This window comes from Anomalospiza imberbis, chromosome 12, assembly GCF_031753505.1.
Source record: "Anomalospiza imberbis isolate Cuckoo-Finch-1a 21T00152 chromosome 12, ASM3175350v1, whole genome shotgun sequence".
Classification (NCBI taxonomy): domain Eukaryota; kingdom Metazoa; phylum Chordata; class Aves; order Passeriformes; family Viduidae; genus Anomalospiza; species Anomalospiza imberbis.
Window position 1 is genome coordinate 7,939,259 of NC_089692.1, and position 72,089 is coordinate 8,011,347.

Consider the following 72,089-nt stretch of genomic DNA (forward strand, 5'->3'; position numbering starts at 1 on the left):
TTTGTGGTATGGAATATATAGTAGACACATGAGAAAAGCATAACTAAAAGTATAATGACTGTTTCTTAAGGTAACTTTCAGGAGCAAACCTGCAGGAGCAAAGTAATACAATATTATGCTCCTAAATTCTATACACTATACACTATAGCTCCTAAATTCCTTATATATTTTCAGAAATTCTCTAGGATAAAGCACATATTGGCCTAGTACACAGAATAAAAAAGCTTAAATCACTGCATTACATACTGCTGTTTTGATTTCTCAAACTTAAAGAGTATAGGGTTGCAGAATATTTAGAACATCTTAGAGTTCTGAAAAAAAAAGGAAATACATCCTTAAAATTTTATGATGTAAAAATATTTGCCTAATAATGTGTAATTGAATAGTAAGTTTGCCATCACTGTCACATATATGGTTGCATTTAAAGGAGTGGAAAAGACCAAATGTAAGTGATGACTATGAAGTTCTGAAGGGCTCGTATAGATAGTGACAATTTTGACATGTGAGAAGGTATGCTTTGTTAAAATTTATTTGTACCTATTTTTGAGCAGCTCTTCTTTGCAACTCTTATTAATAACAAATCATTTAGCACACCATGGCCCTTTAGAGGACTACACTGCAAATTACATTTCTTTCCTGAGTTGGGCTGCTGTTACTGGGCTGAATATGCTGTGCATGCACAAGATCGAATGATTATTAATAGTTCTAGTCTTTCCTGGGTTGCTAACTGCACAATAATGAAAAAAAAGCATCATGGCCAAGATACAAATCAGATGGAAATATCACCTGTGAACTTCTCATTCTAAATTTGTACAAAGCAATTAAAAGCCCCTGTACTTACATATTTCTTTTAGACTGCTCTAATGGTTTGGAGGTAACAAGGTAGGATAGACATTCTGATTAGAAGAGACCAGCACTTCCCAGATCAATAAGAACAGAATGTCCTAATACCTCTGTACCTCTGGATGAGGGATTTTATTCCACTGACTTTCAGTTTAGAGGTACTCACAGAAATTTTTAACTGTAAAATAAGAGAGTTTTTTTCCCACAAATTCTCTCTTTTTGTATAGTCTATTTCTGCTTTTTTCTGATGATTTTTTAATTTTAATTTGCAAAGTCATTGACGCAGCATGTTTTTCTCAGCTGAAAGAAACAGTTTGAGGAGTTGAATTGCTGTTACAATTACAACAGCACAGGATTACAACAGCATGTTAGCTCTGTCTGTCTGTCTTGCTCCTTTAGGGGTACTGCTGGCTGCTTCTTCTGTGTAGGGTAGTGATTATTCACTGATTTACTTCACTTCATGTTTTCTGCCTCCAACCTTTCCAATCCCTATTATACAGGATGAAAAGAGAGATTTTAAAGTAGTAGTTGCCTAAGGAGAAGGAAGGGTTTTGATGCTATTCCTAAGACAAGTAATGAAGAGCTTGCATTATCTCAGGGCCAGTATCTCAGTATTAATTATTTGAGCACCTGTAAAATAAATTGAGAAGCTGATTTCCTCTATGGAGCCCTGTAGGAGGTAAGGGATGCTCATCCCTGTACATTTGAGCTTTTTCTATAAAGAATCTGCTGTGCTATTTCTGTAGCATTAGAGCCATGAAGCCCACCACAGAGACATGCCTTTAATGCCAAATCATTTTGGCCAGCTACATCTCCCATTCTTTCAAATGTGCTGCTCTTCAAACCAGTCCCTGCTTCCATGGTCCCACTATCTTTCATGCTGTTGGAGAATGTCTGTCAGCCTCTTTAGAGTCTTTCTATGATTTTTCAGGATCCTGGCATGCTTTTTGACCCAGCTGCCTCAACATGCTGCTGCTGCTCTCTTACCTCTCTTCTTTTCTCTAGTCCTGTACAGAAATTATAGTAGTTGTACAGCCTGTGCCTTGTGTTACATTTTAAATCTCTGATGATCTTTAACATAATTACCTCAATCACAGAAGTTTAAAATTACAAGAATGTAGGATTACTGCAATATTCCCTCGTGCCACCTTGCATGCCCCATAAGGGCTGCTCTTAGAGCAGGCACAAAGGCAGAGCAAACTCTGTACTGCCTCTCCCTGTGTCAGCTCTAGCATTAGGGCATGGATGAAACATTTCCAATTTCTCCTAAAGGGCTACACAGGAGGATACATTGCACCAGCAGTTTGCAGTATGTGTCAAAAGCTGCAGCATATGCTCTCTCCTCACTGCACTCACCTGCACAAATTTAACTCCAGCAACTTGAACAGACACTGAGCCTGAGATATTGGGACAATGTATTGATACTCAGGAGGGAATCACACTGGAGGCTTTCTTTCCTTCCTGCTTTGTTCATAAAACACTGGAAACAACACGAATCTTACTGTTCAGGTTACTGTAGTCGGTGAATGGAAAGCTATTTTCATGCCTGTAAGAAGCTATGAAAAGTGTAATTCTAAAAAAACAATCTACTGTAAAATTTAAAGCTGCTGATTTCCCTGTGGCCTCAAGTGGCATATTAACTTTTTAAAAACTATTCCTAATAAACAAAGATTCTTATCTGCGTTTACTTGCTTTGAATTTTATAGAAGTGGCAGTTTCTCACTACAATAAACCCAGATAAAAGAGTGTTTTCTTTTGAATTCAAATGAGCCAAATGGGCATCTCTATCTGAATCCATTCATCCAGCTGGTCTCTGGTCTTCAGCATAGTTGGGAGTTTCATGTGGTAAAAGGGGTGTAACTTTTTTACGTTAAATTATGTATTTATATACAATGTGTGCCAAACAGCCAGAGCCAGAAAAACATCCTCCAGTAAACTGTGGTTAATGAAAATTACTGTTCTTTCATGGAACTCCAGTTTGACAAGGATCTTTTAAAGATTTCTAGTCCCAATTACATTAGATTTTTTTTAACCTAACTTATTGTACTATCAGCCAATACTTCAGCCAATACTCTACTACTGTAAACATCCTTTCAGTGTGTTCCTTTTACAAAGAAGGACCACAAGATTATTTCAAAAGGATAATAATGATAACTATTTTGTATAACATATGAATAACGTAGGAATTGCATGCACTATTTAAGAATCCATTAATTTCTGTCCATTTGTTGAAATACTGAATTGAGAGTAGTTCTTAAGATTTCCCATAAAGATCACAATAGAAGATAAGCATAATTTTTTCTGTTGTAGTTACTATTTCCTACAAGCTCTTTTCCTATAATCTGAAAACATTTTCTATAATGAAAAAATTCCAAGAATGTGGTTTTTCTTCAAATTTGGCTGATGCTCAATTTTTAATTTTTTTTCCCATTCATATCAGATTCTTCTGGGAACCTATAGAGAGGGAATGCAGATCACCTAATGATAAATAAATTGATCATTAGACCAAGTTATTATTATTAAACAATGCAAATCTTCATCAAGTCCTATTGTGGAAAAAGATCCCGGGCCCATTAATCCCAGCTGCTGAGCAGCCATAGCTCCAAGTGAAGTCAGTAGGAGATAAAGGTGATCAGCCTCTCCAGAAGTAGAGAATACTGAATGAAAATAGATCTATCATAGTAAACTGAAATGTTACAATTACAGAAAGGGTTATTCAACATCTACTATAAAATATGAATCTACGGAGGCTGTTTTCACACAAGAATCTGAGTTGCAGTGTGAAAGATGATCCTTTCAGTACAAGCCCTATAAGGAACAGGGCAGATTCCCATTGCTCCTATATACTTTTTTGGTAGACATTTGCCCTCCTTCTACAAGTTGAAGGTGTAATTCCTGTGTTTTACCTTGATAGGTGATGCTTAAGTACATATTCTGCTTGCTCTCAATTGCTCCCTGGTGTGGAACATAATTACATCAAGTGTGCACTCACAGCTCAGCCTCACAACCACCCAGGCTTTGTAGCCCTGGATGGGTCTTTACAAATTGTGTTGGCAGACTAGACAGAGTAAGCTTAGGAGGCAAAGAAAGTATATGAACCTATGGGGCATAATATATCTCAATTTACTTACCATTACTTAAATATTATCATTATCATAATTTATGTTATTTAAAAGCTTCCTGGAAGCTGTTATCTAATAAATGTATTTTTTAATACTTAGAACAGTAAAACTAGCACATAAATTTATTAATCTTTGTTAATCCAGATTAAAAATGATGACCAAAACATTTTCATCCATTGATTATATAATTTGACAGTGTGTGTTAAACAGCTGACTTTTTCCAGCTTACACATTGTAAACATTGGCAATCTTGAAAGGTCTAGCTCTCTCAAAACAGGTTTTTTTGAAGAGGAAATATATTGTATGCAGGGAGAAACAATCTGAACTTGCTATGAAGCTGGTGACCCAGATAGCCACAGTTTGGCTTTCAGTTTACTTTGCTTGTGGGCAGTGAAATGACCTTGTTCTTTATTGGAGGTCTCTCCCATACCACAGTCGGGTATCTGGCAGTGCGCTTTCACGGGCTGCCCACCACATGCACAAGGCATCCTGCTTCTTCCTCAGGACTCTGTCACAGTATCATTTCCTTAGTAATCCATGTGGACTGTAATTTTTTGTCCATTCTGTGTGCCAAAAATTGGAAACAAATCCATTTTTTTCTGCCTCTCTACCTGTGGCAAAACCCATAGTTTTTCTGTCACTTGCTCAGGTTGTAAAATGCAGTTTTGTGGATTTATCTGTTAGTTTAAACTGCTCTGTACTCCTGTGGTGGTGCAGGGCAGATGTGTAACATCCTGTAATACCCATTCACTTAGCATATGTAAACTAACAAAGAAGTTTTGAAACAATGCATTTGCTTTTCAACACCATCAGTTTGGCCCAACTGTTAATGATTTGGGGTTGCGGGGAGTAACCGAGTAACATACGGCAAAGAATTGGTTTGTTTAAAACCAACATAGTGTTTAAAGTTCTGCTTAAGTCTGTCTTAGACCTGCATCTTAGTACTTTCAGGATCTCTGTTACTGAGAAGGATTTTTTGGAACTTATTTAAGTTGAGGTTTATTATATTTGTACTGTAAATGAACTGTACTGGGGGAAATCCTTGGAGAATCTCCACCAGAATAGGACACAACAAATACAGCAGCAGCTGCAGCATCAGCATGCTCCTCACACTTTCAGCTAGCAGCTCAATGAAGCATTTTGGCAAGGCAGAGGACCCAGTGAGTGCCAGATTGGCACTGGTACCAATTTGTGTTTTCTTTGCCTTATAGGATGTTTTAAAAAATTGTCCATCTATTTTTATGATACTGCAGCTTGAAATAAGGTGGAAAAGGGGAAAATAATTAATTCTTCCTTAGGGTCTCTTCTCTGTCATGGACTTTTGTCTTTATTCTTCTACTTAATCATGCTAATTAGGAAAAATATTCAATCACCTGATGTTGAGGATGGTTCCTGGAACAAGATGATACATTTAAGGGAGAGAATTTCCTTGACATTAACATCATAGCTTCTTACATCTGTTTTCAAACAGCCTCTGTTTTCAAACTTAAGTGTTTAAAGGTGTGCTGATCTCATGCAGTACAGCAGAGAACAGGGCTGCCTTATTTCCAGAACCATAAGCAAACAGCTGTGCCACTGTGGTGTAATGCTCAGGCTAAGTGGGGGACCTGCTGAGGACAGAGCCTATCAATTCAAGAAAATTGGCAACATAATTGGCATTGCATTACATTTAACATTGTATAATTACTAGAAAGGGGATGGAATGGAATTATCTTAGTGAACATTCTGTGCAGTGTCTTGGAGTTACTTCTAGATCTATATATATAGGCTTTCTTTGACAGTTTCAGCAGGAGATGTTCCACATTGAATGTAGTTAGCTCTAGTCTAGCAGCTAAATTTGTGATTAGAATTTGCCTCAGTACCTGTCTTCAGGGGGTGGAAAATATGGCTACCTAATGCAAAGTATGACTACCTGCTCTTTAAGTAGTGCCTCACACCAGCATCCTCTGTAGAGGCTCTGCAGTCACCACCAGTTCCCAATTAACTTGCAGGATAAGTTAAGCCTATTGGCTTTAACCTGTAAATCCCTAGATGCCTTGGGACTAGGCCAGCTGACACCGTTAGTGATATTCCTGAAGGTGTCATCAACAAATCATCATTGTGCCATTTTTTTGCACTAATGTGCCAATTTCCTCAGTCTGCACTGAGCAACAAGATGCTGAACTCCATGTCTTGTCTTTCACATGTGGTGCTTCTGTGGGTGTGTTAGATGAATGGTGGCATAAAGGAATATATCAGTGTGCAGATTATGCACAGTTAGAATTAATACATACCCACAATAAATGCAATTAATAAGAGCTCTGGAGAACCTCAGAATACAGAATTTTGTTCACACTTGACAGCTAGACTGAAAAATTTGCTTGTGACAAATGCAAAAAGATAGAAGTTGCCTCTGCAAAAGATATGAATGTGTTTAAAGTACCTAAACAGATGATTGTATTTCATGTTATGAACAGCTATACACAGAAGTATGTTTCTGGAGAAAAAGAAATGTTAGATGCCAGCATATTCCTGCCTGGATCAGAGCTCCAAAAGATTTGAGCAATAGCTTATTTTTGACAGTTAAGCTTGTGTTTCTTTAAGAAGATCAAACCAGGTTTTATATAGTACAGCTGTTTCAGAATTTTAAAAGTATTTTCTACAAGTAGAGTTTGACAATCTCATTTTGAAAAATGTATTTTTATAATTAATTCCTGTATTTTTCAAAAACAAAGACACTTGTTTGACTTCATGCATCTCACTGAAGTCAATGAATTAATGTATATAGAGTTAAACTGCTTACATCTTTATGCCACTGAAAACTTTGATGTTATTTATTGTTTAACAGTTCTGTGGTAAAATTGTCTTCTGAAAGCCAAGTGAATGAAATGCAGAAATATTTACAAAGGGGAGAGAAAAAAAATCCTAAATGAATGAGTGCTTATTGGCCACTGAGAATTTTTTAGCAAGATTTAAAACAAGACAGTGATGGTAATTATTGTTTGCTGCGCTTTATTTTCTGGATCATAAATTAATGTATAAGCTAAGTAGATCGTTGCCTCTGCTTTTGTATAATCATAGATAAACTATAAGGAAAAAATATCACTGATGGGAAAGTGTGCCTGTGCAATTATCTGCTCACTTGCTGTTTACCATGTCTGACTATAAATGTTTTATTTTGCCCTGACCATGTTAGCTTGAGTAGGGAGGTCAGAACCATTAGCAGATTGATCCTTCTCTCCTCCTTTTTATGGCCCATATCCATTGTTATCTTCACTCCAACGACTCTTCTATTTCTCTTTCAGTACAGCTAATTTAAATAAACAAAGTTTGGGGTTTTCAACTTTGATTTCCTTTTCTCTCTCTGTAGCTGTCTTTTCTCTGAGCTGTCTACTCTTCAGATGTTTGTTACCTCCTGTGAGCTCTTACTGATTTTCAATACTTATGTTAGTTTTTGTGACTTTTGCTATTGTCACAATATCTTAGATAATCTTAGATCATCTCTATTAATTTTGGAATGAGAATGTTTCCAAACTATTTATTCATTTTTCTCTCATGGCAAGCTATAAATTCTCTTAAGCATTTGAATTCAGCAAGGACAACCAGTTGTCATTCAACACTGTTATTAGCTGCTTTAGTTCTTGAGAATCTGCATTTATTTGCACATTTACATGCTTATGTTTTAGTCATTTGTCTTTTACTGTGGCTACAATAAGATAGGAGATACTTTAACACACAATTAATATTTATCCTGGCAAATGTGACTGAATTGCTCATCACTCTTATAACAGTGTTTGATCAAACTGCCAGTCATTCAGCTTGTTAGTGTCAGTGTATGTTACTGATTTTTATTGTTCTTCAAGCAGGCTCATTTTCAATTCACTTGCCAGTATCCTTTTGTTTCTGTATTGTAGAAACTTCATAACTCTTCAGCATCCAGGGTCTTTTTCTGGCCAGCATTTTCTTTCACCACAGGACCCCCTGAGTTCTCCACCACTTCCAAATGAAGTAGCAGACAGTGTAACTGCTCCTTTGTCCTATTTCAAGGGACATTGTTTCTCCACAAATGTTTGCAGTGTCCTCTCAGGAGATTGTAGCAAAGTGGATGTGCAAAGGTGAACATTTGTGCAGGAGCCCTTCCCAGGAGAATGATTACTTCTCTTCTTGAAAGTACCATGGGAGTGTTTACATTCCATGCACAAAGGAGCAAGCAGCTTGGAGAGAATTGTGTTTAACAGCACCTTTGAAGTAGAGTGCTTCTAATAGAGTCAGTATTAATGAAAGGCAAGAGGATGACAAAATAATGTGTTAGAGAAAAATCCAGATATGAATTTTTGGAAAGGATTTAATGTAGAAACTGCACGATTCTGGAGGAATACATAGAATCCAGTGAAATACAGTTTCCATCTTTATGGAGCCACAATGCAGGGACTGTAATACAGAAAGGAAAGGATACAAATGGGATGGAGTCAACTTCCCTATAGCAGCCCTCATAGTGCTGTACATATAGAAGAATAATACAATGCCATCATATGAATTTGTATTTTCAGTTCTGGTCACCTCATCTCACAAGGAGTATAAAGGGGAAGAAAAGTGGTTCACAGAAATTATAGTAGACATAACCAAATGATATTTTAGCATTATAAACCAGTCAGGCATAGGAAAAAAGCCCTTTGAATTTTGTATTTAGTGCAGAATCACAGAAGCATATTAGCCCAAGGCCCTGTTTGTGTGTCCGGTGCAAAAGAGCTTCATACACACTGGAAATATTAATAAATCAAATGAGAACAAATATGTGTGGTTGTAATTTTCTGCAAAATAACAGGTGTTGAGTGCATGTATTAAGGCACCTGTTTCATTTGGCTCTTATTTGTCCAGAGATGCTTATTCATGCTAAATTTAGCTAGGCTGTGGCAGAGCATGAGTTCACTTGGGAATGTGAATCTGTGAAATATGCTTTCACTGGAGCATGGTGAATAATTTAACTCACTAAATCTCTTTTTCAGCTTGCCATTTAACTGTGAATAGATTTCAATTTTGATTTATTTTGTTCTTCAAGTTATTCAACAAAAGGTTTATGCAAATACATTGCAGCCTAAGGACAGCTCATATATTACCCACAGTGATTACCCACTAGCTTCTGCTGCTGCTGATGGGACTGATTCAGTGCTCATTGAAGTCATTGTAAAGGCTTCTTTACACTTCAGTTACCAAATCCTGCAGATATTTTTTCCATTGACTTCAGTGATGATGGGATGAAGTTGTTCTCAGCTGTTTTACTCATGGTCTCTGTCTGGTCAGATAGCTCATGTAACGGGGTTTCTGCTGCTTAACAAAATGACTTGAAAATCCACAGAGAGTCCTTAAAGATTCTTATGAGACCATTCCCTCAAAAGCTGTGCATTTCTTCATGGTATTTCATCTTTCTGGAAAAAAAAAAAACATTTGGAAACTCATGCAGTACAACCATGTCTGCAAGAAGTGATTTAACACCTACATAATACATTTCTAAGTCATTACATATATGTTGTGTATTTACCAATTTACAATCAACTTAAACAATACCTACTGTGAATTTATGCTTTATATAAAAGGAACACTCTAAAATGCAAAGAATTTTTATTCATTGCAATATATAGCAATTATTAATTTTAAGCAGTTTTTGATAGCAGTGGTTCTAGTATTTTGGAAAAACCTGGTTTCTTTTCAGCAGTGCAGAGAGTATGGATTTAATTTCTTACACTCCAAAGTCTTATTGGGAAATGTATCTGAATAACAAATACAGGATAACAACTTTCCATTGTATGATTCATGCAGCTAATTTTACATAATTTCCTTTAATAGCTGATTTTTTTTTCAAGGAGATGAAAATGTAAAGATATATCTAAAATATGCAGAAATATCATTTGAGCTATCAATATCATTTTGGTTTACAAAGTCCATAATAGATTATCAACACTTTCTCCACCCATCATCTGGATACACAGTATTTATTCTGATGCTGAATCTTTAACCTCTCCTCATTTTCCTGAAGGAAATTCTTGACTGCATTTTTAGGAGTAGTTGTAGAAGAACATAGGTTTTTTTCAGTGATTACTTAAGAGATTCATGTGGTTAAACCTCATCTTGTTTATCTCAATCTTTTCTTTTAATATCACCAAAATTTCTTTCCATCCCACTCATTTTTCCGTTTATTTAATATATACCTTTTGCATGTTAGATATTTTGGTGGTGGTGTGAACCTATGGTGGTGTGAACCATCTTCCATCATATTTCTTTTAATGCCATATGCTTTCACTGCTGGATTTTGGATTTCCTTGGATATTTGTAGAAACAGTATACACAGATCTATTTTCTTTCTGATTTGTCTCATTGCTTGCACATTCCAGGCTTCTGTTTTCTTGTAACATTTAGCAGCCAACAGTTACTTCCCTCCTGGACTGTTCCAAGTACTCTGTGCCCATGTAGGTTCTTGAAAGTATAATTGCAAACATATTGAAAAAAAGAACCTTATTTCTTTTGTTTTGTGAATAAGCTTTTGAAATGTACCTGGCAAAGGAAAAACAGCAGGTGCCAAGTGATTTGAAGTGTCTGCACTACAATTTTCTATTAAACTAACTGGACAAAAAACTCATCCATGTACAATAACCAGCAGATGAGAGAAGATTTTCTTAGGTTGTATTTTTAGGACTGTAGTTAATTCAGTAGATGGCACTATTCCTCCTGAGTCACTGAGTTAATAACACAGATACAAGGTGGCTCTCTACTATGACAGTTACCTTTTTTTTTTTCCCTAGATGAGATGGAATAAAATTTTTGCATCCATTAAAAATTCCCATGAGATTATTTGCAAGAACATGGGAAGCTTTCTGCCAAGATTGCAGTTTGATTATTTGATTTGAATTAATTTATAGTTGTGTTCCTCTGTATCTGGGCACTGCCTGCACCCCTTTTGGGTTCAAATAATTAATGTGATAGCTCTACATAGGGTGATATGGTGTGGTAGCCTACAAATCATGTAGGCCTGCAGAAACTCTTGATATTGCTTCAAAAAATGCACTGATCACTCCCACCCACCTACTGCCTCTGATAGTTCATGGTGGCATGAACATGCCTGTGTGGATTGGGATTGGTCTGGATTGAAACCAAGGAAGGAATCCCCCTGCAAGTTATTTAGCCTGGGTACTTTTCTTAGTCTGGTTCATGTTAAAGTGACCAAGAAAGTGGTGTAAAGGAGTGGAATCAAAGTGGAAAGGATAAAAGAAGCTGACAAGATGAATTCTTTTAGTAACATGAGCAGTGTATATCAGCTTTAAGTGTTCACAGCTGCAAACACTAGTGCTGAATTCAAAATTTAAAACTTGGTATGGATACACTTCCAGTTCTGCAAATTCAGACCCTGGTTGAACATGGGCTCCTGCTGTGTAACCAAAAGGGCTGCAGCTACATCAGGCCCTGATCCAGCACAGCTCCCCCCTGTTAATTTGTTTGATCCCTGTAAAGCAGGCCTAAAACTCAATATGATGTGTGAGCAAGGTGACAGGGACACTGCCATGTCATCAGGCCCAAGCAGTTCCTGCACTGATCTGGTGGGAGAGACAACAGCACCGTGGCTTCTGGAAGTGTGGGAATGCCAGAGCTCAAAACTTGGTCAAAATAGCATTGATTAGGAGAATCAAATAATGAGAAGGAAAGTTGTATGTGCTCTGGGTATGCTTCTGTCTTCAGAAATAAGAAGCAGCATAGCCTCAGTACTTTCCTTTCTTCAAAAAAGAACTTACTTTTTATTGGATTGGATTTTTTCCTACTAAAATCTAGGCATTTTTGTCACACTTGTCTTGAAGATGACTATTTCTTTTTTTCTTTTAAAATTGTGATTTAAATTATTCTGTGATTCTACTTTGTTTAGTGGACATAAGAGTGGCAGACATGGTGACAGTCTCATTGCAGGCATTCAAAGCTGACACAATAAATCTTGAGTCTCTCTTGAAAAAATATTACAAAATGACAGATGAATAAAAGGAAAGGAAATAAAATAGTCCAAAAGACTATACCAATGATTTCCCAAATGTCTTCCATTTCACCAGGTGGAAAGTTGCTTTTTTATACGTATACAAGTCTTAAAGGATGAGGTTAAAAATTTGGTGCATTCTATATATTCGAGTTCAAGCATTGGAACTTCAAGCATTTTTTCCTTGGCCTAATAGTGGTGAGCTAAGAGTATCTATAACATATGTAGTCTCTGCAATGTAGTGCTGACTTTTTAAATCAAGTGGAAAACAAAGGTATTTTAGGAAAAATATAATATAGGCAATCAAAACCATTTTTCTTCCTTTCAGTTAGATATGATGTCTTCTAAAACAGTCCTCGGTCATAAATAGAAAATTATTAAAGATAGTGGGCAATTTGAAAGGTAAGGGTGGAATTTATTGCTGTGTCTCAAAATGGCCTAATCTAGAATTAATTTTCTTTAATCATAGTAATAACATTTCACTTGCTTGTTTTGGAAATGTGGTGGGAACACAGCTGCTTTCTCTGAGGAATGAGTTGTAGCAGCTTGTAGTTTCCCTCCTAATTTGCAGGTTTGGAACTAATAGGCAGGTAGATATTTAGTGCAGCAGAACACTGGAGTACTTCTTACTGAGTATAACTGAATACCAAGTGCTGATAGACAGCAGAGTAATTAGATGTACTTAGTGAAAAGTGGGTGGTGTATAAACACAAAGGTTTGTAGACATAGCCTTTGAATACTTATATATTTTTAGGTTTTATAATAATGACTTATGTCCTGAAATCACCTCCTTGAAACAGACATCAGCACTGATTAAAGGGAGAATGATCTGTGATTAAGACATAGTCAGGGGATTTGGGTAATCTGGGAACTATCCCCAGTTTGGTTTCTAATGTAAGGTAAATAATTTATGGAGGTTGTGCAACGTTTTGGAGCTGAATCATGGTGATATTCAGGGTTCCTGTGCCTCATGATAGCACCTCACAAAGTGAGTGTTTCTCTAGCCATGTTACTATCATGGTTTAACTCTATTCCTTTTACAAAATGGGAGAAATTCCATTTTACTTTGAAAGTTTCTTCAAAATCTTAAACTTCTCTAATGTGTCTAGCCATAATGATGTGAATAATCTGTACAGTTACAGTATTGACACATAATTTTTTAGAAATCAAAGTAGTGGTAGCTGATAGGAAATCTGTGATAAATAAGAAGATAATAGATTCCCTTTCTCCCCCCCCAATCAATAGATTTTAAATTTCATTTAAGATATGTAATTAAATGCAAGCTTTTTTTCTTGATTTTATTGGTAGCTTGGTCATATCCTCCCATTATTGTGCTGTCACCTAAAACAGCACTTAAGAAGCAGTACTGCAGTTTTGATGTGTAAATAACCTGAGTTTGGTTTGAAATAATGAACTTATTAAAAAACCCAAATCAGCAACTATAAAAAATTTCCTCTGGCTTTCTCACTGAGGTCTTGAGAGTTACATCACTCTTTAAAAAAATTCAAAATAAAATCAGAAAATTTCATGTAAAGATTTTATTTAAATAGGAAGGTCTTTTAAAATAACATGCCAATTGCCATGAAATACTAAGAAAGTGGGAAACTGATTTTGCCTTTACATGTATTTTTATATAGCTGTGTTTAATAGAATGTTTTACACACTGTGCCATGAGTAGCAGTGACACCTGTATTTCAAAACTGATGAAATAGGAACCAGGTAGTTACTATTGATTTGTGTTAATTGCTGAATGTCCAAGCAGTGATCCCCTATTGTTTTAGGTACTGTATATAGAGTATTAAAAGTCTTTGCCATCCTTGCTCTGACTCCAGAATTAAGATTACTTCTTGTAACAGGGCAATAAAATGTCAGCTTTGTATTTTCTTCACTTAAAAATACTGAATTACTAACATTGTGATGGTTTGCTCTCACTGGGTTAAAAAAAATGAAAAGAGTCTGGCAATAAATGCATTTATTTTCTGTACAGAGCAGTAATGATTCTCCTTGCATTCTTCCAAATTCTCCTGAATTCTGTCACTCAATAATATGTGGCTCTTGTCAGCCTAAAAGGGTCCCAGATGGACACAGCAAATCAGCTGCGGATTCATCCTTCCTTCATTTATATTGTTTAATAAGCTGATACTGTGTCTTCAGTCAGTACTTTCTGTCAGGTTCATGTGTGTTCTTTTTAAAGCAGTTCTAATTCCATAGATAAATCTCTGTTTGAGCTGTCAGAGTATTCATTGTGCAAGACCAAGTTTGCAACATTCCCAAGGCAAAGCAATTAAAACTCTGCATTTCCCTTAGCCCTTCTGGCTCCTAATGGCTGTTTATATTTTCTGTGAGGGTAATGGAAGAATGAAGAGATAGATTTGCTCAATACAGAGCAGTGGCATTAAATGATACTGACCTTCTTTAAAAATGTGTGTTTTGTTATGCCGAATGCTTTCTTATCCTTTCAAACCATGTTTGGCATGGCAGCTTGTTCTGTCCTTGCAGATAAAAAGTGGTTCTGTGCTAATAAAGAGTTAGCAGCTTTTTAAGATCTAGTGAGAGAGAGAAACTTTCATTTGCAGTTGTGCTGGCCATGGGAGTTTGTAATCGCTATGGCTTCTGGCAAATTTGTTTGCATCAGAATATATCCACATGGTGATTCAGAGTTAATTTTAGCTGTTGGTGAGGCCCTGAAAGCTTTACACATTTTTTCTCTTTAGCGATGTCCAAGGTTCTCTTGTTTTACAGTTCCAGTGCTTCCTCTGTGAAATTGAGGCATGTGCATGTGACAGTTGGTTTTCATGAAGACAGATCACTGTCTGTGCAAGGTTAAACCTCAAGTCCATGAGTTTTGGCAGCCACATCACTCAGAAATGGCAAAAGACCATCACCTCTCAGTCCCTTGGCTGTCTGTCTTGTCAAAAGCTTTTCTGGAGCATATTATTTCATTTAGAATGTCTTTATAATGAGTATGCAGAAGTAATTTGACCCATGTATAACTGCTACAGGGACCACAAAGAAGAGAAATTAGTTTGAAGTAACACTGTGGAAGAATGTGGATGAGAAAGGGATATGAAAAGCAGAATTCACAATTTTCCTACAAGGAATAACAGGAATATCTAGAAATGAGGATAGGCCTGTAATTCATACATGCTGAATATCCAGTGATCATATGTACCTGAACACAAACTGTAGAAGCTCAGAACTTGTGAAAAGTATCTGTTAAATAAAAATAAACCTTGAAGAGTCCAAAGCCTAATTTTTAAGCACTTGAAGCTGGAGACAGAATTTTAAAAGATCATAATTCCAACTGGGGCATGCATATCAGGACCAGATTTTCAAATACACTCTCCAGCATAGTTCCCATTGTGACACCTAAGACCCAAGTTTTAAAATACTGGCCCTCAGCATGCTTAGGTCTTTTTAAAATTTGTCTGCAACTGTGTAGATGTAATAGAACTTCTTTCTCTGAAGTATAAATATCTAAACCCAAGAATGGAGCGAAAGCTCATAGAGAACTTTCTTTAGATTTTTTTGAGTGGGTGAAATTCAGTCTCCCATTTTTTTGTTTTTCTCTTTCTGTACCTGAAGCTACAGAGAAACTCATGAGTACTGGGATAAATAAGATTCAAGGACATTATGTAAGAATAATTATGCATTCATCTATTTACATATAAAATAGGGAGACTCTAGACCTCCTTTTCTAGTTTCTGTTCAAGTTTCTGTATTGCTTTTATTCCTTCCAGATAATCTTCCTTTGTCATTAGTGAGACCTGGATACCAGCAGTAGAAGTTCTATTGGAAAAACATGGATTTATTCATGGTTAAATTAAAAATTTTATATTTCTGAAACGGCTAGTTAACAATGCAAATATTATTTATTACAAAGTTGTTTTTTAAAAAATAAGTTTTACTACAAACTATTAAAAGTTTTAAAATCTTATGGAAATTGCTGACTTATTGATAAGATCCCTCTTAAGAAGAAACTTTCCCTTGGAAAAACTTTATGTATTATTTTCAATTATAAAATGCATCTTAACTAGGAGAATGTGAAGTATCTAAAATGAGAGACAAGATGTTAAATTTTCATATTCAATGGCAGGCTAATTAAAAATAAGTACCTGGATTTAACATTAATCTTTTTTAAAAAATCAAAGACGATTTTTACATCACTTTATAGCATTTAACAGACAAAAGATGTATGAAGTTATACATTTATACATTTTTCTTGAGTGGAAATTTGAACTAGTATCAAAGAATGTCCTGAGTGTGTAAATATAATTGGTCTGGCTATTATGAATCAAATCCTTCATAATCCTCATACATACAAAGGCTGAAGGATGAGAGCTGTTTGCCTATGTAACTCCTGAAATAGAGTTGATTTGCAATGGCTACGCTAATTTAGCTTATCTATAAAATGAGCACATATTACAAGTGCTGTTTTATGCTTCTAATATGCTGTGATTAATTTTATAACTAATTTAAAGCCTTAGACACTAATTGGTTCTTGTGCATGCACACACAGTACCCTGGCAAAAAGCACACTGCCACAAAGCTTTGGGGCAAGAAAATACACCAGATAAGCTCTTACAATCTCTTATTTGATGATAATATGAGCAACATGCATTGTAAAGCTTTAGCAAAGAGTAAAACACATTTTAACATGTACTGTCCAAATAAGGCTTCTGCAGAGGCATTAGGACATAAACTTTAGTACAGCTCCACCTTTAAAAAACAAGGTTAAAGCCAAGACAGATCCTGAGATAGTTTTCTTCAACGGAGTGACTGTGTAAGGGATCTGTGGCTCCTCTCCCTTCTCCTACCCACCATGTATTACATTGTTACTGAGTTGAATTAATTCCATGCAGTAAACAACAGAATCCATGGAGATGAAAAGCCATGGAATTAACACTATAAGGCAAAAATGCTGGTTGAGCAGAAGCAAGGATTTTCTCATGTAAATATGCAGATATCTACCTATATACTGATATTGCAGTTTCAAGTGTGTTGACACCTATGGACTAGGGGAGATAACTTTTGTATGGTTGAATTCAGTCAACCGTATTGAATTGCAGCACAGCTTTGCAAAATGCCTCAGGAAGGTTCTATGTTTAACCACATTCTGAATGTATCTGAAATGCCTGCAATTTTCTTGAGGTAGTAAATGAAATAAAGCCTTTCAAAAAACTTAATCCAAAGTAGATGATATAAATTCGTTGTTTCGAAGATGAGTAGTATCAGTATTTTATTTGGCAGCATTATTTGTTGGGAAGTGCTATTTTCATTGCATATAAGTAATCGTCTGAACATTTGCATTTGTTTTTTACAGCCAATATAGGTTACTACTAAAATACAGTGTCTCTGACAGGTTTATAATTTTGCTGACACAGGTTGGCAGATAGATGAGCATCTCACATGGAATATAAACATAAATTTCAATGAATAAATAGAACAGGGTCTGTTAGCACAGTCATCAAAAGAGAAAAGCCTCATAAGAAAATAACAGAAGGCTTTTGACCCTTTAAATTATAGCTCACTAGCCCTCTGCTACAATGAACCAAGCTCCCAGGCACTGCTGGTACTCTGACTCCCCCCTGGCATCTCCTTGCATGATGTTCACATCAAAATCCCCATGGAAAGTCACATGCTCCCAAAATTAAGTAGCTAATAGACTACTCAAATAATCCAGGTTCTGGGTCAGAGAAAGTCTGTATGTTAGTCTGCAAGATTCAGGACTGAGCATCTTTAGAAAACTGTAGGAAAAATGAAGGCATATTTGAGTATTTCTGACTGTTTTCTGTTTAGCTGTTGCCTTTGTAAGGTAAAGCTCAAAGCAATTAGAGTAAGCAGTTCGAATGAAATAAAAGCAGGGAAGTGCCATAAATATTATTAATTAGCACTCATTTTCTTAGAAATATTTCCCAGGTATTGTCCCACTCTGCAAGGTGCATCCTAGGTACTGACTACCAGATGATCTGCTGGTGTGACTTTAATGAGTGAGAAATGCTGCCTCACTGCTTAACTTTTCACACATCTTTTTCAATACATCCAGGGATGGTGGGTCCCCACTTCCTGGGCCAGCCTGTTTCAATGCTTGACAACCTTTTTGGCGAAGAAATTGTTCCTGCTGTCTGGAGGTGTGTCTACAGCTGCTTGTAAATGCAAGTGTCTTAATTTCAGGTCTGAATTTGAAACCCTCACTTCTTTGGGGAGGTAATTACCCTAATATTGATTTTTTATTTGGATTTATTTAGATTGGGTTTTTTATTTGTCAGGAGCTGGTGCTTGATTCCTATCTAGATCTTGGCTGCCTTAAGGACTCTGAGGCTGTTACCACCCCATTATGACATTCCCTTATGACATTGGGATTGTTACACCAAAATTTACAGGCATCCTTTCAGACAGCTGGGATGTGTGGCTGTAAACACACCTGAGCTAATGTAAAGATGCCTCATTACAGCCCTACAATGAATGAACCCATCAAATGTGGAATTGGGTGTGCTCTGTTCCTGACTTTCAACGACTCTGCCTTCCTGCCTTAGAGCAGAGTCCCCAGCTGAGCTGTTGGAATTAGAAGTAGTTAAACCATGTTCACTAATATTACAGACATTACTCCTTTTACAACCTGTTTTTACTTTCCTGACTTGACTTTGACAGTCCCTTTACTGCTTGTACTGTTCCTCCTAATTGTCATTTTCATACCTGTTATTTATATTACTCCCTTTACTGTCTTTGAACCTTCAGTGAAAAACTCATGTCTGTTGTCAGAACAGCAAACCTGGGAACTATCATAACAAAAGACCTTTTGTGAATCAGCTAGTTTCAGTTATTTACAGTTAGAGATGCCTTGATGTAGAGGAAAGATGTGTGGAGTTTATTTAAACAGAAGTTAATTACAATTCTTAATGTTTGTAATTGTTTCAGAGACTATTGTTGGAATTTTCACAATGGATTCAATAATATATGTGGAAAAGCCTTGTTTTTCTTTTAAACAAATTCTACCTCTCAGAAGGAGATTTTTTACAGTGCTAGATACTTGATTTCTTTATGCAGGGTTGTGGGGTTGTTTTTTACACATTTTTCATCTGAGTTATTGTAATTTTGCCTCTGCCTGATATTTTTCATTGGTACTTTGGTTTTTCATTATTGACAGATATTTTTGAAAGATACTGCATATATATGTTATGTTTCTTAACAAAGGTATCTTTGGTAGATAAGGCAAAATAGTGGGAGTGTTCTTGAGGAAAATTGGGAGGAGCAGGGATTTTGATAATTAACCTAAAAGCTGAAAACATGTCTGCAAACAACTGAAAAAACCCCAACTGTTAGATAATATTATCTACCAGGGAGAATTGAATTTTTTTTTCCAATAACAGCCACTCTGTTCTGATATCTGAGCTTTCCCCCCCTAACTATATATCTTAGCACACAGACCTTTATTCTCATTTACATTCAGCATCTACACTGATGTACTCTTGTAAACTTTTACCGCTTCTTCCTATTCTTTAAATCTTATCCCAGTTAATAATTGCAAATTAACCCTAGGGAAAAAATACTCTGGAGGAGAGAAGAAAAAACTGTACTACACAATAAATTAATTAAAGTAAACTTTAAGTTATCTTGTAGGAGAGACCACTTCTTTAAGGGGAATAGGTCATGTTGAGCGTTGTGCTTGGCCTTTAGCAGAATTTGTAGTGATGTGTGTGAGCTTTCTAAGTGTGTGCTACTTGGAATAAGTACATTGTGACTCCTGCTGTCATTTCCTGGCATTTTGTGTGTGATGTTTGCAATTGCTCCATTATGATTTTTGTGTGTATTAAAACAGAACCTGATGTAGAGCTGATGTAAGTGTAGTTGCAGAGTTCTAGTCATTATTCTTTAGAATAAATTCAAATTCTCTTTGACTTTATGAAGAACACAACAAAATGTGTGCAGACTAAGAGCATATTGATAGGCTTCCCATTTAGAAAGGGGTTTGGTGGTGAATCCTGCAGTCTTCATTCAAACAAATCTTTTTGTTGAATTCAGTGTTAATGGCATTTGGGTGACATGTATGAGTGCTTTTAGTGTTTAAAATACCACCTGTTTTCTTTTGTTCCTTTCATAGCTCTTCAAAACAGACATATCACAGGTTTGTATTTAATGTGAGATGGTTTTATGGTCTTTTTGAAGAGTAAAATTTCTTTATTGTATAAACATCCTATTTCAAAATAGGTGCACTGTCAGAGGCCATATGAAGAGGCAATAGATATGCAACTTAAAATCAAATCCAGTTTATCCAGAGTTCAAAGGCAATAGCGAAGAGATCAGATAGAGGAGAAAGGGGATGAATCTGTTGTACTTCCTGACTGAAGTTCTTCATGAAGTGTGCAAATTCTAAGAGTTAAAACCGAAAAAAATCTTTGAAAGAAGACTCCACTAGCTTCCAAAATAGGCTAAATACTTCCAATCTCTGTAGTCTGCTGCCAGAATGCAGTATTTGAACTCTCTTGTTTCATTATTTTTGAGTTAACTTAATGTGACCTTTCCCTGTCTTTTTATTGAGCATCACTGCATTGTCTGCTTGAAAGATTTCAAACACTTCTCCCATTTTTCATTGGCCCTGTATAATTAGGGCACTCTGTTTTTCTGTTCAGAATTGTAATTACACATTTTGTGCTCCTGATGATGGGGTGTTGTGTAGGTAACTTCTGTTTCAAAGAAGGAAATTTTCCTGCCTTTACTGATTCTTAAGACTTTTTTTAAGTTCCTATGATAACGGACTCCAAAGTGTTGGTGTTTTCCATATATAAAAGAAAAATACATTGCTGTTCATAGCAACAACTTTCAGACCCAAAGTGGTCAATTAGCAATCTGAATGTAAACAGCCATGTTACATTTCAGTAATAGGACAATAATAGGACACTTGGAACATTTTATGGTTCTTACACCCACAGATCTGCAGTACGGTGAATAATGAGACATGAGATGAAAACCAAATTCTTCCAGCAGCTGTATAAAGGCAATTACTGCATAATAGTTTTTCACTCTGGCATGGTTCTACCCTGAATGAGATCAAATCTATGTTGTAACATACCATGATTTGTGAATAAATAAACCCAAATACACTGCTGTTCATGAGAGCTGTGACAATCTAGAAGCTCAAAACCTAAACATAGTAGAATTTTACTTATTCCTTGCAAAGTTACTGCTTCCCTTGAAAATTTTTTCCATTAAGATTGTTGGAAAGCCATCTCTTCACCGAGTGGAAACTAGAAATTGGACTTCAGTGTGTTCTGGCAGGACAGATCTCTCACCCTCCCTGACTTATGCAAAAACACACATTACTGCAGTACTCTCCCCTGAGCTACTGCAGTTTGTAAGGAGAATAATTAGAGATTCACTGGGGAAAGGAACAAAGTGTTGCATATTTATTAGGACACTACCTAGCTCAAAAGTCACAGTTGCCTTAAACTCAAGGTTTTAGACTCCAGCCTACCAGAAATAATGAAAACTATATCACTAAGTTGACTTTTTCATTCAGATTTCACTACACAATAAATGGGCAATTCCTGCCAAATCTACACACTTATTTCAGTGAGACAGAATCCCTTTCAGATTTTAAAAGAAGAATGTTATTTCCCAAAATTCTGATATATATTAAGAATACAATTTCGTTTTGCATTTGTGATTTTATTGAGATAGAGAACAAGAGACTTATTTGGCTTTGGGGTAGGAATCTGCTCACCTGAGAGCAAAAACCCAAACACAAACACATGAAAATTATGCTATTCTCATCTGCATGGTTCTGTTGAATTTGAAATGCTTCATAAAACCCAGGGTTTTTTTGTTCCAGAATTTAATTTAAAATAAATAACAAGTCTTTGAAATTGTTGACATGGGACTTTACAGTTTCCTTCAAAATTTGCTTTTAATTTCTTTTAATGGGTTTTCATTATAATAGAATTAAAAACTTTTTTGTTTGCTTTGGTTTTGTTTTTTTTTTCATGATTATATGTCGGGGTGGGGAGCTCAGTAAATTTCAGTCTTAATTCTGATTTCATGAAGCAAAATTTTAATCCTGTCATGCTTTTAACATTCAGTGAATGAGCACTGGAACTGCCTCAGCCCTTTGTCAAACAAAAGTTTGGTACGCTGCTGTTCTACTAGGCCATCTTGAAATGCTGCATTTTTCAACTCTTTCATTATTCCATGCACTGACAACAAGTTTTTCTAAAAGTCTTGAAATAATTAGCATAAATACTGATTTGTGAAGTCTCCTGAGAAGTATTATCAAAATGATGAAGTGAGACACAGTCAAAGTAAACTGGAGATTTAATGAGAAATGTTTGGCTTGATTCTTCTTTACTTCACCATAAATCACTAATAACTGTTGTACACTCTTAAAGCAAATTTAAATGCAATGGGAAGTAGCATTGCAACAGAATGCTTGTGCAAAAGAAAACATTCCTGGAAATGTGGATTTGTAACAATCATGCCAAAACAGTGGAAATACTTTGACTTACAAAATCTTTCTGTATAATACACTCTCAATTATTTAAAAATACATTTAAATCTGATTCCATTTATTAGCAAGTTTCAAGCAGATAAAGTATTTTTTCTGGAAATATTTTGGGAGATGTGCATTGTTCCACATGCTGTAATTCCACTGATTTATAGCTTCTGCAGCTCAGGAAGCATTTCCGGATACTCCTCTGTTTTATTCATTGCAAAGGAGAAGGGTTTACAGTGCAATCTCACTTTTACAACATAACTTATAAATGAAAATAGTTATACAGTGAAAATTTATGGTGCCAGAGTCACTAACATATACTCAAATTTAAAGGATCAGATATTATGGTTTTACAGACAATGTGGTCTTAAAGCGTTTTTCACTTAAAGGCAATCTAGACAGAGAGACTGGGAGATTAAACAGCCATTTAAACCAAGAGAATTTCCTTTTGCCAGATCAGAAAATCTCTGTCTTTAATCACATGAATATTTGATTATTCTTTGAACTGTTTTATTTGTAGATTATCATACAGGCCTATTTTTATTTATATTATTGCATATTGTTGATTCTTTCAGTCTGATACACCTAAACAAGAGTACTGTTAATGTATAGCTTTTATGTAATGTTTTAGATTTAGTATCTACTGCTTCTAGGTACTAAAGATGTTTCAAAATCTCTGATTATTTGGTCATTACAAACTCATTATCATCCAACAAGATAAAATTGAAGCAGAGTCATTAATTCCTTAGTATTAACATAAAGACGGTGAAAGAAGGAGTATCAAAATTCAGGAATCACCATATATTAAAGTTGAAGTATTGTTATTTCAAATTTATTGTATAAGGAGGCAAAAAATAGCCAGTGGCATTATAAGAAACATTGGGACTGGAAAGTGGGGTGAAACCACAGGAAGTATAAACTGCTTTAGAATCTTTAGGTCTTACGAGTCAAAGGAACTAAAAACATTTGCATTTATGAGATGGGATGAACCCTTTCAGTGTTATAAAAGTTATGAGAAAGAGGAGAAGCAAGTCAGGAAGAAATATTTGATACCTCATCTGGCTGCCCAGAAAATAGGCCACGAAGTTGGTGACAGGCACTGCTAGATTGCATATGGAATTTTGTCCTTCCCATGAAGTCAACTGTCTCTGAGCAGGATCAGCAGCCATGGATTCACACCTTGTTCCTGGTGGGATATGTGATTCATTCTGTATCTTCTTCAGAAGATCTAAGGGACTGGGGGCAAATCTGCTTTGGCCATGTGAGATGGAATGGGGATAAATACTGAATAACAGAATGAACAAAGTTAGGAAAAAAAACCCAAAACAAAGACCAAAACCTTAGGCATCTTGTTGTGAGGATGAGAAATAGGTTGAGCATATCCAAGAATATAATTTTGAGAAGTGTTGGAAAGAAAACTACAAAGTGGAATTAAAGAAGGGAGAGGCTGAAAGAAAAAGAAGAAAATGCTAAATTAATAATGAGGTCACCTATTGTACAAAAATCTTACCTCCTAAAATCTGTTTGAGCTCTCCTGTCAACCCCGTCTAATTTGCATTGAGAGAGGTTAAAAGGAGATGGCAGCTGTGCACAGTGTATCAGGGCATGAGAGAGTGTGCACATTGTGCAGTACCCTTGGTCAAGCTGCAGTGTCGTGCTGGCACTGGCCCAGAAGGATGAAAAGTACTGGCTTGTGTTGATAAGCAAGTATTAATAAAGCAGTGTGAGAGATCAGAATGAATGATACTATCCTTGGCTCTCTAATTGGCATTAGCCTCTGTGTTGTTGCTTTTGTTATCATGTACTAACAGCCTCGAGTCACCGAGGGCTTCTTGTGACAGATGCTGCATATGTGTGTGTGCATAAATACTTACATGCACATATATACATGCAGAGAACAGGGAGGAGGACTTTGGGTTAAAGATTTATGAAAATTTAAAGTATATCCACAATATGTAAGATTGGTATTCTTTCTTAGCAATGGCTGTAATGCCACAAAATGTGATTAATGGAACTGAAGAGATAAAGACCACAGAAAGAGTGAAAGGAGGGAGAGTGATAGTTGAGGAAGAAAATACACTGAAAGACACTGGCAACTGGTCTGATATAAAATATATCAGTGTGGAAAAATTAGGAGAAAAATAGCAATTCCAACTATACCTGTACGTGTTAATCTTCTGCTACTTGAGAACAGCTTTATGGACTTCAGTGATCAAAGATTGTTGCCTTTGCAGGATTAAGACAAATAATTCAGTTTCCCCATTCATTTCAATTTCAGTAGCTACCAGAAAACACATTAAAGAATATCTTCTGTGTGAGTTGATTTTAGGGCTGTCCAGTGTAAAAAGAGAATGTAGTAGAACTTCTGTCCTCAACTAGATGAACCTACATCATAAAACAACTTCAAAGCCTTTATACTCAGAAACCTACATAGAAAAAACCAGACAAAAATTTCAATTTGAAGTTAATTCTTAGTTTATTTTTGCAACTGCTTACTGTCACCTTTATTCATGATGACTTTGCTGAAGCAGCAGTGCCCCTGTCAGTCTTGTACACTGGAAGGACTACGTCGAAGAGAGCAGGTTGACTCAGCAAGTGTAAGACCAGCAGGCTGGTTGCAGCCAATTTCAGCAGGAGAATGTGAAAGTTATTATATAACTTGCTTTGCAACCTGTTCAGCAAAACAGATGGAGAGTAGAAACAGATGCAAAGGCAAGAAGGGGTAAGAATACAAGGGTAGTAGGACAAAGAGGGGAACATCATAAAGGGACAAATTGAAGAGTGAAGAAGAAGAGATAGAAGAAGAGAAAACAAGTGTTGATAGAAAACTCCTGGGCTGTCTGACAGAAATATAATCGATTGCTGTAATTTTAGTTAGTTTTCTCTTATAGTTCCTTGCATTCAAAATACTCACTGAGAAAAACCACAAAACGAGCCACAAAACCCAGAGAGTAAACACCTTTGCAATTTTACAGTATCATCCATATTCATTATCAAATATAAAATCATCAATGTTGCAAATTTGGTAGAATGTAATTTCACTTTGAAAATCTTATTTATTCAGAGAAATTCTAGAATAGTTTTACTGAAGTCAGTGAAATTACTTTTATTAAGTGTAATACAAGAATATTATACTGATAAGTATTTTGAAAAGATTTCTAATATTTCCTAGGTTTTGCTAGTATTCATATATATTGTTTAGTATAATAAGTTGGTGTATGGCAGTTAAAATAACCCATCTAATTATCATTCCTACATTACTCATAAATTATTTAGCTTTTCTTGTGGTCCACATATTTGTTACTCAGTAATCCCTTTAGGAAATATTTATTAAAGATTTGAGTGCAGCTATCATTCTGTATAAACTGGTTAGATTACTTCTTTTTAGATCTCTTCACATGTAATATTTAGTGAAGTCTCTACATACTATCACTGTAGTCTTCTCTAAAGTCTCCCAGAAAAAAGCGAGGTTTCTTTTCAGTGCTCACCAAGACTTGAGAATAAGTCCATTAACAAATCTGTGCTGTAGTTTCACCTACAGAAAGGGTATACTAACCAAGAAAGAAAGATAAATTCAGATTATTTAAAACAAATCCATGCTAATTGTGCATTCCTGTGATAACATTGTCAGGATAATTTGCTAAGAGTTTGATCTATGTTCTCACACTGTATTTCAAGATCAGAGAAGGATGACATTAAAAATCGCACCACTAAGGAAAAATACTAATCTAATTTTACTGAAGATGAACAAAATTAACCTTCATTCAAATATGCAAGCGCTTATAGCATTTGGCAACTCAAAACTGTCCTCTGAGGACACAGAAGGCAGTGATGAAACTGCTTATATTCCAGCTCAAAACTTTATTCTTGAAGGCTTTTACACATGAGTAGGTGCTAAATAATAATAATAAGCAGAGACTGAAACAAACTGCTGGTATCTGAAGGGTGTCAATGCAGTCAAGATAAAGAACTGGGAGCTCTTCAAGTGAGTTGGGGTGTGACAAAATCTGTGCTGATGAATGCTGACATCCTGAATAAAATCACTACATGGCTTCACGTAGGTCAAGAAACTACATTGTTTCCCTGAGCCACAATGACAGCAGGGTGACAGAGATTAATAGCTTTGTATTGACTGAGCAACTTCCAGTTCCTTATCTTTGTCAAGTCAAGGCTCTGTCCAAGAGCTGAAATTGTTATTAGACTTATAATTGCAAAGACATTTAAAGGGTTTCCCCTTAAGGGACTATGAAATCCAATAAACCTTTCATAAAACCTCAAGCATTCAAGTGCAAAACCCTTGTCTCAGAGACAGGCACGCTCACATCCATAACAGGGGAAACCTTGAAGCCTTGTACATTGAATAATGTTTGATTTATGAAGTTGGTTTTGAATCTGTATCAGTTATTTTATTAAAATATATGAAAGAATGTTTTAAATATGAGTGAGCTGTGTTCACTTCTGTCTTGATCAAGTACTCAATGTGTCTGAGCTGGAGGTCTTTCTTCACCTGTCACTTAGATTCATGAGAGCTCAGAAATACTGATTTTGTATTGCTAATTTAAGGTGATTAGTTCAATTTGGATGAGATTAAATCTCAATTTCTCACTGAAATTTCAAAATAAAAGCTGTAGGATCAGGCTTGGATTTCTTTATTATTGTTGATTTGTAAGGAAGTGTTTGCAGCATGTAAAGAGTTTTCAATACTATATGTCAGATTTACTTAATGAACCTATTTGAATGAGAGGATGGAATGTTTTCAAGCAGTAGATTTAATACTTATCTCTTTGGCTTACTTAGAGTCTCTTCCAGTACAACAGAGTGTAAATTGAGAGATGGCACTGGCCTCAGGAGATACCAGTTTTTCTTTTGTTTACGAGGCTCAAGCTTTTCTAGGAAATTATTGTGGTTTGTCAGTAATCCATTTTGTGCCAAATTTTCTGTTACTCTATTTACTTCCTTCAAAGCTTAAAGGGCTTGTCTTGATGCCAGTCATAATAATGGTAACTGCAATCATTTGGCAGCAGAGCAAATGATACTGTATGGTGCAAAGCAAGGTAGAATCTGCCCTTGATTTTAAAGAAAGGAAATCTCATCAAACTCTTCTGCTGTGTTTTGTTTTGTTTTATTTTGCTAAGACATTAAGAAATAAACTGCTAACACAATTAAAAACTAAATCTTAATAGTGATAATCAGATTTAATAGCCACAATACATTTAGCCACGTGCCTTTTATTATTTCATTAATTCTTCAACAAAGCTGAGTGTCATTCTCCAGAATTACTTACTCCAAGCTATACTAAGAATTACTTACTCCAAGCTATACTTGGTAGAGTATACCAAGCTATACTCTACTAAGGTGTCTGCAGCCACCACCGACTACTCTCCAGATATTTCAGAAGGTATTGATGTGTGTTATCTCCTCACTTCAGTAGTAACTGTGCTTGCCACCTCCCCAAGCTAGAAGCCTTATTCTAGGAGCATTGCAGCGATATAGAGATTATGCCTGATCTGTTTTGTTCCAGAGAAGACATTTCGAGCTTTTGAAAATAAGAAAGTATTTTAGTTTTAGGGACCTGTAAACCTTAGCACTGAAGTGACTCTACTGCATCTTTGTGTTGAACGGGACATCCACTGTATTATATAAAAGCTTATTTCTTTGTTGCGTGCTCAATTCACAAGCATGTTTTAGGCTAATGCTACCACTATCAGATCCAAACCTTTCTTTCCCTTACCTGAGGAAGAAGGATGTTGTGTGAACTTACCTCAGTTAGAACTCTCTTGTGCTATAAAAGAGCATTATGTACATATTGTCAAGGGCAGAAAAGGATGGGAACATTTCATGCACTAGTAACAACACTCACTGAGGCTGGTGTAGGTAGTGAAGGATCAGTGTAGGGCACAATAACCAGAATTTTACTCATATTCAATTAGGGACATGGTATTTTCCCTGTTGCCTACACCCTGTTTCCTACAGGAAAAAGTGCTCAAGGAGTAAACAGGAAGGAATTAACAAACTGCAATGGATGCAAACTGGAAGAAGTAATTAAAAAGGCTGAAGTATCAGGGGAAACGGAACAAACTCTTAGTGTTTCTATTTGGTGTTTTGGAGTCCATGGAAAAAGGAATAATATCATTAAACCTTCTGAGTATTTCTGTAAATATTGGATTTATTATGCTTTCTTCCTTCAGTGTTTTTCATATATCAGTGTCAAAGCTAAGTATATTGCCACAAATTAACCCACCTTTGTTACTCAATTTTGACAAAAAAAATTGAGCAGTAAAAATGTGGCTTAGATAAAACTGTGATCAGTTAAGTTAGCCACTGGCAGAAGATGAGCAGTTCAGCCATCTCTTCTCTTGTTGAATGTTTACCTGAAATTTTATATTTATGCATTATATTTTGTATATGTTCCTGTATATACTCAATAAGGACCCTCTGGATGCTCATTCACATGAATATGCTGTGCATTTTCTGTCCATAATTTGCCTAAGAAAGAAATTTAAAAATACATCAATATGTATATCCCTAAGTTGTTTGGATGCTGTGCTGTTTTGTAGTTCTCTTATCAGAATTTTTGCCTGTTAGTGCAAGTCAAGAAGCCAGGAGCTGGCATCCTATTGATCAAACTGCAACAATCACTGGAATGAACAGCCCAGCCTGATGTCTGCAAAGAACACTTCCAATTCTTAAACCAATTTTGAATTTGAATCCTGAGGTAATAGTTTTTGGCAAATAAAATAAAAACTACAACCTGGGTGATTACTTAACTCAGCATAAAAGGTCAGTTGGCAGCTGCCTTGTGATGAATAAACTAAAGGTGGGAGAGTAATTGCAGCAGTTTCTTGCTCTCCATTTTTTTTACATTCTTTTCCAACCATTAGTTTTATGTTGGTTCATCTGTAGAGTCATGTTTCTTAATTGTGGTTAGATTTATTTATTTATTGGAATAACCACTTAAAATTCTAGGAACTTTAACAAAAGCTCTCATTACAAATCCAAAGAACAAACTGTAATAATAAACTAATATTTTAGTAGCTATATTTTGTTTTACAGATGCAATGATCAGTTTTAAAAAACATTCGTTTCAGGAATTGCAGTAACAAAAGTTTCAAAACTCTCTACTTTTTTTTTTTTTTAATATCTGGAGTGTTGCAGCAGATAGGCCTGCTAGGCCCCTCTGGAGATTAGCTACCTAAGGGCAGAGAAAATGCATAGTCATGCTGACTAGCAAAAGAACCCCTTTTCCCGCGCCTCAGACCCTCTGTTATCTTCCTGTAAGACAATAGGTCAATTTGTACCCTGACCCACACCATTGGACCATTTCTCAAAACCCCTGTACCCTATAAAAACCCCTCAGTTTCCCTAGCTCGTTGGAAGAAAGCTGTCCCTGAACCCTTCACGGAAGATGAAATAAAGATCCTCCGGTGGAACCTCACACAGCGCTCCCCGTCTCTCTCTCCCTGCGTCTGCCCGAGGCACCCCAGCAAGCCTAAGAGCTGAAATCACTTCTAAAAGAGCTGAACACTGCTTAAGAGCTGCATATCACTACAACAGCTTGCTGGGGCTAGCCTGTGCCTGGGAGCTCTGCCAAAGGTGCTTGGGCAGGAGGGTGTGCAGATACCCTTCTCACCCTAGAACACCAAGGCAGCCGGACCAACTGAGCCTAGCCGGGACCAAAAACAATAATCTGGCCGCCCAACCGGGAAGATAAAAACCCACCAGAGCAGCCTTCTTCGCGAAGAGTAACTGCCTTGGGTCCGGCCAGAATCCTTCTGAAGATAACTTCTCCGTTATAGAAGAAATTTTCTGCAGAAGGTGTCTGAATGACCCTCTTTGTCCAGCCCTGAGGAATCAGACAGTGGCAGACCACCCTCCAGCAGCTTCCGACCCACATTCGGCTGAGGAGTAAGTATATTACAGCCTTTTTTCGCGCACTTTTTCATTTGGGTCCCTTTTTCTTTTTCTTTTGTTTTTTTTTCTCTTTTTACTGCTTGGAGGGGAAAGGGAATAATAATATTATGGGATCAAAAAATAGTAAATTAAAACAACCCCAGAACGAGAGAGACGTATATTTAGAACTCTTAGAAATTCTTTCCCTTAATAATTCTTCTTTATCTAACCCTAAACTTTTGAAACCTAACTTAAAAAAGTTTATAAAATGGATAATTTCACAGTTTCCTGATACTAATACACACTCCATAACCTTGGATTCTTTTTGGGACTCTGTGGGCATACAAATATATACTTCCCAAATTAATGGGGATTTCTCTGTTACACGATTCTTACCTATTTTTCACAAAATTACCAAAGCGGTAGAAAAAAGAAATAGGACGGGTTCTGCGGCAGAAGCAGTTCCAGCCTTATCTCTCCCACCAGCTTGTTCCCTTTCAAGTGCTAATACCTTATCTACAAACCCGGACTCCAGGGAGGGCGGGCCCCAGCTCACCCCTGCCGCTTCTGCTCCGCTCCTGCCCTGCCCCCCCGGGATTACCGCGGCCCCCAACACCCGCCCGCCTCCTCCACAAGCCCCCCCGTCCCCCTCCCCCGCGCGGTCCCCGCCCACCCAGCCCGCGCGTCCCCCGCCTTCCCCCTCCCTCGCGCGGCTACCAAACCCTTCCTGTGTGCCTGCTAAGCCTCCGGAGGTCTCTTGTCTCAAGTGTGGTCAACACCCCGCACCCACGATATCTCCGAATGCAACTGTATCTGTTCCTGCTGTTACCCACCCCACCCCCCCGCCGGTCCCTTCGCTCCAGACCCTACAGCCTCAAACCTGCCCCAGCTGTGCTGTCGATAGCCACGCCTTGCAGTCTTCTTCCCAGCACCCCACACCCTTGCAAAATGCCATTCCAAAACGCCAGAAAAAACACTCCTCATCTGAGGATAGTAGTGATAGTGAGTACAGTTCTGACACAGATGATTTGGATCCATGGGCTTCAATTAAGATGGAAGCCACCCGGGCAGGGGATTGGGAGTTGGCACAAAGAATTTCTGCCTTCCCTGTAACTTATTCTAAGGGAAAAAGAGGGGGTTCCTCTACTAAGATTACGTGGGAACCCAATACAAACAAAGAGCTCATTGAACTTCGAAAAGTAGCCAAAGAACATGGCAGAAACTCACATATTTTTAAAAATTTTCTAGAGGCAATCTTTTCATCACACGTCTTAATACCACATGATGTTAAAAATATTGCCCATTGCCTCCTATCCCCAGCAGAATACATGTTATGGGAAAGGCATTGGAAAAAACAATTAAAAACATTATCAGACACATATGCAAGAGATCCTAATAGGCAAGATTTCTCAGTTGAACAGCTGGCTGGAGAAGGCAATTTGCAGAAACCTTCAGAGCAAGCTAAAACTTTGTCTGAGGCAGTAATACAAGACCTGGCTATCGCAGCAAAAACCTCCCTACTTCTCACCCCAGATGACTCTACCCCTACCCAACACTTCTCTAATATTAAACAAGGAATAGATGAAAGCTTTATTAAATTTGTGGACAGAATTAAAGATGCTCTGGATAAACAAATAGAGAGCACAGAGGCAAGAAAAGAACTGTTATGCAAACTTGCCATGAGCAATGCTAATGAGCAATGTAAAAACATTCTGAGAGCCTTACCTTTGGACACAGAACCTACCATAGAACAAATGGTGGAAAGTTGTACCCGACACCTTTCCACTGAAAATACAGTAGCACAAGCAGTTGCTAAGGGCATTGCAGAAGGAGTTTCTGGTGCATTTGCAGTAGTGACTTCCAAAGACCAGACCCGCTGCTTCCACTGTGGTAACTTTGGACATTTTATAAAAGACTGTCCAGAAAGGTCACCTATCCCAATTCCCCGTAATACCTACCAGAAACACCAAAACCGGCCACGCTTTCAGCAGCGTTCGGGAAACTACCAGCGGAGCGTGGTCGGGCTCCACGCCAAGACAACAAATCAAAAGCCATGCAGACCCAACCATGCATCATTCCAAGAGAAGCCACCTCACACGAAGGAGATCCAGCATACAGAGCAATACAGACGGGAACCCGACGTCAGCTGGTAACTGCTTTATCCATTGACTTAAAAAAGAGGGATGTGTATCGTGTCCCAACTGGCAAATATGGGCCAAAAGGAGGTCCTTTTGACATCTTAATTATAGGTGATACTGTTAATCGCCCAAATGAAATTTTTGTTTTTCCAGCAGTACAAACAGTGTACCCGGGTCAAGAAATATTGGTTCAGCTGTGCTGCACAGACTTACCATTTTTTCTTTTAAAGGGAACTCCAATTGCACAAGCCTTTCTACTCCCCAGAAATCACAAGGAACAGCTTCCTCTCAACCCTATAGCAATGTGGGCACAGGTTTTGGGACCTAATAGGCCTACCATCGAGTGCGGCCTGTCCTGCAAAGGGGAGAAGACCCACCGACTAGGTCTCCTGGACTCGGGCGCTGACGTAAGTCTTGTGGCACGTTCAGAATGGCCAGCAAACTGGGAACTGGAACCCGTACTAGGTATGATTTCAGGGATTGGTGGTGCCACAGCTTCCATGCGAAGCAAGCACAACATCCTCGTCGAAGGACCTGAAGGCAAGCTGGCTACTGTCCGTCCATTTGTGGTAAGGGCCCCCGTCACCCTTTGGGGAAGGGATGTTCTATCCCAATGGGGAGCCTCTCTACAAATTCCCAGTCGGGATTTCTAATTGGGGCCACTGAGGAGCGCGTACTACCAGACACCCCTCAGATCACCTGGAAATGCCAGACCCCGATCTGGAAAGAACAGTGGCCCCTGCCTAAGGTAAAACTACGCGCACTACAAGCCCTCGTAGAGGAGCAGCTCGCCAAAGGTCACATCGTCGAGACCACCAGCCCTTGGAACACCCCCGTCTTTGTACTGCGAAAGCCTGGAACGGACAGGTGGAGGCTCCTCCAGGACCTGCGTAAAATCAATGAGGTAATTGAGGACATGGGCCCTCTTCAGCCTGGACTGCCCTCACCATCAATGTTGCCTCGAGACTGGTCACTTGCCATCATAGATATTAAGGACTGTTTCTTTAGCATCCCACTGCACCCCCAGGACGCTCCACGGTTTGCTTTTTCAGTCCCCTCTCTTAACAGAGAGGCTCCACTCAAAAGGTATCATTGGCTTTTTCTTCCCCAAGGTCTCAAGGTCTCGCCTACTATATGCCAATGGTATGTTTCTCGTGTTTTGTCTCCCGTTCGGAGCCTATTTCCAGAGGCAATTATTTACCACTATATGGACGATATCTTGATTTGTGCATCAGACAAAGCCTACCTGGACAAAGCAGTTACAAAGACTATTGAAACCATCGAAAAAGCAGGGTTCGAAATCCGGGAGGACAAAATACAGTACACCAACCCATGGACTTATCTTGGATTCCTGATCCGGGAGAGGACCATCGTACCCCAGCAGCTCGTCATCCGAGACGACCCAAAAACTCTGAGAGACTTACATAGCCTGTGTGGATCTATCAATTGGGTACGTCCTTTGCTAGGAATTACAACAGAGGACCTCGCTCCACTGTTCAACCTTCTCCGTGGCAGCAGAGACCTGGACTCTCCACGCACTCTGACAGCAGAAGCCCGAGATGCCATCACCAAAGTACAAGAAGCCCTATCTTCACACCAAGCCCATCGCTTCGAGCCCAGCCTGCCTTTCCAGTTCGTCATCCTGGGAAAAGCACCCCAGTTCCATGGACTGATTTTCCAGTGGGATACTCAGCTTCGAGACCCTTTGTTGATACTTGAGTGGATCTTTACAAATAACCAACTTACAAAGACAATTACCACCTTCCAAGAAATTATGGCACATTTAATAAAAAAGGCCAGAACTCGCCTCCGTTCTCTCGCAGGGTGTGAGTTCACATGCATACACTTGCCACTAACCAGTGGAGACCTGGAGCATTTGCTTCAGAATAATGAAAATCTCCAGTATGCCCTAGATAGCTATACAGGCCAAATTTCTACCCATATCCCAAAACATAAGCTTTTTAATATAACCTTTAATCTGACCCCAAAATTAGTACAAAGTAGAACACCTCTCAAAGCTCTAACAGTCTTTACAGACGGCTCAGGGTCATCCCACAAGTCTGTAATGACATGGAGAGACCCTAAGACTCAAAAATGGGAATCTGATGTCCAAATTGTGGAAGGGTCTCCACAGATTGCAGAGTTAGCAGCCGTTGTCAGAGCCTTTGAGAAATTCAAAGATGAACCTTTTAATCTCATTACAGATTCCTCATATGTAGCAGGTATAGCTATGAGGGCAGAACAAGCCCTTCTAAAAGATGTTCCCAATCCAAAGTTACACCAATTGATTTCTGCATTAATACGCTTAATCTCCCACAGAAAACAACCTTACTATGTAATGCATGTGAGGTCACACACTGACCTCCCAGGTTTCATTGCAGAAGGGAACAGGAAAGCAGATGCATTGGCCATGGCAATAGGGACTGCCAATATCCCAGACATCTTTGCCCAGGCAAAGTTGTCACATGCATTTTATCACCAAAATGTGCCTGCCCTGATCAGAATGTTTAAGCTCTCAAAAGATCAGGCCAAAGCTATTGTTGCCACTTGCCCAAACTGCCAAAGCTACCAGATACCATCTGTGGGAACAGGAGTCAACCCCCGAGGACTCAACAGCTGCCAGCTGTGGCAAACAGATGTCACTCACTTCCCACCTTTTGGAAGGTCAAAGTATGTACACGTGTCAGTTGACACATTTTCTGGAGCAGTGTTTGCATCATCTCATCCAGGAGAAACTGCACAGCACGCCATAAAGCATTTCCTCCTTGCCTTTGCTACCCTGGGAGTACCAAAACAGATCAAAACAGATAATGGACCTGCTTATGCCTCTCGTAAGTTAAAGGACTTCTTCAGTGAGTGGGGAATAGAACACAAGAAAGGCATACCTGCAAATCCCACAGGACAATCCATCATAGAGAGGACACATCAAACCCTCAAAAGAGTCCTCAACCAGCAGCGAAGTGAAACAAAAATCATATCTCCAGTTGAAAGACTCTGCAAAGCTCTCTATGTCATCAACTTCCTAAATGGCACAACATCAGAACCTGATCCTCCAGTGCTTCGCCACTTTGCAAATACCACCCAAGCAAAGCTCGCTGAGAAACCACCGGTGCTAGTGAAGGACCCAGAGACTCATCAAATCTCAGGGCCTTTCCAGTTAATTACTTGGGGTAGAGGATATGCGTGTGTTTCACTACCATCAGGCCCAAGGTGGTACCCAGGAAAACACATAAAACCATACCTAGGCACTACAAACACTACTCAGTCAGACACGGACAAGAGTTCCTCTGAACCGGATACAGGACCGCCTCAAAACCAGACAAGTTCTGCCTGGAGACGAAGACGTCGCAGAATAACCACATACCTGAGAAAAAACCGACACATCACACGACAGCAGAAGAAACAGAAAAGATGAATAACATTCTGCTGCATTAATCAAGCTATAAGCCAGACATAGCTTGAACACAAAATTGTTCTCTAAATTACATGTTATTATCTGTTTTAAAAAATTTTTCCCCTAAAAACCCCTATAATTCCCTTTCCCAACTCTTACTAAAAACCCTTAACCTCACACCTGCTTACCCATCCCTTGCTTATATTACAAAAAAGAAAAAAAAAAAAAAAAAAAAAAAAAAAAAAAAAAAAAAAAGGGGGGGGAAGGAACAGAGAAAAGGAACAGAGAAAAGGAATGAGGGAAAAAACCCTAACCCCCTCCTCCCATCATAAAAGATAACAAATTTTGCTTATATTCCCTATCAGAAGTCTTATCCCTGTCCAGAGATGAAAACTGGTGCTTTCTTCACCTCTGCTTGGATGCTCTTCACCATACCATATGCCTGCAGCTGGATTAGCCCACAGCCTAGCCATAATGTTTGGGTAACCTTAGCAAAAACATTGAATCAGGATAACCTGTGCTTATCCATGGGCAGCGTTGATAACCCACTTTCCACATGCCTAGTAGGAATTCCTTTCGTAGCAGATGACTGGCCTGTCTATAACTCAGAGCTCCTCCGCACCACAGGTAAGAGACCCAACCCGGTAGATACTTGGGATGAATGGACAAAAATGTTACCTAATGCCCTAGATGAACCCCAAGAATTGGACTTGCTGGGGTCCACCAAAGCAACATACTGCGTCAAATTTTACTATAGACGCCCAAAAAATAATGGCCCAGGAATTAACCAGCCAAAAAACACATACAGAAAAGATATATCACCTATTGACAAAGCCTATAACTATCCTGATTGGTGCAATTACACCACTCGAGTGTTATCTGTGTCCTCTCTCCATCCCAAAGTACTACCCAAAGGAATGTTTCTCATCTGTGGTGACCGAGTATGGGCTGGGATCCCCTCACACCTTCAGGGAGGTCCCTGTAGCCTTGGGAAACTTTCTACCCTCACACCAAATATTACCTTGTTGCATAATTGGAAAAAAGAAAGGGAGGAAAATCGCCACAAAAGATCCTATACGGAATTTGATGAAAATTGTGATCCCAGATTATACAATTGGAATAAACCAAAAAGAATCGCTGTCTCCCTATTCTTACCATGGGTAGCTGCAGCTAAGGCCCTTGGTGAAATGAATCACCTAGGCTGCTGGCTTAGTAAGCAAGCCAACGCTACATCTGCCGCCCTGAGTGATCTTTTAAAGGATGAGGAAACCACAAGACATGCATCTCTCCAGAACCGCGCAGCGATTGACTTCTTGCTGCTCGCCCATGGACACGGATGCCAGGACTTCGAAGGAATGTGCTGCTTCAATCTCTCGTCACGCTCAGAATCCATCCATGCAAACATCCAAAAAATGAAAGAACTTGTGAAGGATGTGAAAATAGAAAAGAACCCAGACTGGGTCAATGACCTTTTTGGTAAATGGGGATTAACTGGATGGGTTGCATCCCTGGTTAAAGGAATTATTTTGATTTTCATTGTAATTGTCATTGTATTACTTATGTTCTCATGCCTTGTCCATTGTTTTAAAAGAACCATTAGGAATGCCTTTTTATTAAATACAGAAAGTGGAGTTGTTGCAGCAGATAGGCCTGCTAGGCCCCTCTGGAGATTAGCTACCTAAGGGCAGAGAAAATGCATAGTCATGCTGACTAGCAAAAGAACCCCTTTTCCCGCGCCTCAGACCCTCTGTTATCTTCCTGTAAGACAATAGGTCAATTTGTACCCTGACCCACACCATTGGACCATTTCTCAAAACCCCTGTACCCTATAAAAACCCCTCAGTTTCCCTAGCTCGTTGGAAGAAAGCTGTCCCTGAACCCTTCACGGAAGATGAAATAAAGATCCTCCGGTGGAACCTCACACAGCGCTCCCCGTCTCTCTCTCCCTGCGTCTGCCCGAGGCACCCCAGCAAGCCTAAGAGCTGAAATCACTTCTAAAAGAGCTGAACACTGCTTAAGAGCTGCATATCACTACAACAGCTTGCTGGGGCTAGCCTGTGCCTGGGAGCTCTGCCAAAGGTGCTTGGGCAGGAGGGTGTGCAGATACCCTTCTCACCCTAGAACACCAAGGCAGCCGGACCAACTGAGCCTAGCCGGGACCAAAAACAATACTGGAGGGCAGAATTAGTAATTTCAAGTTCTGTTCAGCTGTGAGCTTTGTGCATGTGTTCAGAAAACCCATTTAATTTTGGACTTTCTCTGTTATCTGTGAAATCTAGATATTAAGCTTGGATTTCAAGATACATTACAAACATAACCAGGTTCAATAGCCACTCAAGATTCCTCGCGGTGCTTTTACAACATATTCCTACCTTGTGTGGAATGCAGAAGAACACTGGTGTGGCCAATCAGCAATTGGATACCTCCCTGTCTGTCATTCCCCACAGAATCTTACCAAAGCTTAAGGATGGCAACATCCTGCAGGAAGAAAATTTCCTAGAATGAATGACTAATTTATAGTAAAAACTTCAGGGTTCATTCTACAACTGTACTTTGTCAGTAGTGCTAGGAATCAGTTATGGTGGTCATTTCACCATTTATCCCAAGGAATGATTTATTATGGATCATTTTGCTGCAGCTGGAGATATTCCAAGCCTTGGCAGCAGCCTGGGATCTGAATCCTGCCCAGCTAAAAGCAGCTTAGGTGATCCCATGCAGCTCATGCCATTACCTTCCCTCTCTGGTCACCTCTTAATTTTGTAGCCAAAGGGGATCTGAATGACACATTAAAGATCTATGAGCTCATGAAATAGAAATAGTGATTAGTGTGTATAATGAGAGGCCATATTAATGGGGTTTTTGTCCTGTAGTCAGTGGATATCCTACTGTCACCACCACTGAGAAGCCAGCATTTCCTGATAGTTATTATGTAGTGAGAGCTGTGGCAACCATGGCTTTCTCTTCACTGCTCAGGAAGTATTGGCACTAACCCTGCAGTTAGAAGCAGACTGGTAAATTTTGATTCAAGTCTTATTTTTTAATAGCTTTATCTGTGGTGTTTTTTATTGTGGTGGTTTTCTGGGGTTTGGTTTTGACTGTTTTTTGATTTGAAGTTTTCATCCTTCCACAGGTGAAAATGTTCAGTGGGTTATCTCACTATGTGAAATAAAGAGCATTGGCAATTTGGTTCATGAATTATATTTTTGAAGTATATTGAAGCAAGCAGTTGATGCTGAGAATAGTCCAGGCCTGTGCAAAGCAGTTCTAACACTTGTTTCACATTGTTTTCTTGTTTATCCTGACATGGATTTTAGTCAAGCTGCTGAGTGCAAATGGCGTTTGCCAAGTTATCCAATTTTCCTTTTTAAGTTCCAGAGGGAGCTGCAAAACAGTTGTACTGCATTCATAGTCATATTAATCTGACTGTAGAGAACTACAGAAAAATGGGAGAGGATAAGATAGAATTCATTGCACTTTTATCACAGGATAACATGAAGTTTCTTCAAAAAGTTTCAGTGGAAGAAGAAAGAGATGAAAAAATAAAACCAGGCTATTTTCTCTTCCAATTTCTTTTTCTTCAGGTGGCACTTAATTTAAGAAGCCTTAAAGGATCATAATTATCAAGGTAAAAAGATTTCCTGTTTTATAATAACATAAAGGGTTTCCTCTTCTTAATTTTGGTAATACAAAGCTTGAAAGATTAAAGAAAATGACCTTATGTTCCTCAACTGCTGCAGACATTATTTATTGTGTAAATACAAAACTAGAAAAGAATTGTTGCTATTGATTATTGTTTTTTCAGTATAACTGAAACCTAATTTGGACTCTGCAGCTACTGAATAAATGTGATACATTTACCAGATGTATCATCAGAGGTGATTCCTGCCCTGAAGACTTAATAGCTCTTGTGATTCAGTGACTTGCACAAATATAAATCACAGCAAGGCAATACATTTTCAGTAAATCTGGTACTGCACTGTAAATCGGTGATGCAGGATGAGGATATGATGGATCATGGGATAGGCTTTGCTATGTCAGAGCCTTATTTAAAATCGGGGACCATAAGGAGAGATAATAAACCTTATGAGGGAAAGGAAATGCAGCTGCCTGTAGCAAATACATGAAATCATGTGTGTCACCTCCATGCACGAGTCCGTGTTTAAATTCAACTGAATTTGCAAAGATATTTGAAGCTCTGGTTGTTACAGCTTTCTAATATTTAGTGTCCTTCAGGAGAAGAAAAGGGGGAAGGAAAAAATAGAAAAAATGCTGTGAAAATATTTTGTGAAGAAAAGCTTTTGGCTTCTCTATTGATTGCTAATATTTTTCTTAATATGGAAAGTAAGAAACAATTTATTTTCAGAAAGTATTGACTTCAAGGATCCTAGGTCTGGGAGGAGAATATTTATTAGTTTATATAATCAAAATGGTGAAAATGTTTCTTTTTCTGTAGCCTTAGCTCTGTTTCTTTCTTAAAAGTAATAAGCACTGTACACAGGAGTATTGCTGAAGTAGACTTCTGATACCATCCTGGGGTGTTGGATATAGTTACATTGCTCTGGGAAAAATACTGGTGTTTTATGAGTATTTCTGTAAATGAAAATGCTGGAGAGAAGGTGGGGAAAGAGGATGGTATTTCAGATACCATTTGAAAATTGAATGTGTGGCACTGTTTCTCACAGGATGCCTAGGTGAACAGAATATTTTTAATATTCTGGGTTTACCAGATTTTTTTTGCTAGATGCAAATTATTGTTGTGTGTGGAGGGCCTCAAATTATATTACTCCCCTTCTTCTTCAGCTTTCTCTTTACTCTGCAGTTGGTCAGATTCCTACTTTCACTGTACATATGAACATGTGCCCACCCACTCGGTGGCAGATGAGACAGTGCCATGTGGGACACACTTCCAAATCAAATAGGATTAGCTAATGTATAAAAAAGCTCAGAAAGAATTCCAGCACTTCTACTGACTTCACTGCTATTACAATTTACGTGAGCAAAAAGTTTATTTCAAATTTTTCTGCCTCTCAGCCTTGCTTATGTTAGCTGCTGTTTTTAAAGTGAAAATGGGTTCTCTACAACATGAGCATCATCAGCACTAATGAGGATGTTTCAGACCAGATCAAATTCATGATCAAATAACTCCCTTAATATTCCCATGGTCACCCCAGTGGTCTAGAAGAAGGATTAATACAAAGCCTGTTCAAAAGAAAAGTCTTATTGTCATAATCAAACATCTTGCTTCATTTAATTTTCTGCTTGGTCAGGTTTTGACCCTGGATTTGCACTGAGACAAGCAACAGAGTAGGATGTAACCAAATACTTTGGAATTTATTTTTTTTTTTTAGAAATTGCTGTAATATATATATCCTTTTTTTTATTACTCCATTTAGCTATATACCTATTAGTCTTTAATAATAACTTTAAGGCATGCTAGTAGCACTGTTAAAAGTTATTGTATAAGGATATTTTTTATCCAGCCTTTGTACTCTACTGGAAAGTAAAGACTAGTGAAAGCACAAAGTATATTTAAAATAAAGGAAATATGGTAACATTGGTAATCAAAATGGGTGGGTGCTGAAACAAACAAACAAACTTGATTTATTAGTCTGTTGTAGAACTGATGCAGATATTGATTTGAAATGATCAATAATTATGTGAAATTCATGAGCTGATAACCAATAAGTTAATAACTCAATAGAATATCTCCCAGATATCTGAGTTTGGGAGCAAACTAGTTAAAGAACCACCAATGTTACTGAATATATACAGCTGGACTTGCATTCAGAGAACAGATGGTTATGGTCTAAAGATTCTTTTGAAAGTCAGCAGTGAAAACAATGAAGAAAACAACTTTGTCCATTACAGAGACAGAAACAAGGGCTGACCAAAGCATTCCTTTAGAATTGTTGTTGCTGCCTTAAGAAGAGTTGTTGCTTTAAGTATAGGGGAAGAATTCCATCAAAGAAATTTACTGCTGTTAAGACTTAATGTAACAGTTGCAACTGAATATTCAAATATTTTACATTAGGGAAAAAAATGTGGAACAGCTTAGTTAATTGTCTCATTACTGGGAAATGAAGCAATATTGTTGTTGTTACCACAAGGAATTTTTTTTTGTAATGGGGGCTAATAATGGTAAAGCATTGTTGGGAGTTTGTTATGGAATTATGATCCATTCTAAATATACTTAAAAGCTGCAAATTTTCATGTATTCCTGCTGACATATGTAGCCAATAATTTCTATCACAACATTTCTGTGGAAATTGAACAAAATATCTTGATAGGAACAAAATTAACACAGGTCACACATCACTCCATATGGCAAGTCACTGTGCCAAGACAACTCAAGGTGCTTTGTAGTAGATGGAAAGTCACTAACAAATACCTTTCTCTGTCAAACAGCGTTTCTGTTATCTAAAGAAAGTTTGACATCCATGTCTTCAGCCAAGATCCATCAGTGGTTTTCCATTACTTTATTACATTAGCTTAATCTGACCTAGAAGAAAATATAGATGCCTAAGCACAAGCTTTGTTTGTATCCTTGTGTACTCACCTCTAATACCTTGAGGAGGAGGGAAATAGTTGGCATTGGAATATTTAAAAATAATAATTATAAATTCTTCCAGTGCTTCACCTCTACATACTCAAGTTCTCTCCCTGCCCCTTCTTTCTCATTTCACCTGGGATAAAATGGCTATTTATTACTTTTGGATCATGTATGGGAAGCTGCCTTCAACTTCAACATTACCTCCCTTCAGCTTTGCCTATGAATGTTCACTGAGAACAAGGATGTCAGTTTTTTTTCTGGCTGATCGATACACATCAGGCTGCAAAGTGAGGGTTCTATGATGAAGTCAGACCAATTCAGCCTCAGTATCACTGAATAGAAACTTCCCCACTGAACTTCTGCCTACAGTGTTCAAATTTGATCTCCTCCCAACTACATACTTTACACAATATTATCTATAAAAGCACTGCAAAGTCTATACTGAATCCATGATTATCTCTGGAATTATTAAACCCCATAATGCTGCTCCTAGCAGTTTCCTATTTTCTGCATGCAGGTTTAGAACTGTTTCTGAAAATGTTTCACAAATATGATACCCACATTTTGATGTGGCTGTAAAATCAAACATAAACTTGCACTATTTGCCACTAATTTCTGGTTTGCTAAGATCACATATTAGTTCTTAATTTGGTTTTCAGGAGACATTTTGGTATATTTCAACTTCTCTAGCACTTTCTGCATGAACAATCTGACTGTGTGCTATGGCATTCCTAACTTGGGAATGTTATTATTCTCCAAATAACATACAAAAATTAAAGAGATCTGTTTGATGGGGTATTGACAGCAGTTGTCCTAGTGAGATTGTGTTTGAATGCAGTATGGTTTGGCATTGCTCTAATTAGACTAATCACATCCCAGAATTTTTGAGACATAATTTATGTAGCAGCTTAGGTAAAAGCATAGTGCATGTTTTTATTCAGTGGTGATTGTAGGAGTATCACCAGAGGAAAGCTAAACCCTTTCTGTGAATCTGCAACCTATCCATTTCTCATAAGACTAAGTGATTTGCTTCTTATGGAATTCAAGTGTCTTTGAGTTCAAAATAATTTTTTGTTGGCCTTATTGAGCACTAAAAATAACTAAATAAACTATATGTTATTCTGTCCACTTACACCTATAAGTAAATAAACATATAAAATACGCATATAGAAAATCAATTTTAAAAATGGAAGTGAAACAAGATTAAACACAGTGTGGTATTAACAAATATTGTGTAAGTTGCTATATATATATCTTATACAGATCTTATCTTACTGGAAAAACTAGTAATTTTTATTCCTTTTATATATAATTTGTATACCTTTTGTATTCCTTTCCTTCTATTATATAAAAAAGTGCTTTGTGAAATATTTCCCAGAGTATGTATTCACAGTAGCACCAAAGAGCAAGAAAGATTTCATGTTCCATTTTTTCCTTTGGTCTGTTTGGTAAGGAACAGACTTGACACCCATCCTCTTGTTATCCTTTATGTGAACCTGCCTGTTCCAATTTTGTAATCTCATAGATCAGGATTAACTTCCACTATAAGCTGCATTCATTTTAGGGGGATTTGCTCGCAATATTGAAAGACAGGAAGATATAAATGGATTAGAACTCCTGGGTCTTGCTCCCCATCTCATTCCCATTGTGCTTTGATCTTCTTCAGGAAGATCTGTTTCAGAATGAGAAAAGACTCTGCCCATTAAGTGTGAAAAACCTCTGATGTTTGATGCAAGGAGAGCATCTGCTATGTTAATAGATTTGTCAGTGAGCTAAATGCAGAGGTACTAGCTTTTGTTCTGGATTTGTAAAGTGCCTAAAAAAAAATTAAAGTACTGACACAGAACTGAAGCTCCTGAGAATGTTTTCTATTTTGCTGCCTTTGATGGGAAAGTGGCCCTATGAAAATTAGAAGGTGTATAAATGCTATTCTTGTAACACTCAAATTCCTAATATGCTACCTATTTATCTCCAGTCTGTGTATGATTCATGAAGGGTTCAAAACCTATCTGTTGAGAGACTTAAAATATGGGTCAATGCTCCAAATGTTGGTTTGCTCAGAGGCTTGGGCTTGTTTCCTCCACAAACACATATGCTCCCCTCCCTTTAAAAGTCAAATGTCGCTTGTCTGCCTCTGAATGATAGCATTGCAACTAACTTATTCCTACCAGAAAGCCTTAATTTAACAGAGCTGAGCCTAAAGATTTAACAGATACTGTTACTCTCTGCACATTTCTCAGATTTTTATTGTATATAACTTTTCAGAATCTTGAGCCTCCTGTGTAATATGAGGTGTTAGAAACTCAGGTTATTACCAAAGTGGCAGCCTCAGGCAGGAGAGAAAATTGGCACAGAAAGAGCCATACTTACTCTTCACCCTTTTTTCCTGCCTTCTGGCTTTACCTTCAACTAATGTACCACAAACTTCCAGAACTCTGCCTTCTGAAATATGTAGTCTCCTATTGTTATCTTTGCTGTATTGAGTATGAATATTTTAAATAGGAAAAAAGTATGAAAACATCACTGTCTACACATATTTCTCTGTAATTCAGTCTATTAATTTTTGTATGAAATTGTAGCAGGGTGCCACCCCTACAGCAGCAGTTTAACTTTCCAACAGGCTGCCTATGTTCCTTTTCCTGTTTTCTTTCAAATTATTTGTAAGTTTAACTTTGTTTCTGTTCACAAACAACTCTTCAAATCTTCTCCCTTTCCCCACAGGAGCAATATGGCAATCTTATTTCCCTAAGGCACTGAGTCAGTTTCAGCTGAAAATTGAAGTGCCTCCACTGACTTCAGAAAGATCCAATATGGCTTGTTCAAAGACAAATTAAAAATCTCCTACTTGATAAAACTAAAAACATATTAAAATGACATTTTTTTTTCCTATTTTTTGGGCTGCTGAAGTATCCAGACTTTCATAAAAAGCCCTGAGAAAGTGTAATTTCTTGGTACCTAAGCCTCACCAGCTCTAAAGCTGGGAATAATCAAAGCTTTTTATCTGTATTCCTCTTCTAGAACAACTAAAACAGAGCAAAAGGTTCTAATTTTGCTAAAATGCCCTACATGAGGAGCTCACCTATGATACACATTAGGATTCATTTTCTTTCTTTTCATCATACAGAGCTAACTGGCCGTGTTTCTATTCTAAGACTTCGCACAGCCACATTTTGCATTGCATTTATAGGTTTCCTGATCTTCTGAAGGCTATCTCTGGTTTTGTTTGATGGATTGCAATGTTGAAATGTAACGTTGCTGTGTTTTTACTTAATTCCTCCACTTCATCAATGGACTGAAAGAAAGTCAGCCAAATACACCTGCAAGCTATTATAGTGCTTATGCGTTACTACTGTGACAGAAAGACAGGGAGCTGAACACCTTCAAATTTGCTGAAGTAGTTCTGTGGTGTTGCTCACAGGTGGCTGGAATTAAATTGACTAAGTGACTTCTCCAAGCACAGTACCTGTCATATCTTGTCTCCTTTTCATAACTTCAAAGATATGAAAGTCATAAAACCAAGCTCAGAAAGGGTCAGAAGCCACATGCTCCTTTGATTGATGTTTTGTCATATTTTGGTTCATTACTTCACCAGAAACCTTCTCTGCTAAATTTCAGAATTTATGAACTCCCAGAAAATAAATATTATTAAAAACTGGGAAAAAGGGTGGCAGTGAATCTAACCAACATGCATGAATCAAACAATGAGGCCTCCAGGACGACTTCAGAATAAGGAGATACAATGGAGATTACATTCAACGTATTTGTTATCTATTTCTTTGACCTTACAGCCACCTTAAAATGCTGAACCACTGTTGCTGAAGGAAATATTTTTTTGCTGCTGTGTACAGAAGTTTGTTTCTAATGAATACCACAGGGTTTACTGATCGCTCTTAATGAGTTAGGAGCAAGTGTCCTGCAGGTAAATTGTCACATATTTTTAGAAATAAACCAATCAATGAAGGTGATGTATAGAATGATAGAGTTAGCTGTACTTCTCCGAAAGAGAAAACAAATATATCAATGTCCTTAATGCTTTATATAAAAGACACTTAAGGAGCTGGCAAAAAGTCTGTTTAGACCTGTGTTTCAGCCCTTAAGAATCAATAACAGCAGTTAAACTGAGATTTAGGGACTCTTACGAACATAACCAGGAACAATATTCAACGGAATGAAGAAACTGAAGGTTGTCATAGGAGAAAAAAAGTCTGATTTTGTCACAGTGTCTCTATGTTTTCAGGAGGTGTCTTTTGAAAGAAATAGCTGCCTCTGAATGTTACTGTAAGATAGTCTTTTTTTACAACGACCTTTCTGCTATGTCTTGACAATTACTTTGACTACCTTAGTAAAATGTGGTGGATTTCTGCTATTCTGCTAGAATTCAACCAAGGAAATAATTTATGTACACTTTTTAGCAGACATATTTATATCTGAGATATATGTACCAGCATCTACTTTTTATGAAATGCACCTAATTCTATTGTGTTTGGTGCAAGGGAGATACACACTTTTAAAAAAATGTTGAATACATTTATATAATGAATTGTAATCCTTAAAGGCACATTTATGTCTTTGTACAGTATTTGTATATATGTGCTGGATACATAAAGATTGTTTTACCCACTACTGAAATGCAGGAGGCTTTGGCCATCAGGTTGCACTGTCCGGTGGGAGTGGAAACCTCCTGCTGCATGGATTAGGGCAGTCCCTCATGGCAGGGCCCTGTGCACATGGATGTCTGCTCTGCCAGTCACACCAGGCTTCCTCCAGGTTTTCAGTGGGAAAGTCTCATGAGTTGAGGGTTCTATTTTCAGAATTTGAGGATGTGATGCTTACATAATAAACACTCGGATAGAACTCATATTTTTAGAACTTTTAATGTGGTCCCTTACTGTCACACTACGACACAAAATAACTCAAGCATTTACTCAAGATGCAAAAGAAGGAAAAGAGGAAGTTTTATTTCTGACCTCGCAATATGTAGAGTTCCAAAAGTAACAGTGGATTGGAGGGTGAAATTGCCACCTCTCCAACCACAATGGTCAAACCAACAGTCTATCAATTCTGTCCTCCCACAAAGAAGAATGTAAAACAATCATTATTTACATGAACATTAGGTGAGAACTCCAGTAGAAATATGTAAACATTAGAAGGCATAGAAAACTTTTAAAGGAACTTTAAAACTTTTAAAAGATCCTTTAAAAGAACCTTACTGCATGTCATTCAAACACCTCTGAAAGAGGATACATAACTGAGCTAACTCTAATAAACTTTCAATATAATTCTGCCTATTTTGTACACAATACTTAGTACACTAACTCCCTTACTACTTAGGCTTTTTGCATGCAAATTGAGAAATATGTTACTGTAAAGTTTTTAAATATTTTCCTTTTTTCACATGTAAATGTCATTTTATTTAATTAGATAATATAGATGTTTAAAGACAGAAAATCAGGATTATTTTGTGTCTGAAAATGTAATGTGTTACAGATCCCCTTGCAGCAAGACTTTTTTATAAGCTTGACCATGATTTCTTCTGTCTTTACATGAAAGTTTTAAAATTGGTTCTATCAAACAGATTAAGACAATTCAGAGTATATAGCATAAACCCCAAATGATGGAATAAATACATAACTAAATTCAGTTTTGTGATTTTCCTTTTATATGTGAATTTGTCTCTGTTTTCTTAATGTTGGGATTCTTTTAACTTGTGGAAGAACAGGCTTCTGCACATGGCCAAGAGCTACATTTATTTATGCAAAAGTAAGGATTGGCATTAAATATTTATATATCTCATTTATTTGAAACTGCTGTCCCATAAAGAACAGACTGCTTTGGGGTTGCTATTAACTGGCCAGGTTTTTCTGACCTCAGTTTAATTTTCAGACTGCTGTGCTCAAAGTTGTCACCTTTTATGAAATATTCCAAGAAAATGACAACACTGTTTTGAAATGTAAGTGAAGAGCACATGTTTGTCCTGCTCAGTGACCTCAGAACATCCTTTACATACTTGTAATTTTGTCCTCATGAGTTCAGTTCAAGAATTTAGTTCTCACATGAGGATTGATCATTTTCCCACCTTTTAGGTCCCTTTAGGAATTTGGTTATTGCTCAGATACTCATTTAGAACATTGCTACGAGTGACAGACATCTGCTTCTGAGTAAGTCCTTGCTTGCTTGCTTGCTGTAAATATGATGCTCATCTGCCTGCATTTGCTGCTTTGTTGCCTGGGGAGAGGCAATGTGGAAAATGTTATTTAAGGAAAAGATATGGACAGCATGCTGCATGAAAAAGTCCTTAGCTGCAAAGCAGTAGGGCTAGGGACATGGACTGCTCTTAATGACAGGCTTGTTATGAGTTTTTAGATAATAGTTTTGAATGCTACTTGTAATCCAGTGTTCTGAATTCTGGTTGTGGTTTTTTTTTTTTTTTTTGTTTTGTTTTTTTTTTTTTGTGGAATAGGCTTTGCATTTTCCATAAAATTTTCTTGCTTTGGTTTTACTTTTGTTGGGTTGCAGAACATACCATTATTTCATTTATGTGTCATAATTTTAATCTATGTATACTTTTCTGTACTTTCCTATTTTAAGAGATCTCCTGCACTGTGGAAGCACTTGAACATTTGAAATACAAGCAATAAAATATAGAGTTCATGATGCATCTGTGGAAGTTGGTGGTCTGTAAAATCAGAGGTATTGATACGTGCTTACATATTTTGCTTCACAACAGATTCATGGGTCATTTTACAGTAGCATGGCATTATAATCTTATCTGTATGTAGCAATTTTTTTGTTCAGTCTCCCTTGTAGCATATTTCAATTTTTATGTTATTTACCCACCTGTTTTTCTACAGCCTGTAGAATAGTAGGGGTTCAATTCAGAATTTGGCCTCATATCTGTAATTCAAAATAACCTCTGTTATTTTTGCTAAAGTTTACAGTGTATTTACAGCTCCATCATGAAGATACCTGTTCAAGTGATTAGTATAATTGTAAATAATTAGTATCAGTTGACTCAGTATTACCATTTATTAAAGTCAATTTTACTTCTGGGAATAGAAATTTACCAAATCAAACTGGATTTTTAAACAAATAAGATGCTCAAAGGCAACAGTAGCTCATTGGCTGACCTGGAATCATGACAAGACATGAGGTATGGATCTTTCATAGTGTTTAACCTGTATTTAAGTTGTAAGGTCTGAATTAGTGATGCACAGTCCTTGAATGTTTTTCTCATTTATAATAGTCAGGAGCACAGAATTCTACCTGGAATTTTGTCTAGGCTGTTTATTTAGTATATAAATATGATATGATTATTAAGGGAGCTTGGAATGCTTCGAGAAGATTATTTTGAGGCACATAAATAAAACCCCTCTGCTTTGACTAGCCTTAGATATGAAGAATATAGCAAAATTCTATATTTCATATTAAGTCCATCACTTAGACTTATGAGCACTGAGAATGTACTTCTCTAACTTTTCAGTTTGTTTTGAAAGATGACCTAAGTAAGATTATTTTTTTATCTAATTTGCTTTTCTTGTCTCTAATGAGTCTGAGTTGTAACTGTTTGAATTGCAGCTGCTGTTTCTATTTGATCCGTTAGTTCAAATATGCCATGTCACATCATGGAACCCTTGATTTATTTCCACATCCCTTGCAGACGGATTTGCCAAGCAAACAATTTTCTTAGAATTATTTAGATTATTTTTGGCCTTTTGTATTTAGTGAGAAAAGTGCAATAGATCACATTTTTATTAACATTTCTAAACGTGTGCATATTATACTGTATTCATCTACCCCCAAAATCAATATTGGTTGAAGCTTGTTAAGATGACTGACAGGCTGGTTATTACTTCTGCCCTCCAGTGACTGTCCACATGGATATTCCCAGCCATTCACTAACACTGGCTGATTTTGGCTTAAAAATGAACTGGCTTGAGACTGATCCATAGATTTATAGATTGTGCTTCCTTTCCTCAAATTAGTGGTGTATAGATTATTTTACTTTCAAAACAGTATTTGTTTTATAATTGAGACACATACAACATGTATAAGAGTTTGGAGCTTTGTTAATTTAAAATATATTCGGAAAATTCTGCCTTTATTAACAGTTGTGGTGAGAAAATAGAAATACTGGAAATGCTTGAAATCACTTAAGAATATTTCTTTTCCTAAATCACCATATTAGTGAAACAAAAAATTTATTAAGAAACTTTAAAAGCTGTTTGAAATAATCTATAAAATAGCTTAGGAAGTAAATATAATTCCAGTTAAGCGTGCTATTTACTGAGTCCTCAGTGGAGAAGTTGTGAAATATGAAAATCGGATTTAAAAAAAAGTCAGCTGGCAAATTGAACAAAACTTTTTTTCTCCTGGAAAGGGCAGATCTGACAATAAGGTTATTTACATACAGCAGAACAAAATCAATGAAGTAATTTTACTTTCTGTTTTCTCCTCTGCTGTATGCAGGTGTAATAAGTCATCTTGACTGGCTGAGCAAGGAGGGATCCTGGAGGCCGCGGGTCTTTCTCTTTATTTTTGAAGCTGTACATATAGCAGCTCATGAACAGACTTCTTTTCCAGATTCATTTTCTGCAATCCTTTTTATGCTGAGTAGTTCATGAAAAAAAAAAAAAAATCAATCATACCTTTCCTGAGATGCCCTTTTGCACAGCAGTTTCTGAGTTTCTATCAGGCTCAGTAGAGCACAGTGCCATTGGCCCCTCACCTTCTGACCACTGCTAAACCTTGCCAGTGGGGCTGACAGGCACTAAAGTGCCACAGGCTGTGGCTCAGTGGCTCAGTCCTTTCACGAGCACTGGAACTGCTCCGAGAACTAAAGAGGAGGAGGCTCTGCCTTTCACTCAGTTGTCACAAGAACTGTCCATCAAGCAGGCAAAGGGGAGGGCAAATCTTCAGCAGTTCTTTTGTTAATCAGGGAGGTTTGTAAGACATTATTGGTGAAAGAATATTCTTAAATTGTAGAAATGAATTTGTGAACAAGTAAGTGTTCTAGAAAAAGAGCCTCTTCATGAGCCTCTTCTTGTGGGTGTTGCCAAAATATTGATTTCCATAATCCCAAGTGAGTTTGTGAAAACCAGATTTTGGTATATTTCCCACTTAGCCAGTTGCACAAAATTGAGTATTCACACAATTGTTAAATTCTGCAGAGGCTACTTTTAGCTATATCATTCATTTCTTCAACCAGTCTGGAGACAGACCCATGTAAGAAACAGGCAGTATTCCGTTTAATACTAGCATCTAATGCAACAAAAGATACTTCCAGTTTTCAAGCACATCCATATTAAATGGAAAGTGGTTCAAAGGGATGGATACTGAACCTACTTTTTCTTAATGTTTATAGGAAGCATTTGGAAAGAAATTATATTCTGTGGGGGAGTTAAATGATATGCACTGGATCAGTGCTCTGGTCCTGCAGGAGGTAGAACTTGTTCAAGCCTGCAAGATGCTGAAGGAGATCATGAGGTTTCCCCACCTCTGTTGATCATGTGTCAATTCTCTATGGGCAGCAGCTATTTCAAATAGATTTAGATGACATCACAGGAAAGAAAAGATTTCTCCTTTCCAATTGAAAAGCTTTATATGCTGCAGGATACTTTAGTATCTTAACAGCACACAGTATATATTTCATGATGTGCTCCATTTTTATGTGTAACTGTTAAAGAGCAGAGCTTAGTTCTTTTTTTGGTTCTTTTTTTTTTCTTTCTCTAAAATCTAATTTGCATGAGGTTTTTTTGGAGGGGTGGGGAGGGCAGGTTAATCAGTCTTACTAGGTGATACAATCTTTGACTACGAAATAAATTCAGCAATGTACCATACAACACACTAAAGCTTGATCATAAAAATAATGCAAAGGTAGCATCCTCATTCCTTCCTCAGCTCTTTGAAGTTTTGATCTAAAATACTGCAAACTGCTAAAATTTATAAACTGTGCAAAGTATGATATCCTGTATTTCTGAATTGCCTGCTGGTGCTGAAAGTTATACAGTTTTCCTCTATTTGTGGACACCAGAAAAGAATCTATTTCATGTGAGTAGCTGGAATAACAATGCAAAGTCATGTCTTTACAAATATATGGCACAGAAAGATTTTTCTTTATTTGTTTACTTTTAAATTTGGTGATATTAAAATGGCAAAATAACATTGGAAATATTTCACTAAATAGACAATGTGTTAGAAAGTAGGCATTTTTTTTCCTCTTCCATTTGATTTGATTTTCCACTTTCACTTGATTGGACTTGATTCCACAGAATCAACACTAAATTGAAATTATGGAAGTTTACATTTTTTCTTGAACTATTTCCCTTTCTCCAAAGGAAATATGTATTTAATCGTGTTTCTCCATAGAGATCCCTGGATGTTTCAGTACTGCTCAAGTTCCATTTTGACAATTGAAATAATGTTTTGATCCCATGTTTTGAATCTTTCAGAGGGACAGATCCTCACCCTCTGTGAATCTGTGCCCCTCCCCTATGCATTGTTTTCTGTTGTCCCCACTAGTGATGACAGAGCTACTTTGTGAATATAGGACTGTTACCTCCATGTGATTGTAAATCTTAATTTTTAATTTCATGTGTCTCGGGAACTAGTTTCCTTTATCAGAATCAGTTCAAAGAAAATCCACTGAAAGAGGAGGGAAGAAGAGAGGATAAATAGTCTAGTTATCTAGTTATCCCCTAAAACTAGACTATTATCCTAGATAGGATAATAGACTAGATATCTAGGATAATAGTCTAGTTTTAGGGGATAAATGAGCTAGTGATGTTTTAACTAAAAATATTGGGCTGCCTTGCCTGGGGAAGCCATCCGGAACAAGGCTGATACTTCTATAATGACTTTTTTAAGGTAGCAAGAGTCATAGCTTCAGCCTTTTCCTCGTGTCTTGTGAATCAGATGGAGTTGCCAATAGCCATTCCTCTGTATCAGACATTTTACTTATTCTGTAGTCTAAAAGGTGTTTGCTGTCATTATTTAGAAACTGGTGTTATTGTCATCTTATATATATTAGAATTATTGAGAGGATGCACAAGCAGTGCCTCGTCTGCTTGATCTGCCACATCTGTTTTTCTGAAAACTGTTGAAAATCTGGAATTAAAACATTTCCTGTTCTTGAACCTACTGCTTATTATTATATATAGCCTCTTTATTTCTGAATGGTTTCTCAGCACTGTTGGATAGATATGGTGATCTACAAAGGAAAATAAATACTCAGTTTTGGATGTTATATATAGCATGCCAAGCAGGGAAAAAAGAAAGAAATGTATGCCTTGTCTAAAACTTCACAAGGGAATCATTCACTGAAGATGATGTGCTGTTTGTTGGAAATGAGGAAACTCTAAGTACATAAAGACATTTCTGGTTTTACTTCCTTTGGTTCTGGGCTATCAATTATGTGGCATAGGAAGTTTGGTGCTCTGGAGGTTTTCTTAGATGCTGGCAGTGGCTTCAAGTAAACTTTTTATAGGCTCAGAACTTCTGGAATTGGATGCTCAGTGTCTCAAATGGAGTAGCAGCACACTTTATAAATCAGACTTCTGTGGGCACTGTATTGTCTGTCCAAAGGCTGTAAGGAAGATTTATCATGCAGTGTTTGTGGGATGCTTGGATATTGACTCTCTCATTGCACTTAATAAGAGAAGGAGATACCAATATAAGAATAAGGTTTCTAGCTTAACTGATTATTTTCTCAGTAATCAGATGTTTTTTTCAGTAGTTACTGAGAGAAAAGCTGTCCTACGGAATCAGTGTGGATTTAAAGAGGATCTGTTGCTGGGAAATTTTCTATTTGCTTCTTTTTATGGCAAGTATTATGATTCTTTAATTTGTCACATTGAACAGCAAATTAAAAGAAAAAAGGCATTAGAGTTTCTTACCTAGACAGCAAACATTTACAGTCCTGTTTAGCAAAGATGGAGACTGCAGCAGAGGTCTGGGAAACAAGGAAGTCACAGATAGAGAGGAGTTGTGTCTTTCTTTAATCTGCTGGAACAAATTTTCTCTGTCATTAGATTCCAAGACTGGGCTGACTGGGCTGAACAGCTTCTTCCCTGTAGGGTCATGTGCTGCCTGTTGGAGTCAGTAACTTAAACCCAAACACAGTCTTATAAAATCAATGTGGTATCTCTTCTTCTTGGATGGGGTTTTGACTTTGGACTGTCTGGGATAATACTGTTATTTTCAGAGTGGCCAGAGGATCTGAGTCAGCCAGCAAATGAGCCAAGGTGAAATACTCCAGGATGCAGAGACACTAAGGTATGACCAAAGAAAAAAGGCCCTTGTGTTGTAAATGATACTTTAAAACAGAGCTTTCCATCATTTGTGTCCCCTGTAAGTTAGACAGAGCATATAACCCAGAACCCAGAGGTGGAAGCAAGAGAAATTGATGTCTTCTGTGTTTACTGGCTGCTTTGGAAGGTTTTCGCCTACCATTTCCACTGAGCTCACCATATTTCCACAGAGTACAATGGGAGTAGAATTTAAAGTTGTACTTTCTGTGATGTATGCATGGTTAATGCATAATTATTCTTGCTATCTTTAACTTAATTTTTAAAAGTAGACATAAGATCAGCTGTGCTAGAAAATTTCTTATAAAACTATGGAAGGCTCTGGATGATGGAACTGTTTTTTTTTTTTTTTTTTGTTTTTCCTCAAGAATAAATAAGCATTTCTGGAACACTGATAATCTAGAAATTGATAGTTCTGATTTTTTTCATTTCAAGCTGTCCTAAAAAGTGACAAGCTTGTGCCCCTACCCTTGGCGTATGCCTTCTTTATAGCATTTGAACTTGTTGGCCAATTTTAAGCAAATTTGGCATGGGTGAAAGTCACAGAGGTTGGGTATGTTCCCATTTCATGAAAATGAGAGTTAGATATTGGAGAGGGCTGTGGTCATATCCTTACCCAAAGAAGACAGCAAAATTAATCTTTGATTAAACATCAGGGACTCTGCATGAAATCACTCTTGAGACTGAAGTCTCAATTATGATATTGGACTCTGATAGTTTTGAGGATCAGAAAATAACCAGGTGTGGCTTGGGGAAGATTTTTTTTCCCCTCCAGTTGAAAAGAGCATCCATATACTTTGAACTGGAATAACTTCAGACATTAAAAAAAAAGTAAATTAAAAATGCAATTAGAGCTTTGATGAGAGCACTCAGGTCTAATTTAGAACAACCTGGACTGAGCATGAAATGTCTCTAAAAATAGCAGGGCACTTAAAAAACTGGAAGGGATACATGGAGAAAATACAGATTTACATAGTTAAAAGACTGAATGAGTAAAGATGGAGATTTGCTGCCACTATTTTTGTTGCCACTTCATCACCTAGAGAAGAAAGAGATGAGGACTTTACATATAGTTTGGAGTTTAAGGAATGATTTGTCATCCCTGAGTTACCATAGTATCTGGTTTCCCTGGTTACCAGTGACCATGGAAGGGACACTAGGGAAGCTGAAGGCTGGTTATATATTTATTTTTTGAGAAGGGAAAAGAAAGAGAGGGGTCAGAGAAGATTTTTGTGTGTGTGAGAACAGAATGTGAGAATAGTGCTGGAGGATAACAGTTGGGAACAGATTTTGTCTGAAATGGAATTTATAGATTTCAGTGCAAGGAGTTAAGTAGTTGAAAGAAAAAGACTGGTGGTGAGAAACAGAAATTCTGATTAAAAAATGAGGAATAGAAAAGCCCTAAGGCTGTCTGCCTGAGATACTGGAGGCTGTGTCAATACAGGTGACACGGTGTGATTTGTCCAGATTTCCTCTTTACCCCGGTAGCACTGGACTGGTCCTTTCTGGGCTTGGGGCTTGCCAAACAGAGATTTACAAATCTACTTGTGCCATAGACAGCATGTTTCTTGCTAATCCAGAGGACTGGTTTGGCAATTCTTGTGGCTGAGATTGCTGAATGGTTCCCAGAATGGAAATTTAGGAAAACCTGTGTTTCCTTATGGCCTGTTGAATTACTGTCAATAGAAGAATAAATACGGCAGATAATAGCATGGAGGGTTCTCAATGAGTGTTTGTTTGCTGGTTTCAACAATAAGAACATTGCTAATTTTCCCTTTTGCTTTCAAACTTGCCTATTTCATGTTCAGAAAACCTTTTGAAAGATGCCACACTGTAACAGACACCCAAATGCAACAAACACTCCTGGGCAGCTTTGGGTTTGATCTTTATTGGAAAGAAAAGGAAGGCTGTAATTGCTTTCATCCTTTAGACTTGTTGACACTTAATCAGAGCTCAGATTTCCAGAGAGGAATTATTCAGGCTTGGGGAGTTTTTGACACCTCTACATTAGTAAAATATTTTTTTTAGACATTTTAATGTTTTTATTCCCCAAGGACCTGATCATGTCAGAGAATCTCATACAGAAAATTTCCACTAATGCAAGAGTGGCTCTGCTGCCCTAGTTCCAGTATCTGAGGCAGCTTAAATGGAAACAAGATTCTGTTTTGTCCTGTGTTTTATCCATGATACACATTTCTTTGATTTCTTAATTTCTAGGGCAATTTACATGTACTTGACTAGACCAGCTTCTCTTAAATCAAAACAATACAAAGGCTCAAATATAAGAATACTAAACGTTATCATGTGTAAACTTGTTTATGGCTGAAATTGTAAATCTCTGTCTTTAATATACTCTTTTATTTCTTTGCACACAGGCCAGATGGTAGGAAACAGATGATTTTACTAGATGGAAAATTTTAAGCATGTGATTACAATGCTGTGAGTAAATACATCATTTTGCTATGTTTCATTACTGAGTTTGCTGATGTTCCATTCAAAACTTAGTAAATAAGTTTTCTTTTTCAGAGGTTTTCTTAGTTATTTTATTTTCAAGATGATTTAAAATACCAAAAGGCACGTCATTGTATGTCTTCCAAGGCAGAGATTTTTAGGGAATAAAAAAGAAAGGCAACACAGTGTGTATGAGCCTTTGAATTCATTGAGGCAAATTTGCTCTGGATTTGACCCTTCAATTCAAGGTTTCGGACTATTAGTAACTATGATGTGATGATGATTTAAACATCCTGAGCATTTCAGTAGTCTACAGAATACCTTAATTCACCAGAGACTGGAGGAGAAAGCTTTTGTAGTATTGTAGTAGTACTCTGAGCTTATTCATAACTAATAAATTACCAGCTACCATTAATTTAGATTGGAAATTCTGGTGACTTTAATAGATTTAGAGTATATGAAGGTAGAAAGAGGATTTGCATTTTGATTCTTCAGATTTATTTTGCTTATATTCCCTTTTATTTGCCAGCATAACTCAAAATATTTGTTTCAAAATCTGAGTTCAGATTCCAAAATTCTCTCAATTTGTCTTATTTTTTGTAATTTTTTTTTGGATTGCATTTTTGCTTCTGTGTTTTTAAAAGCATATCTCTGTTTTGTTCCCGATTTGCATGAGTGCAATGTCAAATGTTCCCATGCAAATGGGATGGTTATATCTGCATGCCATCATGCATGCAGTCCCTCTTTGCATTGGCAGGTAGGCAGGAGCTAACACGTTAGCCTCAATGTTGTCACAATTCTCATTCATGTGACAGCAAAGGAGAACTTTATAAATGGGTTGGAGGAAGGTGTTTAAGGGGAGCCTTCCCAGCCTAATAGGCTTGAACAAGCATCATGGGGCAATTAAGTGAAAGAATCTATGGGTCCCATGCACTGTCTCATTATTCACATAAAGCATTTTTTGTGTGCAGGAATAAATTGGATCCCTTATAGAAACTTCTTCCTCAGTAATATTTCCACTTTGACATGAGACAAGTTTTCCAGACAATGCATCTCTGTGTATCCTACACTGCAGTGCCCACAGCCAGAGCTCAGTTCAGCACTTCCACCTTGGGGGCTGGAGAGGTCCAAGTGCCACCTTCGAGTGGCAGAAGAGAGCCCCAAGTGCCAGGGCCACTCCCTGGGTGAGCCCAGGCTGGTGAAGCAGCCTGGGCTGGATCTGTAGGAGAGGGCAAAGCCTCCCACCCCATCCCTACAGTGACACTCACAATGTCCTCCTGCACTCAGTAATGGGAAATGCTGGTGATCCTCCTGTGCCAGTCTCATTCTTTCCAGCCTCTCAGAGGTAGGAAGATTTTCAGCAATGAGATTCCCTCCCCCAACCTGACATTTGAGGTAAAAATCTCCCTTTCCTCAGGCAGAAATACTTGTGTCTGGCTTTGTTGATAGGCACCAGATAGCTTTCAGTTAATATATGAACTACATGTTCTAACCACCTTTTTAAAAAAACATATAGAAACATTTTATCATAGCAAGTCTTCCTGAAACATGACTGTCTTATTAAATATTATTCCTCTTATGCTGCTGAAAAATATTTTATTCAAAATATGACTTATTTAACAGCTAATATGTCTAGGTTATAATTTCCTTGGTAGAAAGCTTTTTCCCTTTATTTTTCTTTTAATGTTCAGATACAGGTGAAAAAACCCCAAAAAATCCTCCAAACCCCCAACCATAATTGCCTAACTCCAAGACCAGCACAGCATACAATTTTGAGGAAGATCTGCCATGAAAAAAAAAAAAAATAGAACATGTATTGGAAAGGACAGAAGGAAGTTAAAACGTTGCCAGTGTACATATTTTGCTACTTGTTCATAAATAGTAATTTAATTTTCTGTTCTGTTTTGCTGACATATTCCAAAAATCCCTATCAGAAGGTGCTTTGTTGACCTTAACCTTACTTGCTAAATTTTACAAGCACAGTGGTAGTTGCTTCCCTTGAAAAAGTTATTGTTGCCAGTAATCATTGCTAAGTGTAACCCCATCTATCCCATATGTGACAATAAAACTGGCCTTTTCACACACACACACACAAAAAAAAGGTAAAAGTAGAAGAGGAGAGAGAAGAAAAAAAAAGACATTGATATTTTGAATCTCATAGTTTAGCAGAGGGGAACTTTTTAAAGAACCCCACCCTCAAAATCCCAGATGCAGCTTGTTAAAAAATGCCTGGTGGAGACACCACCCCCCAAACCCCCAGGAAGATCCAGGTGTTGGCCATTTGGGCTAACGATTTAAAAGTGAATCCCATCAACAGGATAGCTCAGCAGATTAAAGCTGAGGTATTTGAAGAAGCTTGGGAGGTAGGATGGTAGTAATCCTCTCCTGCTAGACCAGATTTGCCCAGAAGGTTGCTAATTTCTGTGCAGGATTTCTCCCGAGATTTAGAAGGTGTTGGTAATTGGTAGAAAGATATTTTTTTTCCTGGGTGAGATGTCTTCTGAGGTGAGAAGTAAGTTTTATTTAACAGGAGCAAAAATTAAGTAAAAGCTGGAAGGATGGGAGGATGCTGCTCCTAGGAAATGTGATATAATAACATTTTTATTGTTTTCCCTGCAAATAGGCAGGAAAGTTGTACTAATGATTTACTAGAAATGCTTTAATGTCTCTTGCTGTGCACAGTTATCTTGTAATGTTTGGTTTTTGTGTCCCAGGAGGCTGCAGAAGGGGAATGTTCCTATACCATTTCACATCAATTGCTAGTCTTGTATAGGAAGTTGGTCTTACAATTTTTTTAGAGATGTCCTGAATGCTTATATTAAAAATTAAGACTAATTTCTATTCAGCTAAAGATATGTTTTGAATGCATGTTTCTGTATTTCTAAAAGATGAACTCTTTCTAAAGTTAAAATATCATTAAATGAAGGTGGCAAGTCAGCACAACCCTAGTGTAGTACCATCTTCAGAGCTGCTTTGTTTTATGCTGTCTTTCCTGAGGAGATCAATAATGGATGGCTGACATAATTCTTTCACCACTCAAAAATGAGAAAGCCTAAATGCATTTCTTTAGGGCAGGCATGTTTTTCATCCTGAGCTGAAAAGCCTGTAATTGAGTGAGGTTTATAAGTGTGATTGCTATTGCTGTGTGTTCCAATCTGATGTGCCTCTGAAAGGTTCCACTGGCATTTACCTGACTCTTAGGAATGTTGACCTCATCTCCCAAGCTGGCCAGGATGTGAAATGTCTGTGCTGGGAGATACATATACAGAATAAATCTCAGAAGCCTTGAGGTTTAGCTTATGATTGTGTCGGTAACTTCCTCAAAGTTGACTAGTTCTACCTAATTTGCACATGCTGTAAGTTTAAAAAGAAAGCAGAGCAGAGAACAGGGGTCCATCCCCTTGCAATATTGACTTAGATTTGTGTCTTCCTGGTAAAGTCATTGGAAAGGCTTATTAAGCTTCCCATTGATAAGAATGTGGGAAAACTGGAGGGCTTCTTTGATGGGACTGTTCTGCTGCTATTCACAGGTCTAAGAAATCAGGAGGAATGTGTGCCTCTGAAATGATGTGTCAGTATGGACATCTAGCACAAGACTCTAAAGCACAGTTCCTATTACTTGTCAATACCAGCAGCTTTTAGGTCTCCAATCATTTATACAAAGGGAAATGTACCCAAAGGAAAGCAGCAGGAGCAAAGAATTACAGGTTCAGTGTGACTCCAGAGTGATGAGTGTCGCCCAGATCCCTCTCTCATGGAAGCTGTCCTTCCAAGCACTCTGAATACCTTCCTTTTCTCCAGGAAGCCCCTGTGGCACAGCTGGGCTGTGCTCTGGGCAGGATGCTGCTGACTGTGCTCCTACCCAACAGGCACTCACAGGGCCACAGCATTTTCCAGTCCCGGGCAGACTCTGCTCTGCTGCTCTTGCCTGAGGGGATTTTATTTAGCTTTATCTTTGGAAGGCTTTCTGTGGTATATTTAAAATATATTCTCTAGAATGGTTCAGGTATATGGAGGCATCGCTATGGCTGTAAGACAGTCTGACATTGTCGAAGACTTCATCCTATCTGTGGATTTTTACACATTTTTAAAATCAGATTAGCAGTCTGCTTTGCATTGTGCTCATCCCAGAAGTTTCTTGGAAAAAACCAACAGAATTCTGTAATTTAATGTATTACTGTTTTCATCTGTTATTTTGGAAGGCTGTGGATAAGACAGATTGGTTTACAGCACCTGTGAAAGGCTGTTGAAATGTGGAACACAGATGCACTAGGGTAAAACAGTTCTTTTCACATTTAATTACTATTGCTGAGAGAAAGGTAGATTCAACTTTGATTAGCATTTTTGAGGGGCTGGTTGGGCTTTCTGTTGTTTGTGAAAGGAAGGAGTGATTCTGGGGGTGTCATGGGAGTCCCGGCTGATGCCACAGTGGTGGTTTCTGTGGCTGAGGGGGGGACTGCAAGGTGCAAAATGATGTTGAGGGTCCTGTGGGTCCCAGCTCTCCTGCCCAGGTGTTGCAGTTGGGGCTGCTCCATGTGGGACAGGACTGGTTCCAGATGGTTCTGGAGCCACTCCAGCACAGGGCACAGCTGAATCCCTCAGCAATACCAGTGGTGCCTCTGTGGGAATGTGTTAAGAGAGCAGAAAATGCTGGGCAAATGCAGGAGGGAGGAGGGAAGAGCAGAAGGAACACTACTTAGTGCATGCCATCATTGTGTACTTCTGTGATTGAAGGTGATGTGTTGCTGTTAGTTGCACATATAGAACTTTATCTTTAGAAATAAAATAACCCCCTAAATGCTGTAAATCAGCACCACTTGTGAAATCCACAGTATGTCTTCCTTGCTGTGTGAACTCGGTTCTATTGAAAGCAGTATTCCCGTGTTTGTTTTGATACACAGTGGAAATAAAGTACTAGTTCTCTTACCCACAAATATGCTATGTGTTTGTGAATTGAGTTTCAAACTCTTTTATCAACACTGATTGCTGCCTGGGGAAATGATTCCAATATATCAATGCCTGAGAGAAAAGAAAGCCAAGGGTAGCTGGATATTTCAAAGCAGAATAAAAAATGAGCATTAGAATTCATGACAAGTAAAAGCAATTTGTAGTACAGAGGTAGGCATTGTATTAAATAAATGCATTTAAAATATTGCATGTAAATGAAGTAGATATCTGAATTTAAGAAGGAAGAGCAAGTGCTATGCATCAGTGCTTAATCAGGTGTTTGTAAGTAGTAAGTGACTTAATTTAAAAATAGGATTACCTGTAATTCTCTCTGAATATTTAAGTTTTTTTTCTTTATCAGAATGAGTCACATTCACTTCTGTTGAGCAATATTTTACTCTTAAAGTAGGTTTCTTCATTTGCTCTACCTATAACACAAAATAGTATTCAGTGTAGAAACAGTAGGAAAATATTCCTGGGAGCAAAATATTTAGAGACAAGAAAAGGGGTATCATTCACTTTCTTCATTATCTTATGACAAGGACAGACTCCTAGAAGGAATGAGAAGTACTCTGAGTGCCAAATTGAATGACACTCACCATTTAATTTTTTTCCTCAAGCATTTATTTTCAGCTCATGAGTACAGCTATTGTATGTTTTCCTGTTTTCCAATGGAGATGTGGCAATGTCATGAAAAAGGCATTTCTGAACAACCTTAGTTCTCAGTGTCAATTAGATAATTTTAGAAGCATGAGTTTGTCTTATATAATGGTAAAACAGCTACAAATGAGGCAAAATAGTGAAAAATAATCCTTTATAAAAATAACTTAAATTAGTATATATTCACATCCTAAAATTATGCAAGAAAAACTACATTCCTGCTTTGTCTTATCTGTTTTGGATGTTTAGAAGGACAAGAGCTGAATCTGGTTCTTTTAACATGTTGCATAATAGGTGTTCATTTGCAAGGAAAATGCTTTATCTTGGAATGTGGTTCATTTAGAAGACATTAATTACTTGCAGATCTAAAGAGACAGTTTCCACCATCATGTGGCTGCTACTTGGGATATGTTCATAATTTTTATTAGATTCCAGTGTTGAACTTTATTTAACTGAGAGCCCTGGGGTTTACTTGGTGACACACAATGTGTGCACATGTCTGTGTGTGAGACTTGAACAGGCAGCCACTTTCTCCTTTCAAACAAAGGCCATTCATAACAGCAACACGGAGCACTGCATTCAGCCCTTGTTTCCAGGGTTCAAACCTCTGTATGCAATTGAGATAATTTTGGTATCACTCTCTAACTGGCATTTCCATTTTAGTAAACTTTCTTCAGATTGCTCAAAAAGCAAACCTGTTAAAACTACACGTTTTGGTGGCAAAAAGGTTTGCAAGCAGAAAATCTTTTGTGGTTTGGCTGATTCCCCAGCTTTAAAGCCCAGCAGCACAACATGGAACATGCCAGCATTAGAATAGTTTGCCAGTTGATTTCAATTAGACTGTACAATGTGTGCTTTAAAAAAAAAAAAAAATTGAAATTCCTTCTCACCAATTCTGAAGCCTTTTATTTTAGTGGTGTGAAAATACAGATGTTGTAACTGCCTTGAAAATAAGAGCAAAGGCAGACTCAGGTCCTATTTCAGTCAGTATCGCAGTGATCTTGTGGACCTCAGACTAATTGTTTAATATATAAAAATACAAATAAATTCATTAGGTATTGACACATTTTTCTTTTTCCAAAATTGTGTTGGTAATTTAAACATGAAGCAGTGCTGTCAGATGAATGTGGCTGTGTGATGCTATGACTTCAGTGTGTCCTGGGGAACCTGTCCTGCTGCTTTAATGCTTGAGTTGTAAAGCTCACAACTTTCAGTATCTTATTCCAATCAGATTTGATCCTCAGACACTCTTCTAAACACAGTTCATCTGTTACCTGGACTTTATCATTTTGTCTGGTCTCAATTTACTGCATGTTTGTATGACACGTGGCACTCACTTATGAATATTCTTTTTTTCAGGAGAACAGCAAGTTGACAAGTTTGTGGTGAAAGTTGCAACACTTTAAAGGACATATAATCTGCTGTGCTTTTCAAAGTCCCCAGATAGGTAAGATAAAATCAAATTTGATTCTAGATGCAGTTTTGCCAGTCAGGCACCGTTGTAATTTGACAGGCATGATGTGACACAATGAAATCTGAATGACACAACCTACTGTGACATATCTGATAGGCCAATGTATAAATTTAATCAACATTTCCAATAAGTTTCCTGAACTTGGCCTGTCATGTCCCCAGCCATGCCTCAGTGTTCTTTCAATCTTTAGGTCAGGTATTTGGTCTTAAACATCACAGAATGTAACAGGTTGCTTATCCATGAGAAGCTCCATAGGTGTTTCCATGTACATTTCCTGGATATTCTGGATCTGAATGTTGCAAGAGTATAATTATTCCAATGTAGGCACCTGTAAATCATTGTACGTGGTCAGTAGAGAAGCTGCTGAATATATGGACTCACTTAACCTACTTACATATAATCTGCCTAACACTGATACACTGTGTTGTGGCTAGCTATGACCTAGTCGGCTTCTTTCTGAAGTTCTTAGCTGTTGAAAAAAAAGACACAGCTCCAGGGTTTCTTTCCTATAATTTATCATGACAGTGACTTGCTCAAAGAATAAAAAGCAAGGTATCTACTCCTTTGGATTTACATTCCCTCTGCCATGAGAGGATTCTCTTCTAATTCAATGAAAACCAGTTGGTGCAGCTAAACTCCCAAACCTCCTAAAGTGGCATTTAATACATAAAATTAACAGAACATAAAATACCTTTTAAAAGAATTCTTCACACCAACCCTTCAGCCAGTTATCAGTTATGCCTTGGCCCCTTTTCTAACTACTTAAAATTTATAATTTGGAATCCAGAGTTTTTATGCTTCTGGAGTCATCTAATTCTTGTGATTTCAGTGGGAATTGGCAGGCTCACAAATGTAGCTCATAATTAGAATGTATTTATCATATCTTCATTACCTTCTTATTATGTAGAAAACCATATTGCATATTGTAATATTGCATATCACAATGTATTTGCAAATGTTATTTCCAAGAATTTTACCTAAAAGCCTTGTAAACAATTCAAGTTCTTTTAAACGACAAACAATATGATTTACAGCAATTATTTCATAATTATGAAATCAGCCTGGGACAAAACTGCTCCAAGGTCTATTCCAAACTAGCCCAGGTAAGTGTTTGCTAAAAATGGACTGGGCTATGGAAACCAGAAGCAATGGTCATTTATTACTTGCTTTTTAATTTGAAATATAAACAAAATAATTACTGTAAATTAATTTGTTGTTCTTATATTGTCTTCTTCCAAAAAACCTTGTATATGTAAACCACTGTCAAAACTGTCACAGCAAAATGTCATGAATACACCAGATTGTCTTGTAAAAATAAGAAACTTTGTGTGATTCCGACATTGAAGGTGACATATGCTTTCAAAAGAAGTGTCCACAGAGTCACTCTGCATTCATATTTTATTTGAAATTCTTGCCCTTTTAAATGGAATAACTTCATTGATGGAGGGCATTCAAATAACTAAAGTCCTGAAATGTGCTGGTTAAAGACAGGAATAAACTGTGCCCCGCTCCTGTACAATAAAAGCACTGCAACTGTTCAGCCTCACAAGGCTGACATATCTGGAATATCAAACCTCCATGCTCGTGTCTGCACAGACAAGGGACAGCAGAGGTGAGCACTGTCACCTTTACTTCAAGTAGCCAGATGGTCCTGTTATTTCAGTCTCCTGAATAGATAATAGGTAGATCAGGAAAGAAATTCTTATTGTCAGCTGAGGTGTAATAGGTTCTGGACATATAACTGTTTATATCTCTTCTTATTGTTTTAGTTGCTATCTAAAATAATTTTCTTAGGCACACTAGATTATAGAAGCTAAGTTTAAATAAAATATTGCATGGTATTGAGTCATGGGAATGCTAATAGTCTATGTTGTTCAGGGAAAAAAGTCTCAGGTGCAAAAGTTGTGATTTGGTATTATATTTAATGTAGCTATTTGTCATTATAAAGCCTTTCTGATGTATTTAACTTGACAAGCAAGCTATGCATTAAATTTCAGTAAATTTGACATATAAATTTGTAGGGAAGAAGTAAAGACAGAATGCAGGTAACAATAGGGATTTGGGGATGTATGTTACTAAAGAACACAAGTCTTTGTAAGTTATATTGGATGGTTGCATTCAGAAGTCAAAAAAAAATTTTTTTTTTTTTTTTTTTTTTTAAATCTGTAGCGGTATTCATTTGTTTCAAATCTCTAGCTGTGTTTTTGTCCATTTTCTACCTATCTGTTCTCTGTTGTACTTGTGTTTTTATGGCTTAGCCCCAGGAGGATATCCAGAGGTAGTGCTGTGGCAGACCTTGCTGAAACCTCTACCAGCTCACAGATGCTCACTTGTTTTAATTTCTTCTCTCTTCTTTCTTCCTCTCACCTTTCAAACCTTTGTTCAACAAACAGTCCAGAGATATCTTGCTAGTTACTTTGAATTGGATGTGCTGACTACCATCAAAATGAAGAGTAGTTTTCACCAAAAAGGAGTTACAGAAGTTAAATTAGGATTTAACTGGTCAAGAATGGGCCAAATTCATAGAATGATTTGGCTTGGAAGGGACCCTTAAATATAATTTAGTTCCACCCCCTGCCATGAACATTCATTCTGAAAGTAGCTTCTCTGGAGCTGCTCACCTCTTGATCTGCTTAGTTTCCAACTTGTCCTTTACTCATAGTAACAGTTTCACAGTGCTGTTTTAATGAATAAAAACCTCCTCAAAACACAGTTCAGGTGCAGTAATCCTGCAGCAAGATGTTTAATGCATAGAGTAATGCAATACTTCAGAGACTACTTGTGTTTAGGAACTACTCTGTCTGAAAGGAGACACATTAAGAGACACTCACTGGCTGCAATGATGGCATAATTGCCCAGTGCAGGAGGATTTGCTGTAGTTCAGAAGAAAATCCAGTACTATTGTCAGTGGCAAGAGACTTGAGATTTGAGACAGAAAGGTAGAGCTTCACACTATTCCAAGAATTCAGCTGTGCTCATACAGCTGAATTGCACTTTGGGTATGTTCCCTCTCCTTTTTTCACCCCAGAAGGAAAATACTTGTAATATTCCATGCATTGCATGCATTTCCTTTTCTGAGGAAAGCATTTCTTATTTTCCCTCTCTTCTGTGGAAAATTCAGTGAATTGGCAATAGAATGAATCCTTGATAACAATGAATCACTTACATGTTTTTTCCCAGATTTACTAAGGGTTTGTTAGTGCTCTGCTCTGATTATATTTAATATGTTTAGTCCTGGAGAAAAAGCTATTATGTTATAGGTGCTTTACACAGCTAGAAAATTTATCTTTCCTTAGAAGTACAAAGTTTGTCTGCTCAGCAAAATTTATGCAATTGTTGCAAGCCTCATCTTCAAGTGTCTGCATCCACATTGTGCTTGCTATACTGCCCTGGTACAGCTGTGGAAGGACATGCCTCTTTTCCCCCATCCAGCCTCAATATAAACAAGATCTAAGTTACCAATGTGATAATTAACTATACATTACAATTTATTAAATATTCTTAATTCTGATGGGAGAATAAATGAAATTCATCATTAGCAATTGAGTTTTAAAGTGAGTGTGTGTGGGTGCATGCGAATATATATGCTAGAAGAAATTTATGCAGATTAAATCCATTAGCAATTTTTTGCACACCTCATTAGGCAAAATATAAAATCCTACTTAGCTCTTCTACTGCTCTCATAGACAATTTAAACTCTGCTGTTCCATACCATGGAAAGGATAAACCAATCCCTGGTGTAGTGTCCCACAAGTGAATTTTCAATTCACAGCTGTCATACCAGCTCCTTGGGCTCATCATGTTGCCTCAGTGTACTGTGGCATTGCTCAGTCTGCTGAGAGAGCCTGGCAACCCTAGAGGGGCTCTCTGGAAAACAAGTGTTTTTTACTTCTTCTCACAGCACCACCCAGGCTCTCTGGAACTGTAAGTGGCTTAAAACTTGTGTGCAGTTCTCTGCTGTGTGTTGAAAATGCTTCCCAGTGATAACTGTGGAAAAACTTACTCTGTAGCCCTTCTTGTTGGAAAATACAGAATTATCAAAAAATTGAAGTTTTCTTTCTTGGTATGTCACTCTCGTTAGACTTTTTACTGGAATGATTTATTGGGTTGGTGTTGGGATACCTGATACCGGCTACAGCTGTGTCACAGGCTGTGGGTTAACCATAACTTTAAGTCAGTTTAAGTCAATTCCACTGCTTTGGGAAGTGTTCCCAACCTGCCCTGACCCACAGCTCATTCCTGTCCTCCTTCATGTGCTTATCCTGGCACAGAAATGGACAAGAAAGAAGGACAAATTGGCTTAAAAATATCCTGGCAAAGTAAGACTGAATTAATTTTGATACAGCTAGGTTTGCTAGGCTGGCTCACCATCGAACCTTGCAAATAATCCATCACAAAAGAAGGAAAGAAAGTACAGGCTGAGACTGGAGAGAGGGAGGACACAAAAGTGCTTCATTTAACTCTACTTGTCTTCTAGCAGTTAAGGTTTCCATGATACTGTGGCAATAACATAGTCAGTAGTTCAAAGGCAGCTCTATAATGGAAAGTTGAACAGAAATAGGTGGAGAACTTTAAAGGGAGTTTGATAGCAAGATTTTGTCATTATTTTTCCAGGGAAAGGGGAAGAAATAGGGTTTCCTCTTGTTAATTCATTTACACACAGCAAGAGGCATGAAAGCAAGTACAAGCTAATATTATAACAGTCTATTCTGAGGGAAAGTCTAAAAAGTATGGAGAGACTGTCTTTAATCCTCTCTCTTCCTGTTATTTGACTACTTTCTGATTTTGAGACTGAAAAGTGCTAAATATTTTTCATTCTATGCCCAAACCATCTTGTGCAATGCAAGCTTGCACAGTTTAAAAGCATAGGGCTTGCTTAACTAGAAAATAGCAGAATGAGAGGAAAAATTCTCTGCTGAGTACTCAAGGTTGTGGTCCAATTAACTTTTCCCTTATTTATGAGTGAAAATGCAGTAGAGTCAGAAAACAGTAACAAAGGCATTTACTTCCTCTCCATGTACAGTATTAGAGCAGTATTTAACTTTCAAACTAGGTTAACAGTATTTTTAGCTTCTGTCCTCTCCTTACTTCTTGCAGATGCTGGAGCAGGTAGAATTTCCATTTTTACCTCACATTGGAAGCAGCAGCATGTAAGAGAACAGCTGAATTCTTGCAGCGCCACATGTAGAGTTCTTTGCTGCCTTTGATCATTTGTCATTTTGATCATTATACTTTGAGCAAAGTAGTTAATTGATCTTTTCTCATTGCCTCCTTCATATCCTGCCTGCTATCAGCTTTGGTCATTTCCTTTATATTCAAAAATTCACAGGAAATAGTCCTGCAGGTCTTATACAAGTGGGTGTGCCTGTCATTCTGCCGTGAAAGGAATGTTCCTGGCACCTTGCTCACTTGTCAGGAATGCTTTGGAGCCTCACCAGGGTGTAGCTTGTACCTCATTATGCTTTCTATAGCCAGTAGGTGCATCTCACATGCTGAGAAGAAGGGCCAGAAGAAGGAATTGGCAGACAGGAAGATTTTGAACAAAGGCTCCTGAAGCCTCTATCCTCTGTTCAGTGCCACAAAAGCAGATCCCATGTGGGACGTATGAAAGTGGCCAAGTAGAGTTTTGTGCTCTTATTGGCTTTGTGTGGATTTATGAGGGTTATGGTTCTCAGGTATCCTAGTGAATCTGGGACAGTCTGGACAAAGTGGAAGCAATTCCAGTAATTTTGAGAGTACAGCTTGTACTGTCCCCACCCCACATGAGGGAATGGGGATGCTGGCTGGGTCTGCCAGTATGGGTCACTGGCACATGGGCTGGAAAAGTTGTGGGCCCTCTGAAGAGATCTAAAGGATGGAGTTTAAACTTCTAAACAGACAATCTAATTTTCTTGTTTTTCTTCTGTGTCATCTGGCAATCCAAACAGGCTTAAAATCTCCCTCAGCTGTTGCATGCTCTCTAGGTTCCCTGGCCTTACCAAAGGAAGGGAATTCTGTCAGATGATGGCATATGAGCAAGTGCACATTGCTGTGGGGGAGCTCATGGCACAGAACAGGCCCTCAATTGCATTTGAATCTGGGGATGGAAAAGGAGAGAGGAGGAAGAAGTAATCTCACTTTGTGTCAGGATTGCCTTTTCTCCCACACCATAACCCATTCCAAAGCCCTCTGTTAAACCACGAATACATTGTATGCTAAGCAAATAATTTCTCCTATTATATTTTACATGCAGTTCTTCAAATTCAAAGGTCACCAGCCAGACATGTAAAATGACTTCACGAATGACTTCAGCTCGTTAATCATGCCTCACTGTTGCAGTGCCTCTCCTCTGTTCATTAGAATAACATTTCTTTGCACTTTATGGCAAACCATCATTATAATACAGAACAAGGACAACAGAGTGTGAAAGACTTTTTTTTAATGAGACTTCATAGCTGCTCATGGTGGGACTCCTCATCCTGTTTGCTCTTGAAAGAGCTGTCTGACAAAGGTTCAGGATTTTACCTGATGAAGAGAGCCAGAAAGAGTTTCACAGGGAAAACTGTCAATGAGCTTACAGAAAACTGCATAAACTTGACTGCCCTGTCAGCTGAGCTGTCACTCTTCAAACAAATGCAGAGAAAAAAATCTTTAATTGTACTCACCACACTCAAGACATTTTATGCTGTATCATTGTCATTTGCAGCTGTTGTTAACTCACAGAGAAAAAGCATCAGCTCAGGATCTCCAGGATCTTGAGTGGACTCTGGACTTGATACGGAGAAACTCTGTACCTTAATAATTGCCAATCATTGAGGAAAACAAACTATTAATCAGAACTTCTAACGCTCAGTTGCATCATCAATACTCTTGCTGTTGTTTTAATATTATTTTACTCCTTACCTTGGATATACCAAAGAAATGGAATCTCTACAATAGTGCTGGACTCAGCTAATTTAAATCTCTCTTAATAAATATTTTAAGGGATGTTAATAATATTTTAGAATCTTTCTTCTTTAGCTGGAATAATGAAATTGCAAAAATGGCTTATAAAGTTTTGTGGCTGTTCATTTTTAATTAAAATGTTCTTCCCTGTTTTCCCTCAGGAGTGGAGCGACCTTAAGAACTAGAAAAGGATACCAAGGTTCCTCAGAAAAAGTACCAGTCTGACTATTGCCCACATTCATTTCCTGTCTGAGGCCAGTCCAGGTGCTCCCAACAGAAAATAAATACTCACAAATCCAGGCTCTAATCTTGTCCTCATGACAAATTTTCAACTTCCTTTGAAGGCAAATGCAGTTTTAATTTGTATGGGAGGCAGCATCAGAACAGTTCTGCAATATGCAGATAGAGGAGTAATAATGAGATATACTTATTTTATTGCCAGCCTCAAGAGATAAAATTGAACTTTACAATCAATGGATTTGCGAGGTGTTTGAAACTGATTGTTGTTCTTCCCCCTGCCATCTGTTTGTTCCTTATTGCCCATCTCCATTATTTTTGATATACTATAGAAGTTGTTTTTGCAAAATACCTTTCATCTCCTATATATTGATTGATTTCTACATGTAATTTCCTAATACTTTTTTCTTCATCCCTGAGTCTGTTTTATACCTGTTAACTGAGTATGTGCCCCTTGTTACTAGATCCTGAAGCAGGTTTCACCCTAGGCTTCAACAGCTTTCTCCCCAGCTTTGCTGCTCTTTTGTCCCTGCAACTCCCTTGAAGTTCTGCATGTCCATCTTTTTATTCCTCATTGGCCAAGGTCTCTTTCACATGGCTACTGCCTGGTCCAAAGGTAAAAAAACTGGTTGTTTCAAGCCTGGAGTGAGGAAGAAGCAGCGTTCTTTGTTCCTCCAAATA

At 37.7% G+C, this 72,089-nt stretch overlaps 1 long non-coding RNA gene across 1 annotated transcript; it reads right to left on the bottom strand.

Moving 5' to 3' along the window:
- Nucleotides 1-24,934: 24,934 nt before the first annotated feature.
- On the bottom strand, nucleotides 24,935-30,816 carry LOC137481142 (uncharacterized). Its single transcript, XR_011003345.1, has 2 exons — nucleotides 30,728-30,816; nucleotides 24,935-25,112 (listed from the first exon to the last, which is right to left on the bottom strand). It is a non-coding gene; the product is annotated as an uncharacterized lncRNA (long non-coding RNA).
- Nucleotides 30,817-72,089: the final 41,273 nt, after the last annotated feature.